The 72,089-nt window shown below is 33.5% G+C and overlaps 4 protein-coding genes across 4 annotated transcripts; 2 read left to right on the top strand and 2 right to left on the bottom strand.

Annotated features, from left to right (window-relative positions):
* Positions 1-14,662: 14,662 nt before the first annotated feature.
* LOC138349365 (uncharacterized) lies at positions 14,663-15,382 on the bottom strand. The gene has a single exon (XM_069299692.1). The coding sequence runs from the start codon at positions 15,380-15,382 to the stop codon at positions 14,663-14,665; it is 720 nt and encodes a 239-aa protein (XP_069155793.1).
* A 12,213-nt stretch (positions 15,383-27,595) lies between these two features.
* LOC104647990 (uncharacterized) lies at positions 27,596-28,760 on the top strand. The gene is made up of 2 exons (XM_069299691.1): positions 27,596-27,812; positions 27,958-28,760. The coding sequence occupies exons 1-2, from the start codon at positions 27,596-27,598 to the stop codon at positions 28,758-28,760; spliced, it is 1,020 nt and encodes a 339-aa protein (XP_069155792.1).
* A 21,022-nt stretch (positions 28,761-49,782) lies between these two features.
* Positions 49,783-51,619, top strand: LOC101264432 (arogenate dehydrogenase 1, chloroplastic). Its single transcript, XM_004240844.5, has 7 exons — positions 49,783-50,134; positions 50,217-50,385; positions 50,481-50,636; positions 50,748-50,830; positions 50,902-50,971; positions 51,111-51,185; positions 51,279-51,619. Exons 1-7 carry the CDS (start codon positions 49,962-49,964, stop codon positions 51,369-51,371), a joined length of 819 nt encoding a protein of 272 aa, XP_004240892.1. The 5' UTR covers positions 49,783-49,961; the 3' UTR covers positions 51,372-51,619.
* A 481-nt stretch (positions 51,620-52,100) lies between these two features.
* LOC101264128 (protein RETICULATA-RELATED 5, chloroplastic) lies at positions 52,101-59,458 on the bottom strand. Its single transcript, XM_004240843.5, has 7 exons — positions 58,608-59,458; positions 58,128-58,257; positions 57,304-57,834; positions 54,662-54,769; positions 53,922-54,470; positions 53,296-53,409; positions 52,101-52,397 (listed from the first exon to the last, which is right to left on the bottom strand). The coding sequence occupies exons 1-7, from the start codon at positions 59,270-59,272 to the stop codon at positions 52,251-52,253; spliced, it is 2,244 nt and encodes a 747-aa protein (XP_004240891.1). The 5' UTR covers positions 59,273-59,458; the 3' UTR covers positions 52,101-52,250.
* Positions 59,459-72,089: the final 12,631 nt, after the last annotated feature.

The raw sequence follows: 72,089 nt of genomic DNA, 5'->3' as shown, positions 1-72,089 counted from the left end.
GATGTTTACCGTATGTATTCAAGACACTTTATACATACACCAATCTATAAAATGAAGAACTATTTTTCTAAATAAATATATATAACCACACCCACCCACCCTCCCCATCCACACACAGTGTGCATTTAACCTACATAAAGTTTCTAAAATTATTTAATAAATTGTAGTTTTTTATGTTAATCGTGTCACTTACATTTTTATTTTGTTATTCTCTTAGAACATTACCTCATTTACGCATGAGACACATAATTTGTCATGTCACCATGAGATATTTACAAAATACATACCTATGATATAAAAATATCAATATAGTCATTACAACGGTTGAAATATCAAATTGACATTCAATGCTTACCTTAAAAGGATAAATTTGTATTTAGTCAAGAGTATAGGACTGTTTATAAATAATATAATTTTTAGAGGTAAATATTAAACTTTTTAAGAAAGTGTAAGGTCTATTCTACTCTATAAAAGCTCCACTTTTCTTTCTTTATCCCTCAAAACCCTAATTTTCAGTGAGCCGCCCACTACACTCCTTTTCATTGGTATGTGAATGATTATGAAGTTGTAGTTGTTAGTCAAAGGATATCATGGGAGTGGTGAATGTCTTATAAGGATGTCTCTGGGCATCATTTCAAACTTGCATCCCAGTAAGATCAAAGACACCCACCACCTCCATGACTTCCTTAGGATAACAACCTACATGTTAATTTCATATAAGCTTGCAACTTTACTTTAATCAGATTTAATATGTTAATAGCTTTAGTGAAAATTCTTGTTAAGTTTTTATTTGATTTTGTATACAATTGAATAATTTCACATCTTTATTTGAAAAAATGAATTGGAAGGGATCTGGAGGATTATATTAAGTTCTGTCATTTGTGTATTGAAGTGTACCATTTATTTAAGCTTTAAGTGTAGTCTTCTTATGTTTGTTAATTGTACACAACTGATTCAAGATACTATTGTTTTTGATGAAATCATTGATAATGTGTTTTCCAAGATTTTATACCATGTCAAGTAACTCTACCAAATTCTCCTTATTAGATGTTTGTTTTACATAATTTTACTTTTAAGATAATCTACTAATGTTCTAATGCGGTAATCAAATATTTAATCGTTTTCAATCATTGGAATTTGAACTGGCTAATGATTATTTTATCCCCAACTCGATCTCGTTAGAATATCATTCATAAATAAATGATTTATCTACTGAAAATATTTTTAAAATTATAGCTAGTAATATATATGTATACTAAAATAAATTGAAAAAATAATTCTTGAGATTACATAAGAATTTATTTTTCATATCCTGATTCTTTGAGTTGTGATGACACCTACTATAATGCACTAGTAGGTAAGTCAATATGTACCTAGAACAAAAAATAATGAGTATAAGGGTAGGACAACAAAAATTAACACTAAACAATTAAATAAGATTGAAGCGGAAGCAAGTCAACACCTATATACAAGAGAATCCCTCCAAGAACCTGGAAATCAGAGGTACAATGTTTTCTAAAACACGAATAGAGGTTCCAAAAGTGGACCACAAACAATAAACCCTTCTAAATATAAAGGATTAATTAAACACAGACACACAAACATATATACATAAATTTCCTTCTCGACACATACGTTGAATGTGTATTATATGTTAATTATTATAAAACATTAAAATAATATATTTAATATGTTAAAATATGTATATATGACCAACCGAGATATATCTAAATGGAAAAAATAAACTCAAAATAATAAAAAATGAACCTATATAAATGACTTGATTCTTGAATGCAAACTTATTTGATACCATATCTTGAACTTACAATTATGAACTGAACTTAATAAGAAAGTATATTCTTATAAAATATATTATTGTCGACAATATAAAATTGTTGATGTGTTGAAGCAATGTTAATGCTAACTATATGTGTCAGTCATTCAAACAGTTGCTTAATTCTACTTTCCCTAATTTGATATTATTATATCAAAAAAAAATTAAGTATTAACAATCTTAAACAAATAACTCAAACCATCTCTATAAATTTTGACATTAAGTTTATTTACTAATTGGTTATGAGTATCAATTAGAGTCAAATTTTTTTTATAGTTTAACCTTTTTCTCCCTCTTTTCTGTATGGGTTAACCTTTTTTTTTTTGAATAAAGAGATTTATATTTTATTTTATTTCAAGTATTTTGATTATCATCACAAACTCAGGGAAGCGGTCCCTAACAAAGTTCTCTCGTCTAGGTTCAAAATGTTGTACTACTGTAAAGCTTGTCTTGTCAGGTAGTTGGTGGAAAAGTAAGCATACTTCGCCTATAGGAATGGATGAGGTGGTTTTTTCAAAGTTCAATAACTCCTGGTGATTGATATAATAAAAACAAAAATCTATGATTGTTCATTCAAAACGAACGGGTGAGTCTTTTAATGAATTCAAGCATCAAAGAACACATGTGGCAAGGGAAATGATAGACCAAAGAAGAGCAATCTTGAAGTGTCATTGTTTTTGAATTCTTGTATTGTGCTACAATTCATTTCACATTTACAAAGAAACGTTTCAAATTGAATCCATAATTCAATTCAAGAATCGGTTAAGAGTCAAGTCAAGAGTAGTTAAGAATTAAGGTTACGAGAAATGAAGTGTCAAATAAGAGAAGTCATTTCAAGTTTTCATATGTCTTTCACAAAGATTTAACTTTGTTTTAAGACTTAAGTTTCGAGTTTCAGAAAAGAGTAATAGCTTTCTAAATGAAGCAAGCAGGGAAACTATGATTTTCAAGATAGCTTTGAGCTAAGTATTTTGAGCACTAATCTCAAAACCACAAAATCAATATGTTTTTAAAACTTAAGAGCCAACATACTTTTGGGAATAGTATTGAGAGCCGATATGGGGGAGAGCTCAGACAACTCACAGCCCCCATAAACCATGTAGCCACCATGGTAGACAAACTTCATACTTTTTAGATGAACTTTTTTCAAAGTATACTAGTGGATCTATTGGCAGTTAATGTCTTATACCTTTGGCCGGGTATAGGGTGCGCTCGCAGCGTGAGGTAGATCGATGTATCATCACTGCTGCTCTTAAGTGATGGTTGTCGGTTAGAAACTTCCACAGAAGTTATTGTATTCTTATATACATCAGTTTACTTGTATTTTTACATACATATCATAGTTAGTTGTATCTTGCATCATTCAATATTTACAATATGTTTCAGACAGTTTTCTTTATATTGCTCCTTAAATTGCAGTATGTTGAAATGAGTTAAGTTATTCATGAGTTGAGAAGAGTCAAGGTAAATGTTCCTTCGTACTCCATTTTCAATCTTAAATGTTCTTGGAATTCCAACTTTCATACTCGTACATTCGATGTAATAATAGCAGTTGGCCTGCATCGTATTATGATGAAGACGTAGGTAACGAAGATCGACATCAAGCGCACCAATTGATCTAGTTGAGCGGTCCAGAGTCAGTTGGTGAGCCTCTTTGCACTCCGGAGGACATCTTTTATTGCTTCCTAGTTAGTTCAATAGGATGTTGCGAGGTTTGTCCCAACATTCATCTCAGTCATTTAGAGGCTTCATAAATAGTTAGTAGTTCAATAATCTTTACATTTTCATTTTTATGTTAAAGACTTGGTTTGCCATTTTGGCCATGTTGAATTTTTAAATCTTTAAGACATTCCCAGTTATTTTGTTATGCAGTTTAGATAAGTTCTTTTATCATTATAAGTGTGATTGTTGTCTTCCGCTGAGTTAAGTAAGTCAGGCCAAGGGTTCGCTAGAGGACAGCAATGGTCACCAAGTGCCAGTCCCGCCCAGCGTGTAGGCTCGGGGCTTGACAAAATATGACATGTAAAAGTAAAAAAAGGAACAAGAATCAAAGTAAATTTCCTATAAATGCGGAGGAGATAACTATGGTAGATTATTTATTGATATAATTTAACAATGAATATAAAATCATAAAATACTATTCATTTAATAAATTAAACATTTAATTGATTTTAAATAAAATATGAACTTTTATAAACCGTAATCAAACTGTTATAAACAAGAATATTTTGAAAGTACCTTTAAAACTCATAATATGTCTCTTAAATGTATATGTGGTGTGATTTCCCTAAATTCATTTATATATTGTAATTTGTATAAGAATATTTATTTTTTGTATAATTATAAGTGTGTAAGACAAAAAAATATGTGTATTTGTATTTGTACATGCATTTTTCTCTCGCTTTATACAAAAACAAACGCATGCCTAATTGTATATCGAATCAGATGACCAAAATACTGGATTTTTGCTTGTGAATTACAATTAAAACAAACTAGCGCTATATCATTTTATTTGAATTAATAGTTTGCTATTTCGTACAATTTTTCCTTGTAAAAAAACAACCAGAATCTGTAACATAAGCAACAATGTCACTGAGCGCGAAAATTTTATATATGCATATATTATACAAATAATTTCAAGTTAAAGCAATAGATTTACTCTTTAAAGTTATAACATTAAAAATTTCAGACTGGAACAGATTATAAAAAAAGTTTGTTTTTAATAATTGAAAACATTTGTTTTGAAAAAAATTTAAGCATAAAAAAACTATAAAAAAAACATTTCTCAAGGAAAAAAGATTTTTTTAAAAAAAAGGAAATAGGGAGATTAATTAAATTTTAATTAATTGAAAATAATTATAATTAGCATGAATTAAGGTCATTCAAACTAATTAAGAATATTCAGTTTCCTTAATTCACTCTAATTTGTTTTAATTAAATAAAAAATCTGATTTTATCCATTTTTCCTTCCACATTTATCTCTCCTCAATTTTTTCTAGAAATTTTGTCAGTGACGATTAATTGAAGTTTATTGTTTATAATTGTATTAGTGAATCTATTGGTATGTTTGTTGTATTTTTTTTTATTTTATTTGGTTATTTAGTATATTGTTAAAATCATGATTTCGTGAATTTGTTGGTACATTTTTATTGGTTATTTTGTATACTGTCAAAACCATGATTTTGTGAGAATTTGAATATATGAATGATTTGAGTATAAATGTTTAAATAGAAATTTTTTCATCATTGTAGATTCGGTATGTCGACTAAAATTATAATAAAAAACTGTTTTTTATGAGGATTTCCAATAAATGTATAGTTTTGAATGAATTTGATAGTATAAATGGAATGAAATTGGATTAATATATGAATGATTTGAGTATAAATGTGTAGAATATTAATCATTTTATCATTGTAAAGTTATGAAATTTGTTGTAACATTGTTATGAAATAGGTAGTTCATTGGTCAATTTGATAATACTAATGAGATGAATTTGGTATGCAGATTAAATTATGATATGAAATATTTTGTTTTTCTTAAAATATAAATAAAATGTATAGGTATGAATGAATTTCTTAGTGTGAATGGAATGATATTGATATGAAAGTGTATTCACTATCGTATAAAAAAAAAAGAAGTAAAAAGTATAAAGATTTGTATGAAAAGAGTATTAAGTTGGTATGAAATGTGAAATGTAATTTATTTATATAATGTGTTTGATGGTGTGAATTACTGTAAAATACTTTTGGAATGATATTGTTATGAATAAGCAGTGACGACTGTGCATAAATTTGTGTGAGAAGAATGAACTAATTGGTATGAAAAATTATTCAGTATTGTGTTAAAAATATGTGTAGTAAGTATGATTATTTGTATGAAATTTGTATTAAGTTGGCATGAAATGTGAAATGTTATTTTTTTATGAATTTTTTTTTATGGTATGAATTATGATAGACTATCTGGAATGATATTTGTATGAATAAGTATTGACGATCATGTATAGTTTTGTTTAAGTAGAATGAACTTGTGAATGAAATTTGTATTATCATGGATATGAAATGTAATATAAATACAAATGTATATTTATAATTGCTTTGTATTATGTAAGAATATCTGTTATTTTTTTTTTAATGAAATAGGAAAATGTGTTGATTTGCTATGTGAAATTCAAAAGGTCTAAAGTTACTTGCAGTAGATGTCGTCAAGTGTGCCACAACAGGAAGGCATGTTCAAATTACCTTGCGCCATAAAAATGATAATTTATTTGTTTAGACTATACAAAAATTTTTATTTTATTTTGTCTTTTAGACTCAAGTTTTATTTTAATTGTTACAATGTATTTGTTCTTCAATAATATTTATTGACAATGCATTCCAGCTAAGAGTTTAATATACAGCTAGAATATATAAGTTAATGATCATATTAGTGAACATTATAATGGTATGTTCATTTGGTGTGAGACCTAATAGCGATTGATATTACTTAATGTAAGTAGTATGAGTATTAGTTTGATTTCCAACTGGTGTCCTACGCTAAATCAAAATAAAATCAGATGTAATTGATGTTGGTGCAAAATTTAATGATCTCTGTTTTAAGGCCTATGTCATACACAACCTCCTTAGCTTGTCCAAATATTTTATTTAGACACCTCAATTCAACTATATACCTATTGAACACCTATATTGTAAGAGATTTATATCTGTTAAAGATTTTGTGCTGACATGGCAGCATGTATGTAATACATGCATAAAAAGAGCTTGAAAGGGCATTATTTTGCCATAACAAAAAAAGATTTATTTTTAAAAAAATATATATAATTAGCATCTCTTCTTCTTTGAATCAACCACCATTGCAATCACATTCTCACCACGGCAATCACCGGTGTCCCACCATTAAAGTTCATACCCATTTTTTCTCGAGCTACAATCATTCTTCTTCTTTACGTGTGACAATCCGAGTCTACACTCTGCACGTGGGCGAAACTCAAGAACCATTGCTAGTCTCCAAGTGAGCCCTCATTCTGGATGACTACAAGTGGGAGACTAACTTAAGCATGCAAAAGCTTAAAACTGAATAAAATCAATAAACTCAACTTTACAAGTCTTTAACTCAAATGAACAACTTTGAATAAAATAATATATTCAACTAGCCATAAAATAGACAATTTTAGTCCTTAAAACATTTAATAAAATAAATGATTAATACAGACTCCTCAACTATACTACTATTTATGAAGCCTCTAACTGATAAAGATGGATGTTGGGATAAGATCCACGACATCCTGACTAAACTGAAAAGTAAAGGAAGCCTTCCAGAAATAAGGAGGCTCACCATAGCTAACTCGAACTCCATGTGATATTAACGAAGCTTCTGTTCATAATCCTGAATACCTGGATATGCATCATAAAAAAAATGCAGGTCAAATAGCTCAGTACGTGGAATGTACGAGCCTGTAAGGAGAATTCTAATGCATAAAACATAGGCTTGAACTTGATAAAAAAAAACATACTTACCTCTTTTAAACTCAACTCAAATCAAGAATAAGATACTCAACTAGAGATTGGAAACTCAACTCAATGATAGAATATTTGAATCTGGATACTCAACTTAATATAAATCAAGAATATGCATGCAATATATAGAGAGCTTTATAAAATAATAAAAGCAACTTAGTTCATTAAAGAAAATGCAATAACAAACTCAACTTTACTTATAAATATCAAAATTTGGTGTACTTGCTATTTATGTTGATGACATAAATCTTATTAGAACTCCAATAGAGCTTAAAAAGGAAATTGACTATTTGACAAAACGAAGTTGAGGTGAAAGATCTGGGAAGGACAAAATTATGTCTTGGTTTGCAAATTGAGCATTTGACAAATGGTGTTTTTGTTTATTAATCTGCCTACACAGAATGAGTGTTTAAAAGATTTTGTATGGATGAAGCGCATCCATTAAATACTCTGATGGTTGTTCGTTCACTTGATGTGAATAAGGATCCATTTCGACCTCAAGAAAAGGATGAAGAAATTCTTGGTTCTGTATTACCATATCTTACTGCAATTGGTGCATTAATGTATCTTGCTAATACTACAAGGCCTGATATAGTTTTTGCTGTTATTTCGTTAGTAAGGTATAGTTCTACTCCTACTAGGAGACATTGGAATGGGACCAAACACATTTTGCAATATCTTAAAGGGACAACTGATATGGGCTTATTTTATTCTAATAATTGTAGTCTCAATCTTGTTGGTTATGCTGATGCAGGATATTTATCTGATCCACACAAAGCTCGATCCCAAACAGGCTATGTGTTTATATGTGGGTGGGGGGGGCAGTCATCGTAGCCACTTCATCTAATCATGCTGAAATAATAGTTATTCATGAAGTAAGTAGAGAATGTGTGTGGTTAAGGTCTATGATACATCTCATTCGAGAGAAATGTGATTTAGAGTGTGATAAAGTACCCACCACTTTATATGAAGATAATAGGGCATGCATAGCACAACTTAAGGGAGAATTCATAAAAGGAGAAAGAACAAAACACATTTCACCAAAGCTTTTCTATACACACAAACTTCAAAAGAATGGTGATATAAATGTGCAACAGATTCGTTTTAAGTGACAATGTGGCTGATCTATTCACCAAGTCTCTACCAACTGCAACTTTCAAGAAGATGGTGCACAAGCTTGGAATGCGAAGATTCGAGTCTCTGGATTGATGTTCTTATTAGGGGAGTTAATATGAGGTGTATTCTTTTTCCCTTACGAGGTTTTGTCCCACTGGATTTTTGTTGTAAGATTTTTAATGAGGCAGCATAGATGTGTATTAATAGATATGTGTACTCTTTTCCTTTACTAGAGTTTTTCTTTCTTAAAGATTTTTTTAGTAAGGTTTTTGACAAGGCACATCATGTATGAATTATAAATTCAGGGGGAGTGTTATAAAGTGTTTGTATTATAGTGAATGTGTATCATGTGGAGTCTACTTAGGATATGGTTAAGAGTCCTACTTGGAGATCAAGTTAAATTTTCCCTATAAATAGAGGGCTCCTCTTCATTGTAAAATCATTCATCAAGAGAGCTAATAATTCTTCTCTTCTCTTCTCTCTATTTTCTTCTTCTTATTTTATTGTTTTATAACATTATTATTACTTATTATTATTTTTGTTGCTTCCACTTCTTTGTTGTCTTGCTGAGAGATCCCCTTCCTTCGCCACCTTATCAAAGAATATGTCCAACATCTCTTCCTCATCATCCCCGTCGGACATCTATATTCCCAAGTCATTATCATAACTTGCAATTGGACTAATTGCTGAAACTATAGCCTTTGTATCATGAGTCTGAACCAATACTGGTGATTATGGCCAAACTCTTTTTAAAGATATCAACTGTCATTGTCATAGATGAATTTGCTTTACTTGTAGGCACAAATTTAGGTGCTTGAGGGCTTAACTTACTCATAGGAGGTGAATAAAGTTCTCCTCTTCCTCAACTAAATCTTCCCATTTAGAAACACTCGTTTCCTTTTGTTTTTCTTTAGAAACATTCAAATCATTTTTAGCTTTTTCTGAATTCGAAACAGCCATGATAGGTGTATTTGGACTGATTTCTTTACCAGCTATCCCCTCTGTAGCAGTGAACTCATCTACATGTGTCAAAACAACTTGTTAATTAACATGCTCCCTTTTCTTGTTCAATTCTCGAAAAACAAGACTCAAATTGTTAATGTCTTCGTCAAACTGGGCAGAATTTTTTGTATGCTGAAGTACAACAGTGACAGGTTTGGAAAGCTTAAACTACTCCCAAACTCAGTAGATAATTCATCTGTACCATGTATCTTTTCTTGTTGTCCAATATTCTCATCTTGAATTGAGTATATTCAATCGATTTGCCTTTGTTCTCTAGATTGTCTTCATTATTAGAGATAAAAGTTGTTGCTTCTTCAGAACTATTTGCAATACCTCGATCAATGGTAGCATCCCTAAAAAACCCCAAATTATTTCCAAAATCTCTTTCTTCATCAGAATTATCATCAGAGACCAACTATTGTTCTTCTTTGTTGCTTTTGCTCTGAAATTTAGCATTTATAATCTCTCTTGATCACCTTGATATGTTCCACGTTTCTACCTTTATCCGTTGCACATTCTGATTTTTAGCAACGACCTTGCTGAGAAACACACGACAACTATTTTATTCATGCCATTGTCGTTTACAGTGCATACAATACATTGCGAGATTATCATAAACAAACTCTTGATAATGCTCAATAACTTTGCCTGAATCTTTGTCCACGAAGAATAACTTTATTTTTTTTGGATGCTTATCCAGTAGATCTAGAATGACCTTAACTCTAGCGGTACTTGGCCTGGTACGTTCCTGAGTGGCTTTATCTACAATAATTGATTTTCCAACGGTTGAAGCAATTAATAAAACTGATTTTTTGGCAAATAGATTTTGTGGCAGATCTGGAAAAGATATCCATGTCAATACTTTCGATGTTTCTTCATTAGGATTGAACCACATAGTCCAAAGAAACGTTTTAAATAGAAACTCTTCACCATTGAATTTGATATAACCAGAATAAAATGAACATTTTTGAATCACCACCTGTCACGACTGGAATCTAGACCCCAGACGAGACCGGCGTCGTTGACCTCTTAGAGGTCGCAAACAAGCCTACTTACGTCATTCCTACTTTACATAGGTTAATCTTAGCGGAAAATTTGAAATTCTTGATTTCCTTAATCATACTTTTTAAACATTCATTATATTTCGTAATTGTTCATCATCAACCATCTAACAATTAAAATATAAGCAACTGAAAGAAATATTTCATTAAGTATTAATTGTATATCGGTCAAAATAACCCCAATACAAAGTTTGAACCAAACGGGAAAGAAACGCTAGTGGAACATGCTCCACTAGCTCAACTCTAAAACTATGCTAGAATGTAAAATAGTAGCATCCTCGAAAGCATGAGGACCTACCAAACTCCGGATGAATGCTGACGTCCGGATAGCTGCAACAACGAACCTGTAGCTCTACCGTCCACCTGTGCCTGCACCTAAAAGTAGATGTTTGTATGGAATTAGTACACACTTGTACTAAGTATGAGTATATGCAAGCACACACCAGGGACATGCATGAGGAGGAATAGCTCTTTCCTAACAACATGATGTTTGGAAGTCAAGTCAGTGGACTTGCTAAATGAGATTGGGAAAAATATGCCATGAGAGTGACATGCATCATTATAATTATCGTATGGCACGCAACACATAACATCTTCATATAGCATATAACACATAACACATAGTTTCTTTCATATTATTCATTCATATACCATGAGACCTTATTATCATAGACTTAACTATAAGACTTTCCAAAATGAGGGCTCAACATATGAGACCTCAACTAGGAAGCCTTCTTTAGCAAACACAGAGTCTGCTTCATTCATTCATACGTACCTCGTTTCAGTTCATTCATAGGCTAGTGTGAACACCAGCTATACCTAGGGTGTAGTTTAAGACTTTCATCGGGTTTGCTGTGCAATGATCAGGAATAACCTAATGTCATTACCTGAATCTAGCTTACCTCTTGATTATCTTATTCTAACACCTTCGGTATCATTCATTTCATTATATGAATCATTCGAGGCTGGCCTCATTCATTCATTGGGAACTTTAACTTTAACCGACATAGATCATGTGAGCATCATGAAATCCAGTGTCTCCCCCACACCGAAAAGAGGTGGAATCACCAGCCAAAGCGATTCAATAACATGCTAGCGTATATGAGAACTTAACCCTGCCAGATCCCTATAGTGGCAATATAGGTTCAAAGACTAGGAGATGTATGTAGACCAATACCCGGCAAGTCGGACAGTCTCATCTCATGAGAGTTACGTGAACCTCCCCCTTCACGAAAGAAGGCATCACCGCTCATAGCTAGTCTATCGGTGCTCGGTATAAAGTTCCATTACATTCAACTCATACATCATGGAAGTTGGCTTCTAGTATGAGGACATCATAGCTCAATAGATGATTTCTCATCTCATCATTAGTATTAAGTGTTTTAAACTAAATATTCTCATTAGAGTGTTCATAGAGACTGGTCTCTTCATTATCTTACACTCTCATTGGTGAGTACGTATTGGTAACATTTACTTAGGCTCATTTGAGATTGCTCTCATCATATACATTAGCCTCACATCATCATTGTCACCACACTCTTCATTATTAGCACCTTCATTTTTCATAGTTACTCACCTCTTGTTATGTGAATGTTCATTTCTTCATTTCATTACGTATATCTTAGGTTCACTTATTTTTGAACGTATGTTAGACTTATGTGTCTATACATACAAGCCATGGGGCTTCATTTATAGTTCGTTAAGTGATTCTTATTTTCCTAAGATTATGTATTACAAGACTTATGTATCTTGTATATATATACCACGATCTCGATTTTTTTTATCTAAGTAGATGGCATTATTCTTGAATATTTTACTCAAGTATGACTTATGTATAATTACGGAGGATTGGGTACGGGAACCCGACTCTTGAATCACTTGGATATCATTTAAATTTTATTTCTAATATTCATAACATTAGAACTCTAAATTAAATCTCAACATCTTCATGAAATGATTTATTTTCTATTTTAATTACAATTCCAACATAAATCTCAACGTCTTCATGAAAGGAATAAATTTTCTATTTTAAATAGAATTCTAAATTAAATTCCAACATTTACATGAAAGAATTAATATTCTATTTTATTTAGAAGTCTAATTTAAATCACAATATTCACATGAAGGGATAAGGTTTCTATTTTAATTTTTACTATTAATTAACCGAAAGGTTGGGGGTTCGAGCCCCAACAACCCCTTTGATTTTTATAATTAAGCTTGCTACAATAGGGATGTTATAGGTTCGAACCCCCACAGCCCTTCAATTTTTTATTTTTTATTTTTTCGCTGCTCCAGTCCCTGAGGTCGTGGGATCGATTCCCACGCCTTACATTTTATTCCTTCCCATTTTCCCTCTCTCGCGCGCACTTGGAGGTCGTGGAATCGAATCCCACGCCTCCCATTTAATTTACTTATTAACTCCCTTCCCCTCTTTCCCCCAGGTCGCGTGTTCGATTCCCTTCAATCCCATTTCTTTTTCCTTTTTATCGCGAATTCAGTGGCCAAGGGTTCGATTCCCCCCAGCCTCGTTTCTTTTTTTTTTGTACGCGTAGCTGGGGGTCGCGAGTTAAATCCCCCCAGCCCCCTCTTCTTTTCCTTTTCTTTTGTTTTTCGCGGAAGGCAGGGGCGAGGGTTCGATCCCACCCCCCCTGCCCCATTTTTTTTCAATTAAAGCCTGTTGCAGGGAGGTCCTGGGTTTGATCCCTTCAGCCTCCAAAACCTTTTTTTTTATTTCTTTGACCAGATTCTTTTAAAGCCTATTTCTAAGTTCTAGAAAATTATTCCACGATTATTCTGCACTTTTTCATCAATTTTCACATTAGTTCTTAGGGAGATTTCATGGTTCATTCAAGTCACTATAATTCATCATAATAAATATCACATTGTACACCCATTACACACATAAAATACACAATAAATGCACAACTTATACACCCCAAAACAGTGCCTAAAACATTGCCCTATACACGCCCATACATTCACTTTTTCGGCCATATTTTAATGATCATTATCGTGATTTTCCGCACATAAACACATTCATATTTAATTTAAACACATCATTCATGCAAAAATCTAGCAGCACAACATACCCATCCTACAAATTCGTTAGGGAGCTAAGGACAAGGACATACGAAGGGGAACAACCTTAGTTTCAAGAGTTTAAGAAACGTTCGAAAGAAAGTACTCTTGGAGAAAGAATTCCATGAGAGAAACCCATACCTTTAATCGATGTTCAAACTTGATGTCGCTACCCGGAAAACTCCTCCAAACCACTCCAATTCACTTCACCGTACACCTCACTCGATGAACCTCTCTTAGCCTTGGTGTTTTGATTACTTTTTCTTTTACTTAAAAATTCTTGTGAGTTCTTCAATATTTAAGAAATAATTGATATTTGGCAGAATAACGTGAGAAAGATGGAGAACGTGAGAGAGAGAGAGAGTTAAGAAGCGTGAGAGAGAGAACTATTAGGATTAGAAGACTAATTCAAGACTTAGTCAAATAGAATTTACAATAAATAAATACAAATCTGGTTTATTTTAATTAATACGCGAAAGGACCATTATGCCCTTAAATACTTATTTATTCTTATTTACTTGATTAATATATATATATATATATATATATATATATATATATATATATATATTTGGATCGTTACATTATCCCCCCCTTAGGAACATTCGTCCCCGAATGACACTACCATTACACATCATAATGCCAATCAGATCATAACTTAATTGCTATGTACAATCAGCCAATAGCAACAAAATACGAAGAGATAAGGAACTATAGTCTTATGAGTAGGAAGTCTAACCTCATACTAGTGCATACACAACACACACAATCAAATACATGAAAGACTAATTATGGCTACTCACCCGTGACTTCACCAGAAGTGTCTTCCTCTGCACCCCTAGACTTGAGTGCGAAGAATTGTTGCCTCCTTGGAGCCTCTTCACTTGGACCATTAGACTGAACTCTCTCCTTCCCTCGTTCTTGACTTCTCCTAATCGGACAATCCTTCACCATGTGACCCGGTTTGCCACAACTATAACAAGCATTAGTGCCCCTCATACACTCTCCTCTATGTAGGTTGCCACACTTCCTGCAAAGTGGTGTCTCCTGAGGTGTATCTACTTCATTGTTTCTCTCAACTCTGGACTCAGAATTTCTATCATGGAGACTTTTGGATGAACTTGACTCCCCTTGGTGGGAGAGTCCCTTCTTAAACTTGGGCTTATCTCTGATTTCAGTACCACTCTTCCTTGAAAATTTGCATCAGCTTGCCTTGACTTGTTCCCTACCATAGTTTGTTTCCTCTTTCTGCTTTCCTCTACTTGCTGGACATGGACCATAAGTCTGGAAAGGTCCATGCTGTCATGCAACATAGCTGCCCTACACTCCTCTTCGAGATCCTCAGCAATTCCTGTCAAGAATCTACTCATCTCGTCTTTGCTGTTAGACACAAGAGAAGTGGCATACCTTGATAGTTTCACAAACTTCAGAGAATACTCCCTGATCGTCATAGATCTTTGTTTAAGGTTGATGAACTCCTCAACCTTGGCCTCCTTCATCTCTCTAGGGAAGAACCTTTCCAAAAATGCTGTCTTGAACAGCTCCCATGTGACTGGAACCCCACCTAGGACACGGCTATCTCGCCACATTTTGCACCAAGTCTGTGCAACATCCTTGAGCTGGTAGGAAGCCAGCTCATCCTTCTCAATATCAGTGGCCCCCATGGCCACCAGAATCCTATGCAACTCGTTTATAAATTCCTGAGGATCTTCTGAAGTATTAGCCCCTGCGAAAATTGGAGGATTCATCCTCGTGAAATCTCGCAGTCTGTCAGTCATGCTGCGAACCGATGGGTTTCTCTCTGAACATCCTGTCGGTTGACTTGAGTAGTCATAGCTTGGGCTTGCATCGTGATGGCTTGTGCCATCTGGGCTAGAGATGCCCTCACCTCAGCATCAGTCAACCTAGCTGGGTTAACTGGCTTGGCCACTCCTTCAACTGGAGCCTGGGGTGGATTTTGATTACCCCTAGCTGCTGCTGCTCCCGTCCTCAGACCCTTAGTTCTCCAAGTGTTCATTCTCTGAAAACAACAAGGATTGATGTTAGACACTTTCATAACACCAAGAATTCAAACATTAGGAAAAGCACAATAAGATCAAAAGAAGGGAAATTTTTCCTATGCATTATGCAGTCTCTAATCTAGGACAGTGGTTCACTTTACTACCATGACTTAGAAACTACCCAATATGGTTGATGTGAACTCATTATTCAAGGAATTTAACCTAGGGCTCTAATACAAACTTTTTCACGACTGGAATCTAGACCCCAGATGAGACCGGCGTCGTTGACCTCTCAAAGGTCACAAACAAGTCTAGTTACGTCATTCTTACTTTACATAGGTTAATTTTAGCGGAAAATTTGAAATTTTTTATTTCCTTAATCATACTTGTTAAACATTCTTTATATTTCGTAATGTTCATCATCAACCATCTAACAATTAAGATATATGCAACTGAAAGAAATAATTCATTAAGTACTAATTGTATATCGGTCAAAATAACCCCAATACAAAGTCTGAACCAAAACGGGAAAGAAACGCTAGTGGAACATGCTCCACTAGATCAACTCTAAAACTACGCTAGAATGTAAAACAGTAGCATCCTTGAAAGCATGAGGGCCTACCAAACTCCGGATGAATGCTGACGTTCGGATAGCTGCAACAACGAACCTGTAGCTCTACCGTCCACGTGTGCCTTCACCTAAAAGTAGATGTTTGTATGGAATTAGTACACACTTGTACTAAGTATGGGTTTATGCAAGCACACACTAGGGACATGCATGAGGAAGAATAGCTCTTTCCTAACAACATGATGTTTGGAAGTCAAGTCAGTGGACTTGCTAGATTGAGATTGGGAAAAATATGCCATGAGAGTGACATGCATCATTATAATTATCGTATGGCACGCAACACATAACATCTTCATATAGCATATAACACATAACACATAGTTTCTTTCATATTATTCATTCATATACCATGAGACCTTATTATCATAGACTTAACTTTAAGACTTTCCAAAATGAGGGCTCATCATATGGGACCTCAACTACGGAGCCTTCTTTAGCAAACACAGAGTCTGCTTCATTCATTCATACGTACCTCGTTTCAGTTCATTCACAAGCCAGTGTGAACACCAACTATACCTAGGGTGTAGTTTAAGACTGTCATCGGGTTTGCTGTGCAATGATCAGGAATAACCTAATGTCATTACCTGAATCTAGCTTACCTCTTGATTATCTTATCCTAACACCTTCGGTATCATTCATTTCATTATATGATTCATTCGAGGCTGGCCTCATTCATTCATTGGGAACTTTGACTTTAACCGACATAGATAATGTGAGCATCATGAAATCCAGTGTCTCCCCCACACCGAAAAGAGGTGGAATCACCGGCCAAAGCGATTCAATAACATGCTAGCGTATATGGGAATTTAACCCCGCCAGATCCCTATAGTGGCAATATAGGTTCAAAGACTAGGAGATGTATGTAGACCCATACCCGGCAAGCCGGACGGTCTCATCTCATGAGAGTTACGTGAACCTCCGCCCTTCCCGAAAGAAGGCATCACCGCTCATAGCTAGTCTATCGGTGCTCGGTATAAAGTTCCATTACATTCAACTCATACATCATGGAAGTTGGCTTCTAGTATGAGGACATCATAGCTCAATAGATGATTTCTCATCTCATCATTAGTATTAAGTGTTTTAAACTCAATATTCTCATTAGAGTGTTCATAGAGACTGGTCTCTTCATTATCTTACACTCTCATTGGTGAGTACGTATTGGTAACATTTACTTAGGCTCATTTGAGATTGCTCTCATCATATACATTAGCCTCACATCATCATTGTCACCACATTCTTCATTATTAGCACCTTCATTTTTCATAGTTACTCACCTCTTGTTATGTGAATGTTCATTTCTTCATTTCATTACGTATATCTTAGGTTCACTTATTTTTGAACGTATGTTAGACTTATGTGTCTATACATACATACAAGCCATGGGGCTTCATTTATAGTTCGTTAAGTGATTCTTATTTTCCTAAGATTATGTATTACAAGACTTATGTATCTTGTATATATACCAAGATCTCGATTTTTTTTTATCTAAGTAGATGGCATTATTCTTGAATATTTTACTCACGTATGACTTATTTATCATTACGGAGGTTTGGATACGGGAACCCGACTCTTGAATCACTTGGATATCATTTAAATTTTATTTCTAATATTCATAACATTAGAACTCTAAATTAAATCTCAACATCTTCATGAAATGATTTATTTTCTATTTTAATTACAATTCCAACTTAAATCTCAACGTCTTCATGAAATAAATAAACTTTCTATTTTAAATAGAATTCTAAATTAAATTCCAACATTTACATGAAAGAATTAATATTCTATTTTATTTAGAATTCTAATTTAAATCACAATATTCACATGAAGGGATAAGGTTTCTATTTTAATTTTTACTATTAATTAACTGAAAGGTTGGAGGTTCGAGCCCCAACAACCCCTTTGATTTTTAGAATTAAGCTTGCTACAATAAAGAGGTTGTGGGTTTGAACCCCCACAGCCCCTCAATTTTTTATTTTTTATTTTTTCGCTGCTCCAGTCCCTGAGGTCGTGGGATCGATTCCCATGCCTCACGTTTTATTCCTTCCCATTTTTCCCTCTCTCGCGCTCACTTGGAGGTTGTGGGTTCGAATCCCACGCCTCCCATTTAATTTACTGATTAATTCCCTTCCTCTCTTTCCCCCAGGTCGCGTGTTCGATTCCCTTTAGTCCCATTTCTTTTCCCTTTTTATCGCGAATTCAGTGGTCAGGGGTTCGATTCCCCCCAACCTCATTTCTTCTTTTTTTTTTGTGCGCGTAGCTGGGGGTCGCGAGTTCGATCCCCCCAGCCCCCTCTTCTTTTCCTTTTCTTTTTTTTTTCGCGGAAGGCAGGGGCGAGGGTTCGACCCCCCCTTGCCCCATTTTTTTTTAATTAAAGACTGCTGCAGGGAGGTCCTGGGTTTGATCCCTTCAGCCTCCAAAACCTTTTTTTTTATTTCTTTGACGTCCAAAAATTTCGAGATTCTTTTAAAGCCTATTTCTATGTTGTGGAAATTTATTCCACGATTTTTCTGCACTTTTTCATCAATTTTCACATTAGTTCTTAGGGAGATTTCATGGTTCATTCAATTCACTATAATTCATCATAATAAATATCACATTGTACACCCATTACACACATAAAATACAGGATAAATGCACAATTTATACACCCCAAAACAGTGCCTAAAACACTGCCCTATACACGCCCATACATCAACTTTTTTGGCCATATTTTAATGATCATTATCGTGATTTTCCGCACATAAAAACATTCATATTTAATTTAAACACATCACTCATGCAAAAATCTAGCAGCACAACATACCCATCCTACAAATTCGTTAGAGAGCTAAGGACAAGGGCATACGAAGGGGAACAACCTTAGTTTCAATAGTTTAAGAAACGTTCGAAAGAAAGTACTCTTGGAGAAAGAATTCCATGAGAGAAACCCATACCTTTAGTCTATGTTCAAACTTTGATGTTGCTGCCCGGAAAACTCCTTCAAACCACTCCCAATTCACTTCAACGTACACCTCACTCGACGAACCTCTCTTAGCCTTAACGTTTTGATTACTTTTTGTTTTACTTAAAAATTCTTGTGAGTTCTTCAAGCGTGAAGAAATAATTGATATTTGGCAGAATAACGTGAGAAAGATGGAGAACGTGAGAGAGAGAGTTAAGAAGCGTGAAGTTATAGTAGTTCTAGCAGAGTAAGCTAGAAGATGACCAATCTCTTTCTCGACAAAACTTGAACAAATTCTTCATATAAAATCGAACCTGATCAATATATGAAGAAACTCAAGTTGTCCAATGTTACAATGACCTTAATATCAAGTTGCTTTTGAAGAACCTTGATCAATTCATGTAAATCTGGTTTTTCATAAGAAAATTTGAGAATAACAGCTTGATGTAGTCTTTTCTCAATGCTAAATTCATTAACTTCATCCATGGTGAATTTGATGGTTGGCTCTCCATGAATGAACTTGATTGGTTTCAACTCGGTTCTGGATATAGGCCTAGTAGAAGAATTGGCTTGAAGTTGTGCAACGTATGTTGGTTTATGTGTTGAATCAATAGTATTTTGTATATGTTGTGGTGGTGTTTTGTCCCTAGCATGATGCTGGGACAGAGCTAGAACAACCATAAGACTGTCGCCCTCAAATCTTCATTGAGAGAGGAGAAGAGTGTGGGTTTAGGGTTCCCTTTTTATGTTCAACGCACAATAACTGTCTTGGTGAATCGAACTCACAACCTTAAGGTTCATTCGTCATAGTTTTGGCCATTTAAAAAATGTCTTGACTTTGAAATTGGAATCGAATCCGAATGCAAAGGCAAAGATATGACTTCAAGCATCCTTAAAGAGTCATTGCGCCAATGAGACTATTTACAGGTTAGAGTATAAATTGTAGGAGAAATATTGAAAACCCCGTGGATAAAAACAAATTCAAGGGGCCAACCATTCTCCAAACTATCATATAAGCACAACTTTGAGTCTTTTATCTTTGTATTGTAGATGTTTTGTTATGAGACTTCAGTGCCATTTTGGTCATCTTATTACATTTTCAGTTATTACATGAGACTGTTTTATTGAGTTAAGTCTTCCGCTGAGTTAAATAAGCTTGATCAAGGGTCCGCTTGAGATCGACAATGGTCTTTAAGTGACTGCACGTCCATGGTGTAGGCTCTGGGCGTATAATTTCCCCTATTGTCCTTTGTAAGATAAAAAATATAACTTTGTAAATTGCAATTTATCTCCTAAAAAATATAAAACATCATTAAAGGAAAGGGAAATATGGGAGAAAACTTCAAGCATCCATCTTGAAGTTTGTAAATTGCAAATATGGATAAAAAATTAAAACAACCCTTTTGATCTTTGATCAAATGAAAAAAGCCTCAAGAATTCAATTACTATGAAATAGAGGGTAGCGAATATGAATTAATTGGAATATGGTGTAGTAAATAGTCATAAAAGTTGACAGAGAAAAAAAGTAGCAAAACATACAAGTTGTGTGTTGTGTGCTAAGAAAAATTTCACACCTTCTTTTCTGTGTTTGTCTGTGTGCCGCCTTGGAGCTCCAATGGAACCAAACAACATTCATCTTTCGCACATGGTAAAATACTACTCATTTTATGTTACTATTTTTTTTGTTTTTCCCCATTTTTAATGTCTATGTGATTCTACACTTGTTTTTTTTCTTTCATGGCAAAGGCATAATCCTTTTGGAATGATGATTAGCATTGGGATTAAGTTTTTTTTTCTCTTAAATTTTATGAGAAATATTTAAGGAAAATTTGTCAATGTGGAGTATTTAATTTAACTAGTAATTTTTTTTTGAACTTGTGTTTCATTTAACTCTACTTTATTGCATAATGTTTTGGATTTCTGATTCTAGTTTGAGTTTTAATTATAGGATATCTAGCAAAAATCTGATACAAAAAGTGATAATTGTCATTTCATCATTTGTTGCAAAATATCCTAGGATAAAAAAAGGTTTGATACTTATTAAGATGCTTAAATAGATGGATAAAGTAATTTTAATTAATACTCTATTAAATATCTTGATAGACAAAGTTCGATACTTAGATTAAAAGTAAAATTGTTCAACTCTAAAAATAAAGGATAATATGGAAACTCCAAATCATTAGTCGGCCGCTATTTCCTTTACTCTCTCAAATGTTCAATAGAGACGTGATAGCAGCCATGGTCGCATCCTGTGGGAGAGATTTGCATCAAACAGTGATTATAAAATTTTCATATGGAAAACAAGTGTTATTAAAGTTATGAAATCTTTTACCAAAGCAATTTGATGTTAAAGGAAACTGATATCGAACAACTTCATCTTCGTCACCTGTTGATTAGGTTTAATTTTATGAGGACTATGTACATGTTCTATCAAGTTCTTATGGATATTTTAAGTTTGACGGCGAAGAGTATTTGTTTGGAATTTAGTTATGGACGCCATTGTTCAACCCCAAGGACGAAACACCTAAAGCCTAGGTATGAATTTCATTGCAAGAGTTACCTACAGATCTTTTTGCAAGGAGCTCTTTATTATCAATTGCAACAGCTGCAAGAATACCTATGGCAATTGATAAAACAATGCAGGATCGCATCATCCCTAGTATGACTAGGGTTCTTGACCTACTAGACAAGCATCCAAGTCAAGTAAGACTACTTATTTTAAAGAAAGAATCGGGTAAAATTATTGAACATTATCAATGTCTATGACCATCTTCCACTGTATTGTACTTATTGTAAACACCAAGGACATGAGAAAAATAAATTTCATTTGTTAGTAGGAAAGATATTGTCTCAAAGTGATTGTTTAGCCGACAAAGTTGGGTGAGATGTTGCACTTATACAACCTGATTTTGAGGCTAACAGTATGGAAAGATCAAAGGAGATGCACATGATTTTTTTAACTCTAAGAGAGTAGTGAGAAAAGATATCGAAAAATCAGTTGGCGCTCGACATGTGGGGCAACAATTGGCTGGGAATCATAATTCTTTTACTATTGTTGCGGATAAACTGATGTAGTTAACGGAGTCTCAAATTTGCATGGTACATGTACTAGCCAGTTTGGGACTGATATTTTAGTAAATTCAACTCCTAAATCAACTCGGACTGGCAAGGAGGCAGTAAAAAAGGTTGCAGACCATCATATAACCCCTGAAGCTTCAATTTTGTTGAAAGAACAATTCTGCTTAGACCTTTGAGAATGGTTTGGATCCGAGAAATCAAGGTGAATCTGCGGCAGCTCCTTTTGTCCAAAGGGAATGACAAAAATTTGATGAATGTTATGTCAACACTTTCTCAAGCTAACTCACAAATAATTTGACTATTTTGAAGGAAAAACAGGGGGAGCTGAGTGCTCCTTGGTGGGCTGATTTGGTTGATGAAGAAGTGAAGGTTTCACCTCCTCTTTTGAAGGCAAGTTAAGTCCAAATGCTCTAGAATTTGTGCCTAAAAGCGTGACCGCAAAAAAAAATGAATTAGAAGCCTTAGCATCAGGATTTAGTGACACTTATACTTAAGCTGTTGATATGGGCGATGATTTTTTTGATGAGGATGAGAAAGATAATATGTTGGACATATGCTTTGATAAGGTGTCTAGGAATGGGGATATTTCACCTCGGCATAAAAGAAGTAAAAGCAACAAAAGAAGAAAAAAATGACACATGATATGCAACACAGTTTTGGATGGTAAAATGACTGAGAAATTTGTTCCAAGTCAAATACCGATATTACTGGCAAAACAAAATTATATACCAGTGTCAATAGATTTAACAAGATCCAATAAACCCAAGAATAAGTGATGAACTATACACTTCGTTAATTTAGAGGGACAATCTATTATTTTTAATTCATACATTTGTAAAAGGAAGATTAGGTTGATAACTCAATTTTCTTCTTGGCTTTTATATTTTTGCATTATTTAAGTATCCTCATTTGTAATATCATCATAGAGTGTATTACAAACTCGATGATGGTCATAGAATACCTAGCTCTCTCTTGTTCTTATTTACTTCATAATTTTAATTAGTTGAGCTTCATAACCATATCAGGATTGATAAAATAAAGTCTAGCCCTCTGGCTTGTACTTATCCGTATTGAGGATTCTTTTATGTTAATAAAAGGCCACTAGACAGATGTCTAGTGGTAGTGAATATCTACACTGATAGAAAGTTTCACTAACATTGATCAACAGTTTCCATGATAAATACTCATAACTGTTAACTTAAATATGTTTTAAATTCACTACCCTTCATATCTATTGGCTTTTTACTTTTTAAATAAAGATTCTTTGTCATCACGAAGGTACTATGGCATAATAAAGGAAAAATAATAATTTTATTATGTGTAAATAATCTAAATACATGTTCTAGTAATGTAACATAAGACTTTACATAATTGGTAAAGTTGTTACCACGTGACAAAGAGTTCACAGGTTCGAGCAGTGGAAAAAATCTTTTATAGAAATGTACATTAAGATTGCATACATCGATAAAACACTGGAGATGGATGTTTTGACAGGTGATTGTTAAACTTGGAAATGATATGATTTGATAAGATTTAAATGTTTTGTTTGATTTTGAAATTCTTCCACTAATTACAAGATAAACATAAATTCGAGTAGACCTTGATGAATCCCGTAGCTAACGGCGGGTTCGTTAGACCTGGTGCACCTTGTACTTACTTATTTCTGACAAAGCTCTTGCTAGTGGGAAGGTAGAACTAGTATATTGTTCCTAATATCCCTCGAATAGGGATCTACTAATATGAATATTTAACTCCTTTATGAGGAGTTCACTGTTATTGATTACTTCTTAAATAGAAGGACACTGTGATTACATGATTCATCTTGGAAACCTCCCATCTATAAGGTTTAATATGAAAGTGTTTTCTGAGTTTGCAACAATAAAATTTGATATAAAAGTGTTTTCTTAGTTTACAACTATAAAATTAGATACGGAAGTGTTTTCTGAGTTTAAAGCTATAAGATTTGATAAGAAAATGTTAACCTGAGTTTACTATTAAGTATTTACATTGGTTTTGCTTCTATGTGGCACATAAGATTGAATATTGTTACCGTTTTTTAAAAGACAATGATTTTATCATTTTGAGTATTATATTAGCAAGTTTTCTAACTTATCCCTCGTCAAAATGGTTGTGATCAACTGTTATTACTCACTGAGCTAGCGTCTCGCTCCTAGCTAATGTTTTTACAGAGAAGGCAAGTGACATTGGTAAGGACTTCCTTGTCTAGAGCTTACGAGTTGATAATTTTTGGTGATTCCCAAACTTGTTTGCGTGGACAACAAACTTATTAGTTGTTATAGACATTTCTTGAAGTTCTTAGAGTCACTCTATAGTCATTCCTTTTATTAGAAGTTATGAGTATTCTTTCGTATTGTAAAATTGTGTCTAGTATGAGACTGCTTATGTTTTGGAGTTGGAATTAGTATTTTTACTCTTTGAACAGTATATTAATGATTAAGGTGGATTAGTGATGAGATTGGTTGGTTGCGTTATTGATTTCTGATACAGGTAATTTCAGGATAGGACCAAAAAACTGAGAAATTCTGCCTGATTTTCTGTAGATTTCTGGTTAAGGCTTGCTTTGGGATTCTTTTCCTTAGCGACGGTCACAACTCTAAATTGGGTCATGACGTGCAAGCCTTCTTCCCTAGAAAAGTGCTCTTTTTCCTCCATAGTAAATTTCACAGTAGGTTCCTATAAATAAACTCAATTTGTTTTAGTATATTTGACTGTTTTTGGATCATGTGTGGTGGTTTTAGAGTTGTTGGATAGGATATTTTTGAATTAGGTTTGACGTTTGTCTCCCCCACAGCCACAGGCTGTGGAGAGGCCTAAGCAGTCATGGCTGCTAATTGCTATCACGCCCTCATTAATCGCTTGAGAGAAGAGTGGAGGCTAGGGTTTCGTAGTCGATACATCAAGACTTGTAATTTGAATTTTCTTGTGAGAAACTATGTCATAGTTGACAACATTGAAAAAAAAAATGAAAAATGATGTTGAAGTCCACACCTCCCAACTCTTCGTTGACTCCAATAACAAGCTATATCTTTCCTTTAACACGACTACACCAACTTATCCACGTGGTCATTTCAAGGAACAACTTTATTTGAATTTATATGCAAGTCCACGGTAGGGTTTGCCAAAATTAGATCCCAACTTCAACATATAAGCAGATGTATTACATTTTTCACATTTATAAATTGCATCTGGGAATTTTACAGACTTTCTGATAGATGGATTTCAAAAATAGAAATAGTTAGTAATTCAACAGGCCAGCGGCGACAAGGCATAAAATTCCATTGCAATTGCCACCAATATTAACAAAACCGCTATCGTACTAAAATAAAAAATCTAAGTGGTTATCTTGATCCAAATTCTCATTGTTACGGAACAAAGCATAAATATCTGTTTCAGTGTTTCCAAAGTAGTCTCGAATTCGGATGTCATATCTTTTTATTGAGCTGCATAGAAATAAAATTAGAACCGGTAAGAAGAGATAAAATATTTTGGGTTTGTAACAAATTATGGCACTCTCTTCTTACTAGCCCTAATATTATCTATACGCATCTCAATTTAAAACATGATGGTCACATTTTAATTTGAAATTACTCTGGAAACACCAAAATATATATTTATGCTTTGATGTACAATAAACACTTAAAATTTCCGTTTCAGTATAATGACGGTTCCCTAAGTATTGTGGGTTGTTATAATAGAATGTTGTGTCTTGCCGACGATGACCTAATGAATTACTTGAACAATTTCTATTTTTGGATTCTATTTATCATAGATTTTATAGAACTCCCATAATCAATTTATACGGATAAGAAATTGTTATGCAATTTGTGTTTAAATAGCACTACGGATTACAATAAACTTTGCAGAAACACAAAGTCACCTAAGTTTAATAAATCAGTGAAAAACAGAAATTAATTCACAAAACTAAAATATGGAAAAGAAAATGTACCAGAATCTGGAAAAATAGAATGAAAAGAAGATCAAGCCCAATGAATGTACAATGCCTCCTTAAGGAAATTATTTCCCTCTATATCTGAGGTTTGATTTGGAATATGTCCTCCACATATAGAATGATCTCAATCACCAGTATATTGATACCCAAAACACTGGTGTCATCGAGCCATTCAACGACACTAAAGTACACGACGAAAATTTGTGCAAAAGAACAAGAAAAGAAATCAGAAATTTTCGTAAGTAAAAAATCTTGAACTACTGGTATTTATAGCAAAGGGGAGCTTAAATAAGAGTCCGAAACTTAAAGGGTACAAAATATTAACAAAAATTTCAAAACGGTATATAAAATTTTATATTAACCAAAATGGTAAAATCGCTGCAGGCGCAGCGACTTACCTCACCTGAAAAAGTAAAATCACTGCTAAGGCAGCGATTTTGCAAAACAAAAAAAAAAATTGCTTCTTACAAATCGCTGCCTTGGCAGCGATTTCATATTATTTTTTAATTATATTTTTTTTAAAAAAAAAGGGTATATCGCTTCCAGTGCAGCGATTTATAAAATAAAATAAAAATAAAAATCGCTGCCTAGGCAGCGATTTATTTTATAAGAAATTTTTTTTTATATAAATCGCTGCCTTGGAAGCGATTTATTTTATAAAATAAAAAAATTATTAAATCGCTGCAGGAAGCTATTTTTTTAAAAAAATGTTAAAACAGCGATTTTATATATAAAAAAATTTATAATATTTTTTAAAATTTAAATATATAACTTATAAGAAAATATACATTATTTTAAAAAAATTAAAAATAAGTAAAGTAATAAATACATTTTCTTTCTAAAAAAGATATTATATTGAATTTAAATTTAAATAATATTTGAATTCAAATAATTAATTTTTTTAAATAAAATATTAAAGGCAGCAAAATTATTGAATTTATATATATATATATATATATATATATATATATATATATATATATATATATATATATATATATATATATAAAAGTTAAAGATGATCATGAGAATAGTAAAAAATTTGTTTTTATTGTAAATAGTTGAACAAAGTGGTCACATGTAAATAGTACTAATATACTTTCAATGTTATAAATTGGACTCTTATCCTTCATATTCATATTACTTTCAATCTTCCAATCTACCAACAATCTTAGGTAAATAAAGTCATTTGAATATTATGGGAGAGTCTAGCAAAAATTTCAGTCATTTGAATTTTTTCTCATCGGATTCAACTAATAGGTAAATAAAGTAATGTTTTCTTATTTCTTAAAAACTATTTTTCTTATATGTAATAGATATGATCAAATTCAAAATGCAGTGAATTATTGTAAACAAATTGTAAATAATAATGTTATGGGTGATGAACGAGTTGGTGAGTTGCACAATGATGAACCTTCCGAGCATGAATTAACAGACAGTGATGATATGTATGACGGCGATGATGATAATGTGGATAATGCACCTAATGCATCCGTTGATGATCAAAGTATTAATTATCATTCTACAGCGATTCCATACTTAGATCACACTGACGAAAATGCAGAAGATTTTATCTACACGAGAGATGACGGTTCCATTCGAACGGCACTTTGGAATTCAAACAATCCTAAACATATCTAGTCAAGTTCGATTATTGAAAACTAAATATTTTATAGTTGTTTATTTATTTATTTATTTATTTCATGTTGATTAATTTAATTTGTATATGCAACTAGGTATGTTATTTATGAATAAGATGCAAATGAAATCTGCAGTAAGAGCATATAGTCTTGCTATTAAAAAAGAATTTCTTTGTGATCACTCCAAAAGTAAAAGTTGGAAAGTTATTTGCAAGCATCATGAGTTAGGGTGTGATTGGATGATTCGGTTTAGAGAGATTTCAAGCGGTATGTGGAAGACAGGAAAAATGATTGAACCGCATTCTTGTCTTACGGATAACTATAAGGAGGATCATTTCAATTTGAATGATAACATGATTGCCACTTCATTAATACCATATGTTATGCAAAATTCGGACATAAATATTAAGATGATCCGTGAAATTATCAAAGGAAAACATCACTATACTCCTAGTTATAGAAAAGCACAAAAAGGTCGAAGAAAAGCATTTCGAATGGTTTATGGTGATTTTGAAAGTTCATTTAAGGCATTACCTCGATACATGGCTGCACTACAATTATTCAATCCAGGCACAATTATTGAGTTGGAGCATCATTGTACAACAATGCAAGGTGAGCAAATTTTTAAATTTCTTTTTGAGGCTTTTAAACAGAGCATTGATGGTTTCAAAAGTTGTAGGCCGGTCATTTCTATCGACGGCACACATCTTTATGGTTTGTATGATATCAAATTGTTAATTGCGGTTGAAATTGATGTGAATGGAAATATTTTTTCACTTGCATTTGCACGTGAGAGTTTTGAGTCTTGGTCGTGGTTTCTCAAGTTATTATGGACACATGTAGTTTGTGAACGACAAGGAATTGGTCTTATTTCTGACCGTCATCAAGGAATCTTGTAGTGCGTTCAATCTTATGATTGGTTGAGTCCACCCAACACATATCATAGATTTTGTGTTCGACACTTAAAAGCAAATTTTAATTAAAAAAATTTAAATAGTGAACTAGAAAATCTAATGTGGTTGGCTACTACTGAGCATCAGGAGAAAAAGTTTATGCAACAAATCAAAACATTGTCTCCTGCAGCATATGAATGGTTAAATGAATTTCCTTTGGAAAAATGGACAATGTATAAGGATGGTGGTCGTAGATGGGATGCCATGACGACAAATGTGTCTGAGTCATATAATGGTTTATTGAAAAAAGCTTGGGGGCTTCCTGTGACTGCCATGGTTCGAATGACGTTCAAAGCTCTCGTTGATTGTTTTGTCGAAAGAAACAATCTTGCAATTGCATTACTTCAAAGTAATATGCCATGGCCTCTTGCGATAGATAAAAAATTTAATGATTATTATTAAAGAGCTCAAGGGCACACAGATATAATGACTTACAACACAGGTGATGGAGTTTTTGAAATTCTTACTTTTGCTCATGATGGTAAAGGTGGAAATGTCCACAAGGTTACTGCAAAAGGTAAGAAATGTTCTTGTGAAAAATGGAGAAACTATCATATGCCTTGTTCGCATGCCATCAAATTTTGTGGACTTCGCGGAATCGAGCCAAAACTTATGTAAGTAAATTCTACAGTGCAAAATATTACAAACGAACATACAGTGAGACATTTAATTCAGTGGGTGATGAAATGTATTGGCCACCACCTCCTTTTAATTTGATTGCAAATACTGAATATTTGCGGACAAGTGGTACGCAAGGAAGAAGTCAACTTAAGAATGATATGGATATAGCTCCGGCTCGCATGACTAGAAAATGTAGTGTTTGTAAGGAGACAGGTCACACAAAGGCACGATATCCTACTCGATTTTAAATATTTTATCTATGTTTTTAAGGTTAATATGTTTTTATTATCTTGTTATTAATATTATGATATATCTTTTATATTTATTTGTTGACATGAATTTAATTTGTCTTGTGCATTTTAAATATTGTACGTATAATATCTTTACATTATTATATTATTATTGATTTAAACTCTATTAAAAAAATGATTTGACCTAATATAAAAAATATTGATTTGACCTAACATAAAAAGTATTGATTTGACCTATGACATAAAGAAAATTAAATCCTGCAAACTTGTTCAAACATAAAAAAAATGTTGACATAAGAAGTATTGATTTGACCTATGACATATCTTTTATATTTATTTGTTGACATGAATTTAATTTGTCTTGTGCATTTTAAATATTGTATGTATAATATCTTTACATTATCATTATATTACTGATTTGAACTCTATAAAAAAATAATGATTTGACCTAATATAAAGAGTATTGATTTGACCTAACATAAAAAGTATTAATTTGACCTATGACATAAAGAAGATTAAATCCTGCAAATTTGTTCAAACATAAAAAAAAATGGAAGAATCTCATTACTTTGTTCAAACTTGCACGAAACAACAAAATTTACATATTTCAAAATTCGAATCTTCAGCCTTTTAGAATAAAGGTGCATAAAAAAATTATTCTACTGAATCCGAATCTTCTACATCTTCATTTTCAAAATCTTCCTCATTTTGATAGTGACTGCCTGTTCCACATCTAGTTGATTTGTGTAGCCTAGATGTTCTCTGAGGTGGATTTTGTCTATTAAGAACTAAATTTTGTGAAGCCCCAGCATTAAATCTTGAATCATCTAACACAGTTACTTATAATATAATATAATATAATATAATTAAATAAACATGCAATAAAAAAATTATAAAAAGTTAAAAAAATTGTATGAAAATTATTATACTTACATTCGAAAAATTCAATCTTCCACCAAATGGAGAATTATGTATAGGAAATTCACGCGTACCATGTTGAGAACCATATTGAGATCCACTAAATTGCGCAAACTCAGATATTGGAACCTGTGGAGTTACAAAACCAACTGTTTGCTGACTAGAAAAATTCGGATTAGTGTTAGAGGGCCCTGCAGAAAAATCAAAGGTAGGATAATAAGGCTCGGGAGTCGCCACATTAGTGTTAGAGGGCCCTGCAGAAAAATCAACTGTTTCACCAGCGGTCCTTCTACCTCGACGAGCACCCTCTCTCGGTGTTGTTTTTCGTGATCGACGAGATACTTGTACTGTTGGTGGTTCATCGTATTGAGTGGGAGGATTGTAACCAGGATCAAAGCTCAATCGCGTTCCCTGAAAGGCCGCATTCATTGACTCCATTGAAATAGAGCGACTTCCTCTGCATATTGTCTCATTTCATTAGATTGATTTTCATCATTTTCAATCATCCGAGCTCGATGATACTGCATTTCATGACCCCTAGCCTATAATGAATAAACAAATATTAATAACAAAAAAATTATTAATGATTGACATAATAATTTAAAATTTACATAATATACATACTAATGCCTCATGTCTTCCTGCCATGTGTTGATACCCTTTTTGTACAACATGTTGTAAATTTCCAATGACCATGCGGGTATGCCTCATGTACCAACGAAAGTAATCTATTTGATCACTTACAAATGGAGGTCAAAATATACGATTTTGACGTTGTTCCCATAAATATTGTGAATAGTTAAATGCATCTATATCTTCTGTTTTATTTTGGATCGTTTATCACGTTTAAAATGATATTCAGAAAATTGGGTACACGGTCCAGGAATATGTTGTAAATAACTGAACTGTCTCACAACACGATCAATCATTTGCCACTCACGATAAATTCCATAAATCAGTGGCACCTGTGCCATCCAGATACGTTGTCCTGACCAACACCACTCAGGCAATCCATTAATAACATCTTCCGAATAAGGCTGCCAAATAAACTATAAAAAAATAATTAAGTAAGGTAATTATAAAAACAACATTGGCAGGAAAAAAAATATTTGCGTGAAAATGACAATCTTACAAAATAATTTTTTTGTACCATTGTGTCATTTAAAGATCTACCAAATATATTCTTATTTAAAATAAAATAAAATATGAATAGTTTAAGATACTAATAATATTAAATACCTTTTCATCAGTTAGATTATCTGGTACATCCCTAATCACACCGATTACAGTTCGTGCCTCATTTTGATGATTTCTACGTCGCGTCCATTTATGTGCAAGCACAGTTGAAGCCTCAAGTTGATTGGTTCTTAGAGGCTTTGGCAATGGTTGCAGGGGAATAATTCTTTCCCATGCCCAAATCTACAATAAATAAATTCACCATTACTTATAATGCACTAAAATTTAAAAGTGCATATTACTAGTATATTAAAAATATTTAATTAAAAAATATGTATACCTGCACTAAAGAGAGAAATCCACAAACTTCATTTGATTTTTTCATTGACGCACGGCATAAACAATTATACAAATATAATAATGCGGCCTATCCCAATGCTTGAGTTGATATTAAATCTAAATTTCTCATGTCAATCAAAATGTCCAAATTAATCTTATTATTAGATTTATCCGAAAATATTGATCCACCACATAACCATAATAAATATAATCTAAGTCTTTGTTGAACTTCATGCTCAGTTGAGTTATCATTAATAACTTCCAAACCTTCGGTATACTCAATCAATCTATATGTTAACAATCTACTAACACCAGAAAAACAACTAGTATCGGGTAACCATCCTGTTAATTGAAAAATCATTTCTTGTCTACCTATAATCCCTAAAGAATCAGCTCCATTTAAAATTATAGGACTACCATCTACTACCATTCCGAATAAAATTTCAATATCTTGTAAAGTTATGGTAGCCTCGCCAGTTCGCATGTGAAAAGTATGAGTTTCCGGATGCCACCTTTCAATTAAAGCAGAAATTAATCCGGAGTCATACGGCACACATCCAACATCAAGAATTCCTTTAAATCTACAATTTTCAAGATATTGAAGGATGCGAGAATGTAATGGATGATATTTTAAATGTTGCCAAAATTCAATATCACGACGACGCGTATATAAGCAAGACCTCTCTTCTTTTATGCTACCATTTCAAATTCCTTCGGAACGATGATGAACTTGAATTTTTAATACATCATGCTCTACTGGACCAGGATGTACGTATAAATTTGACGGATGCATATCTATACACAAAAAATAAAAAAAAATATTAACATTAATATAAGTATCAAACGATTGAATATATCAACAATATCATATAAAAGTATAAAATTAATTAAAATAAATTAAAAATAAAATAAATTTAAACTCACCTTATAAAGAAAATGCTTTTAAAAACATTAGAAAATTTGAAGAATAACAAGAATTTTATGATTGTTGGAAGATTGAAAGTAGACTGGAAGATTGAAAGATTGTTGGTAGATTGGAAGATTGAAACTAATATGAATATGAAGGATAAGAGTCCAATTAATAGCATTGAAAGTATATTAGTACTATTTACATGTGACCACTTTGTTCAACTATTTACGATAAAAACAAATTTTTACTATTCTCATGTGATCATCTTTATATATATATATATATATATATATATATATATATATATTAATTATTTGAATTCAAATATTATTTAAATTTAAATTCAATATAATATCTTTTTTTAGAAAGAAAATATATTTATTACTTTACTTATTTATAATTTTTTTTTAAAATAATGTATATTTTCTTATAAGTTATATATTTAAATTTTAAAAAATATTATAATTTTTTTATATATAAAATCGTTGTTTTAACATTTTTTAATTTTTTTTTTAAAAAAAAATAGCTTCATGCAGCGATTTAATAAAAAGAAAAAAATTTTATAAAATAAATCGCTGCCTTGCGATTTTTTTTAAAAAAAAATTATAAATCGCTGCACTAGCAGCGATATACCTTTTTTTTAAAAAAAAATAATATGAAATCGCTGCCAAGGGCAGCGATTTGTAAGAAGCAAAATTTTGAAATAAAATTTTTTTTGGCAAAATCGCTGCTGAGGTAGCGATTTTACTTTTTCAGGTGAGGTAAGTCGCTGCACTTGCAGCAATTTTACCGCTATGGTTAATATAAAATTTTATATACCGTTTTGGAGTTTTTGTTAATATTTTGTACCCTTTAAGTTTCGAACTCGCTTAAATGAAATGGGAAAACATTTAATCTCTGGAGAAAATTTGTGCAGAAGAAGAAATCAGAAATTTTTGTATGTAAACAGTCTAAAGAAATACGGGTATTTATAGCAAAGAGGAACTGAAATAAAATGGAAAAATATTTTAAAATCTCGAACGATCTTATTCTGAAGCCGAAGTCGAGAGAGCGACGGCGGCGGCGCGAAGGGTCCCTCTTTCCAACCATTTTAATAACTAATAGAAGCATTATCTATTTAAACGCTATTATTTTTCTTTCCACCAATGAAGGAAAAATGTCTTTTCCTAAAGCATAAGATAATGTTTTCCATTTCCTCTTTTCATCTTCCCTCCATTTCCCATTAACTCTTCCTATATACCCAATAGAAATATGATACCTTTTCTTATACATTGAGGTTTGACTTTGATCTTGTAATGAACTTGAACAATGTTCTTCCTTCAAACGATATATCAAGTAGAGTTGGTATAGATGACCGTTAAAGGAACAATGCTTGTTGTTGGAGTCAACTAAGTGTAGGATGGTATGGATTTTTTGACGTTGGGAGTTGTTTAATTTCTTTGTTTAGTTATCAATATGTAATCGATCCTTCGTAGAGTTTAAGGAAATTACTAAATAATAAAAGGAAATCACTTATTAAAAAGGGAAAAAATTACTTATTAGAGAGTATCAAGATAAACTTAATAAATTGTTATTATTTAAATAGTGTTTTGACTACAGTAGTTGTGTTCATTTGTGTATTTAAATGGTTAGGTCTAGTTTATATATACTTAGTACCATAATTGGCAAAATCCAACAAGTATAGTCAGCAAATATCTTATGGTATTCAACATGCCGACTACTCAAAAATAGCTGGGAGGTCATCGAAACTCTATTTCTGACTACATTTTTAATCACTTTTGCAGTCGGCAAACAACGAAATGTGTGTATTTCAAATGCTTAACAATAGCGCTCGAAATGAACAAATATCTGATTTAGGGATCATCATTTAAGTCATACATGTAGTGTGAAAAATTTACAAGTTCATACATTTTGGAATAATTTCAGACATGCATTACCTGAAATTTCATAGGATTAAAGTTGAGTTGTTTTCACGTGAACTTTTTAGCTCATATTTCCTGAAAGTAAACTAGATGGAAGTTTCAACAAGAGCAATGAAAAAGCAGGGCTTCTTATAGATGAAGAGGGACAATTGATGAAGACATTTTTAGTATAACCCTCGCAAAATAGCACAATTCTTGTATTGAGGAGATGATTAATTCTTGTTCTAGAATGAGGTACCAAGATTATCGCAATAGATAGTATGTAATTAATGTACTATAATAATATATATGTAAGTCTGTTTGTTTATTTGAAAGATTATATAGTATGATCATAATTATTGTCTATTTTACTTATTATACAACCTCTAACAGCTAGCTTAACCTGGATTTCCTTTACAACAACCATCGTTGTTTAGTTTAAACCTGTTATGATAAGGTAATTTTTACCATCTTTTGACTCTAGTATGTAAAACTGGATTGTTAGTATACATTTGGTTAGTAAAATTGTTTAACAAGACTACTGATTAAGCTGCATTATATGATTTTTTATTATTAATTCAAAATCTCACAGTAACAGGCTAGAAAATGGAGTTATTAAGAGACTTTTTTAGTATTCTGAAGGCGTTCAAGTAACTAACTCATTACAGAATATCAAGAAACGGATGTGAAAGAATCACCAAAGAAACGATATGAATCCATTGATGACGACAGAGGAGGCAAATGCAATGTCTCACTGTGTTGGATGATTGTATCATGATCAAAGGCCACAGTATCATGATCACAATGTGTGACGGACATGGTGGTAGCCAATGCTAATCCTCACATGTTATTTTTCTTAAACGAAGAAATAAAAAAGGTAATGTCAAATAAAATAGAACGGAGAGAGTATATGACAGTAGTAGTGTAGTTAACTGTTGGATATTCAGGTGTTTTAAAGGTATCTAAACAAATAATTAATCTTCCAATTATTATCATCCTTGTAAATGGAATTTCTCTTTCTTTGACACAAAAAATGTAATCTAAAAACATAATTTGCTCATTTATTTCAATATCAAAAGTAAATGATCTGAAAAAAAGTTATCTTCAGAGGTAACTTAAATATGTAAATGAGGATAAGAGGGAGCTGTTTCACCTCTAATCTTGAAGTTATGGGGTTCGAGTTACAAAGGGAGAAAAAGAGGTAATATCTATCTGGCTTCCCTAAACTCTCCAAAAATATTGTTTCACCCAAATTGGATCCACCAAAAATACACTACGTGAAATCCAACACAGAAGTGCTGGCATTTCATCCAATTCGCTTTAGAAAAACAACTTGCTGCAGTAGTCAAATTCAAACAAATCCTCGTGAGTTTGAGTGCATTTAAGGGAAAGCAAGCATGCATCAAATAGAAAAAATCTGAAACAATATCATTGTTGTGGGTTACAGGCATATACTGTAATATTAATTTTACAATATTAATTAAGAGTAATGCAAAGTATATAAAATATTATGTTACAAAAGGGATGAATGATACATCTGTTCCAAAAATCAAAGTGATATAATGGCCTTTAATGTCATTAACCTTGACAATAAGTTTCTGAAAATTAAACTCTCCTTTTTTTCAACTTCCTCTCTTGCAATTCTATATAAGAAGAGGTTGGGGAACATAATACACCACTACCAACACAAACAAAAAGAAGAGAAAAGCATTTCCCTCTTTTCTCCTCATCTTATTCATAGAATATCTTTTGGGCAATTGATTTTGGGCTACCTCCAAACTTTCAGCCACGAGTGTACGTGTTTGAGAGTAACTATGGAACCTTAGAGAGCGATCGACTGCAATGATTTGCGCCGGAGTCGAGCCGAAATTGCTTTCAAGGCAATGGCTTGCCACGACACGGTGTTTGTGATAAGTTATTTATTACTTTATAATTCCAATTTAATATCAATATTTTAATATGTTTCCAACAATTTGAAAGATTTCCTAACATACGATATTGATAAATGAATACTTCTTTGAACAAAACTTTTAATGATTTGTCAAAACATGAGCCTTTGAATGGAATAATTTTAAACGATGGTCACAAAAACTTTTAAGTTTCTTTGAACAATTAGAAGTTGGCTATGTTTTATTTAAGGAACCTTCTATAAATGGTTCAAACACTACTACTGATTCTAGCAATGTTATAACTGTTGATGATGTTGTTATAAAGAAGTTTGAAAAGGATAACAAAATTAGTAGACGAAATTTGTTAAATGATATGACTAATCCTTTATTTAATTTATTTTTAACTTATAAATCTGCCAAAGAGATATGAGATAGTTTGAAAAAGAAATATGGTGCTGATAATGCAGGAAAGAAAAAATATGTCGTCGGTTAGTGGATTAAATTCCAAATGGTTGATAATAAGTCAATAATAGAACAAATTCACGAATATAAGAACTTGATTGTTGATGTTCTCAACGAAGACATGAAGATGTGTGAGATATTTCAGGCTAATGTTCTGCTTGAAAAATTTTCACCATCTTGGAATGATTATTGAAACAAATTAAAACATAAGAAAAGGAATTTAACCCTTCGAGATTTTATTAGTCATATGAGGACTGAAGATCCAAACCGTCACAAAGATAAGATGGAAGAACTTTCTCTTAATTTTTTTAAGGCTAAACTTGTTAAATCTTCTGGTACTGTTGTGTAAGGCAGGTTCAAAGGCAAACAAAAGAATGTCTCGAAAAAGAAACTTATGAAGAAGAAAAATCAATTCAACAAGCCGGAGAGTCAAACTCAAAAATTTGAGGCTCTTGTTTTTTTGTGAAAAAGTTGGTCACAGAGCTGTCAGGCGCTATCAAAGAAAAGGGCAAGACTCAAAGCAAGAAGGACAAAGTGATGTCTAAGATAATCTTGCTGAGGGTAATGAAGTGATTGTTGTTGTATTCATTGAGGCAAATCTGGTGACAAACAAGACTGACTTGGTACTAGACACAGGAACTTCCAGGCATTTCTGTTCCAATAAAGAGTTATTCCATGACTTTGAGGAGTCCACTGATGGAGAGTATGTATATATGGTAACTCCACTACTACTGTAGTAATGGGTAAAGGAAAAGTTTTTACTTAAATTAACTTCTGAAAAGACATTATCCTTGAACAACGTTTTGTATGTTCCCTCCCTCCGTAGAAACTTAATTTCCGGAGCACTTCTCAACAAAGTAGGTCTTAAACTTGTTACTAAGGCTGATAAAATAATTATTTCTCGTGGAGGAGACTTTGTTGGAAAGGGATATCTTAGTGGAGGATTATTTGTATTGAACATTGTTCAAGAGATTGTCAATAATGAAAGTATTTCAAATTTTGCTTATATTGTTGAGTCTATCAATTTGTGGCATGGTAGACTAGGTCATGTCAATATTGCTTCTATTAAAAGACTTAGGAAAATGGAATTAATTCCTATAATAAAAACTGATGATTTTTCTAAATGTCATGTGTGTGGAAGCAAAGCATGCCAAGAAACCTTTCAAATATGTTATTAGTTGAAAGACTGAATTACTTGAACTAATACATTTAGATTTTGCAGATTTCAAGAACACTGTTAGCAAAGGTGAAAAAGAGTATTACATTACTTTTCTTGATGACTTTTCTAGATACACCAAGATATATCTTCTTAAGTCTAAAGATGAAGCTGAAAGCATGTTTTGGAAATTCAAAGCAGAAGTGGAAATGATAAAATTAGCTTCAGGATTTTTTTCCTTCTTTCTTAGTGATGCTTGATAAAACTCAACCAAGTGTTTAGGAGTAGACAATCACGTACCTAATGACTCCTTCCACAACATCGGAAACAATTTATTTTAACTGCTTCACGTTTCTCATAATTTACTTTTCCCCTTTGATAGTAATATTTCTTTGGTGAATGATTAACACCAGAAAAGGACTTCGATCTTAATCGTAGTTACGACCACAGCCACAACCTCTTCCACACCTAGCATGGTAGGCGTTCACCTCATTCACTTTAGGAAGTGGTGTAAATCTAGTGAGACGATTTTCGTGATTATTCATCAACAAGTTATTTTGAACACAAGAAGATGATAAATCGATTCAAAATACTTCTTGAAATCCTTTTCTCGATATTGTTGCTGCAAAAGCACATTCGGGGCATGCAATATGGAGAACGTTTTTTCCATCATATCAACATCACTAACTATATCTCCATATAGTTTCAATTGAGAAGTAATTTTAAACATGGCAGACTTGTACTCATGAATAGACTTAAAGTCTTGTAGCCTGAAATGCATCCAATCATATCATGACTTTGGATGAATGAACATCTTCAAACGGTCATATATTTCTTTTAGATTATTCCACAGAACGAGTGGATCCTTGACTATGAGTACTCAATTTTCAAAATTTGTCAATATGATGACGTAAGAATATCATTGCTTTAGCACAGTCTTGTTTTGATGCTTTATTTTCAATTTTAATGGTGTCTCCAAGACCCATAGCATCCAAATGGATTTCATTAGCCAGTACCCATGAAAGGTAGTTCTTGCCCGAACTATGAAGGGCAACGAACTCGAGTTTAGTAAGATCATCCATAATAAAGAAGAAAAGTAATAATACCTTAGCCTTCAAATTTAGTCTTCAAACATTCAGATGACAGAGACTCGTGCTGATAACGTCTTATAAAATAAAGACTAAGTACTAAAATTAAACTAATAACAACCAAGAAGAGTAGAATGTAGTAGAGAGATAAAATGGGAAACTTTTATCTTTCTTATTTTTTGTGTATTTTCCATATAGGTTACAATGCCTTTTATAGGCATAAAGGGGTACAATGGACATTCATTGATTTTGTTTACGACATAAAGATTGAAATTATGATACAATTATATTTAGAAAAATAACATAATTTGACATACTTTGTTATCGTATATACTATTATACTTATAGACAAAATGGTCTAGTACACTCTTGTACTTGTATCAGTTTGTATTCTGAACCCTTCTACTTATCATTTTGTCATTTAAACTCTTAAACTCAATTGGAATGAGAATTTTTAATCCCTCCAACTATGTGTGTAACTCACTCTCCCTTACATATATGACATGTCATATATACTAATGCCAAGTCATAATTTTCTTCATAATTTTTTTTTAATTATTAATAAAAAAATTTAATGAAAGACAAAATATTTAAATTTTCTATTTTACCAAATAAAATAAAATTATTATTTCTCTCACCTTTTCTCCACCTTCCCTAACCCACAATCACTGTCAAAACTTAAAACATTTCCATATTCCCTATTTTTTCTTCTTCATTTTTTTCACAGAAAAAGGAGGCATCATTTTATTTAATGATTAATGAAATTAATTAGAAACATTACAACTTTATGAAAATAGATTGAAAGCATTTTTGGATTCTTCATAGAAGAAAAAAGAAAAGGACGCCACTTGATAAAGCCATCGTCGCCGTCACCCTCGTCATTTTTCTTTCCTCCTCCAACTTTTAAAAAACAACCTATTCATCGCACCACCAGATCTGATCGAAAAAACTGCTTCTGAAACTGCTCGACTAACTTCTTCAAGTTCTCCAATTTATCAGAACCCAACTGATAAATAATCTGAGGAAGAATATCCTGAAACTTCTTTATCTGGGAAGTACCACTAACAACCCATGTGTTTGGAGCAATTTGATGTTTGAACTTTGGGGTTAACAAATTGGATAGCAACATCCTCCTTGAAAATGTTAACTTCTTCAATAGCAGGTAGTCTTTTGGCGTTGTAGTTATCTTGCTTTCTTCTCATGGTAGCCTTTCCACTAGTTTTGATCGAACCGACCATTTTTTGCAATCTTTCTACATTCATCTTGTGAAGAGAAGATTGAGCTAAAACCCTAGCCACAGAAAAGATGGAAAAAAGAATGAAAGACTGAAGAAAAGACTTTTAAATTAATTTTCTTTAAAAAATTATTTTTTTAACTTAAACAATTTATTCACTCGCCTTAAGACGCGTGAAGTCACGCACTTTCGTCAACTCATCTATCTTAAAGACACGTAAGTTTGGTCAATAGTCAGAGGGATTTGTTAAATTGTGTTTTATTGAGTTTAAGGGTCCATATGACAAAGAGGTAAGTAAAAGGGTATACAAACCGATACAAGTATAAGGGTCCAGCAGACCATTTCATCTTACTTATATTTTCAAAATATTTTGTATCTTACTACTAATTAAGAATTTCCTACTTTCTCTTACACTTAGATACAAGTATTTCTGCATATGGATTCACAAAAATAGAAAGAGGCGAGCTAGATTGGGGAGGGAAGTGAGCGAGATTCATATGTATTTCATATACACACGAATACACTAGATACACAGTAGATATATGTATCTGTATGTATCTAGAGTGATTTGCATGTACATGTGATACTAGATGTATAGGAAAATGACGAGTGATATGGGAGGGAGGCGAATTAGATTTGATATGTATCTCACATACATGTGAATCCACTTGGTACGATGTATTTGGAACAAATTACACCTAAATTTAACCCCATGTATCCTAAATACATATCTAATGTATCTGAAGGCACCCAAATCTCGTAGGAAAGGTAATATTGCAAAATAGAATGTATCTAAATAATTAACTGCTACACTGGTGCAATTTATGTAAATTCCTCATTATATTTTCATATGATACATAGTGCACCATTTTTAATTGACCTGCATGGGGGTACTACGTAGTTTCCTGATTCATCATATTTTTTTTATAAAAAAAAATAAACAAATAGAAGAAAAGCGGAATTGGACTTTGTTCCTAGAATGCAATACTGATATAAGTAGTTGATTCTAGATTGTATTGCATAGATAAGATCTTCAAGCCTAAGGAGTGATTCTCTTTGGATGCTATGTTCGATAAATGCTCTATGAAAGTTTGTGAGTATGGTTTGTAGTTTACACGGTTGATAAAGATATTCCATGTATATTATCCCTATCAGTATTTTAAGAGATTTTGTTGGGCCTCGCTCTTAGGCGAGGCTCTGGCAAAACGTTTTGAGACTCAAATTTAGTTATGTAAGACTTACGCCCCAAGCGTTTGACTATACGCTCTAAGCAATGACTATATATCTTAAGCATGCCTAATCCAACACTCAAGGCTGCCATCGCACAAACTATATATTAAATTCTTTAATTAACATTGTTAACTCTCATAATTATGGAATAAATGAATGACACTTAATAGTTTTTTAATCTATAGAAATAAGAAGATTGATAGTAACTTAAATAACGAGTTGTAGTATCATATCTATTCTATTTGGTACACCGTGAGGGCGATGATTATACCTCACGTAACATTTCTTTCAAAAATGCGTAGCAAAATTTTACTTTTTCACTTATCATTGGTCTTCATGTTTTTGTCATATCTCTCAAAATTATCATATTTTATTTAGCTATTTGAAAGTAATTTTATTTTTGTTAATGGTAGTGATATTTTTTACTATAATATTAATAAGTTTCATTTATTATTTCTTACGGGGTAAATTTTATAATAAGATAATAATATATTTTTAGGAATAATGTTTCCTTTATTATTAGAAAGTTCAGATATTAGATTATTTATACTTTATATAATCATGTTAGAAATTTTATTTTCTGTGACTTTCTTTAATCATGTTGTAATTATTTCTATTAATGTGTTTTTATAATTTTTTGTTATTATATTATTAATAGTGTAAAATAAAAAAAATTGAAAACCCACTGAGCTTATGCCCCATGCTAACCTATTCTAAATAAAGCACCCCGCCTTTTATAACACTGATACTTAGAAGCAGAAATTGAAGAGGTCTCTGAGGCTTAGGGCCACATGTTAAAGTAGTATCTACTTTTGTTTAATGTGTGCTACTTGTACAATTAAGTGATTGGTAGGTTTTCACCATCAAAACAATTACAATAAACAAGGTAGGGAAAGAAGGGAGAACAAGAAGGCCCAATGTGTGGGTAGTTAGAATGACACACATAATGGGTGGAAACGACTGGGATCTCATGCATCTAATCAATCTAATGCATACTATTAGAATAGACCTCGTCGGAGTGCTAACCAAAGGCCTTATTTATCATCGTTCATGTCGGGTTGTGAAACTTGTTGTCACAATTCTAAGTACACTCTAATTGAGACACGATACTTGAAACCACAAGTGATTTCAAGATAATCTTTGATATAACATATATAAGGAAATCATATGAAAATTGAAGCGGAAGTTGTAATAGAAATCATATGTTCATTAGATTTCAAAAATAAATCTATTACAATTGAATACTAATGTTTGAAAGCTTCTAAATTGAATGCGATAATTTATCAGGACAAGACCCCGAACTGCATGAAAGCTAGGGGAAAAAATGGGGTGGGTTGAATCGATTTAGATGGATTGAATATGGATTGAGTTAAAATATACTCGATCACAATCCACCCTTATAAAATATTTGTAAATATCATCTCACATTGACAACTTGTAGTGTCTCTGAGAAATGGTCATAATATTTTGCTCTGAATTTCTATTTATAAAAACATAACGGCGTTGGAAAAAAGACTTCCTATACTTTTAATTTGATAGATTATGGATCACCTCACTCTAGATATTCTAACAAATATATAAAGAAATTAAGAATCAAAGCAAACTTGAATGAATCTTATTTGAACGTAGCATCAACTTAATACAAAGAAGATGTAACTAAATTGACTAATTCTAAGGAACTATTCTAACAACTTAATATGTAACTAAATTTACTAAATCTAAGGAACTACTTTAACAACTTAATCTAAATCTACTCTAACAACTTGATAAGAATTGATAACAAACTAACAAACTAGTGAGTATGTCAACACACCCCCTCAAGTTAAGTGTGGTGCAACAATGTCTAACTTGGATAAACACCGAAGGAAGGCAGGGTTGGGCAGCGGCTTTGTGAGAGTGTCTGCAATTTGATCCCCGGCTAAAAGATATTTGACTACCACTCTACCTGAGTTCACACTGTTCCGGAGATTGTGAAAGTCTACTGCAATGTGCTTCATCTTAGTGTGGAATATTGGGGTTTTGATGAGATATGAAACGCCAATATTATCACAAAAATGTTTGGCATTTGCAAGACTTGATATCGTAATTGAGTCAACAAGTTGTGTACCCAAGTAAATTAAGAGAGTGCTTTGGCTACAGATTTGTATTCTTCTTCAATAGAGGACTAAGCAATTGATTAGTGCTTCTTAGAGGACCAACATATCAGATTTAATCCCAAGAAGAGTATTAAACAGATGTGGAAATTCTATCATAGGAATCACTTGCCAATCAACATCGGCGTACATATATAGATTACTATCAGAGTGGCTAGAGATTTGCAGGCACCATGTTGATGATTCCTTGAGGTATCCAAGAATCCTTTTTACTTCTTTCCAATGCACCAGACTTGGGGATTGCATAAATTGTGATAGTTTGTTAACTGCAAAGGCAATATCAGGACGCGTGAATGATAAGTATTGCAATTTACCGATAGCGCATCGATACAAGGTTGCATAGGCATGAGGTCAACCTTGCCTGCTTTGGGTGGTGAACATGAGCACATGGGTGTCGTAACTCTTTTACAGTCAGCCATATCCACATCAGAGAGAATCTCAAGTATGTATATGTATTGTGAGAAGACAATCCCATTTGGAATATGTTTGACTTCGATCCCCAAAAAATAGTTGACTTCACCAAGGTTCTTTAGGGAGAACGTGTAAGCCAAAGAGTTTATTACATGTGCGACCAAGGTTGGGTAATTTCCAGTAATGAGGATATCATCAACACATACTAGAATATACATCGTGGCAGCTTTAGATATGAAAATAAATATAGAAGCATCTTATTCAGACTTAACAAATCTTATTATAGTCAAGTGAGATTTGAGAGCTTCATACCAGGCATGAGTAGCTTGTTTTAGGCCATAAATGGCCTTTTTTAGACGACAGACATGATTGGGAAAATCAGGGTTGACATAGAATTTCGGTTGCGATATGAATACTTGCTCATGTAGGTCACCTTGCAAAAATGCATTATTCATGTTAAGTTTCTGAACTTTCCAATTATCTTGAATTGCAATAGAAAGAACAATTATGATGGTGGTTGATTTGACAACCAGACTGAAAGTTTCATGAAAGTCCAATCCTAAACATTGTGTGAAACCTTTTGCGACTAATCACGCCTTGTATCTGTCAATAGAACCATCAACTTTCTTTTTAATGCGAAATAACCACTCACAATCAACAATATTGTTTATCGGGTCCCTAGGTATTATTTCCCAAATTTGGTTTCTCATTAAGGCTTCATACCTCAGATCCATTGCATTCTTCCGTTCAATGTGCTTAACATCTTGCTTAAAGGTATTTGGAGTAGGGGAAAAGTGAGCCACGAAGCTAAACTTTTTCATTATTTTTGGAACTTGTGATCATACCGGATGGTGGAGGGGCAGCGGCTGGTGACATAATTGCTGGTGGATTCTATGGTTGCTGGTTGTGTGGTGGACGAAAGGAATAGGGTAATGGGTGAGAGTTCTGGTTGCTTCATAAGTAGTTAAGGAGGTCGAGAACAGATAACAATCATACCTGATGAAGTGGAGATTTCTGGTAGTTGCCTTTCAATTATGGACTCTGGAGTGTTTGAATGAGAGGAAACTGTTAAGGTGATAGGATAGGACCAGAAGAGTTGAAACGAGATTGGAGTCCAAATTTAATTGGATTGTCGGATGAGTATCCTTACAGACTTGGTACTCTATGATTTCCCATTGTTATGTGGAAAACTTATTTTGCAAGTGTGAGAACATTTGAGTGAAAGGAAAAATATCTTCACAAAATCGAACATCACAACTGACAAAATATTTTGAGTGGACTGGATCAAAGAAGAGGTGTGCATGATGAACAATAGAAACTCCTAAGTAGACACACGATGTGGATCTAGGCTAAATTTTTTGTGTATATGTCTTAAGGAATGGATAACAAAGACAACCAATAATTTTCAGCGAAGAGTATTTTGGTGGTTGCCAATTATTTCTTATACGGAGAATCATTATTCAGGCTAGGTGTAGGGAGTCTATTAATGAGAAAGACAACATGGTGACAGGCAAAGGACCATAATTCAGATGGTAGTGAGGCTTCATTGAGAAAAGTTTGAGTTGTTTCGACAATGTGATGATGTCGTCGTTCAGCGATTGCAACTCGTTGGGGCGTATAGGGTAGAGATCAAAATGTTCAATGCCATGGCATTGTAGGTTTTGTTTAAGACCTGCGAATTCACCCCCTCTATCAATATAAAGTGAGACAATTTTGTGTTTAAATTTTTTTTCTACTAAAAGATGAAAGTTTGCAAAAATTGAAGCAACTTCACTTTTGTTTTTGATCGTATACAACCAAGTATATTTGGTCTAATGATCAACAAAAATGTAGTAATACAATATTTTATCAATGTATAAAATGAGTGATGGACCCCATAAATCACTAACCAAAGTTTTAAGTAGTGCATTACTATTTAAAGTAAGTCGTTGAAATGGCAAACGATAAGCTTTATTTAATGAGCACGAATTACAAAAATGAAAATTTTATTTGGTGGAAAAGGGAAGTGAAAATTGATTTAGTACTAAGTCTAGGATTTTCAGATGAGGATGACCAAAGCGACGATGCCACAGTTGATGAAAAACTTTGGTTGGTGAAACTGGCGGAAGGTGACACATGATCCCTCTGGGGCCACTCATAGAGTTCATGTTTATTCCGGCCTTGTACCAACAGTCTCCGAGCTTTGAGATCCTTCACACGAAAAGAGTGGTGAAAAAATTTGATTGAAGTTAGATTGTCAGTGCAAAACTTAGCAACAAAAATACGGTTCTTTTTTATAGATGAAGCACAAAGAGTGTTAGAGAACATGAAATTGGAGTTAGAAGCCTTAATTTGAGTTAAACATTGTGTTCTTCAAGATTATTTGACTTGGTTGTGACATAATGGGTTGCTCCAAAGTCAAGGATCCAAGGAGCTGCATCTGAGTGATGATTTGACACAAAGTTGACCTTCGCTTCAAAGTGGTTGAGCGATTTTGAGCGACACGTATCAGTTATGTGACCAATCTTTTGGCAAAGTTGGCATTTTACCGCTTGCCTGAGTTGTCTCCCATTCTGTTGATTTTTAGGGACCACTTGTCATGGGGCTTGTGGTCTTGAAGACTGATTTGGGAAGCGACGATTTTTTTATGATGTTGGGGCTGAAAGTTGGTCCTTGTTGCAACTGTAGTCGTGATGATGAAGGATGACCTGTCAATATCTTGATGTTTGAGAAAGAGTTCATGGTCCGTGAGTTTCTGAAATAGTTCCTCAAAGCTTAGGGTTGTATCGCGTGCTCTTATAGCAACAATGATTTCACGATACTCGTGACCTTGGACACTCAAGATCTTGATTGCTATTTCATCATCAACCACTGAAGGACCTGCTACTTCAAAAGCATCACCAATCGATCTGATCTCCTGTAGGTAAGTAGCAACTGTCTTGGAGGCCTTTTTCATGTTTTGCAACTAATCTCGCAAGTTGAAGAGTCGAGTATCTCTTATTGACATAAGCTATATAAAGGAGATCCCAAGCTATCTTCGCCAAAGAGGCACTCGCAACAGTGCGAGCAATGGTGAGATCAACGGATGCCATCATTGCCTGTTAAATTAGTTGGTCTTGGAAAAATCACAACTCATATTCAGGATTGGAGATGGTACTATCGGTTTGTGTGATAGTGATCGGCAGAGCAGATTTGGTAGTAGTGAGATGCCCAAGGATCTTGTGTCCATTGAGTAGCATTAGTAGTTGCATCTTCCAGCTGGCAAAGTTAAGGTTACCCTACATATTAATAGGTAATTGGGCAGCTGGATTGAACTGTACCACATGAATGGTAGTCGAAACTGCAGCAGCACTGTCACTCGTGGTAGTAGGAATAACAATGTTTGGACGCAAAGAAAGGAAAAAAAAGAAAATTGGATCAGACTCGTGAGAGTTTTAGAGGGGCTCTGATACCATAAAGAGAATGAGAATCAAAGAAAACTTGAACGAATCTTATTCAAACGTAGTATCAACTTAAATACAAGTAAGATGTGTCTAACTTGACTAATTCTAAGGAGCTATTCTAACAACTTAATATGTAACTAAGTTGACTAATGTTATACTTTGAGTCCAAATATACCTCTCATGTTATACTTTGAGTCCAAATGTACTCCTCTCATTATACTTTGAACAAATATACCCTTAACTTTGACGGAAAAACATGTGATTCAAATCCAAATTATTTACTCTCAATTTGCTTAAAAACTCACTTGTGTAACTCATACCAACTCATTCCCTCCGTTTTGAGCTCTAGTTTTCATTTTTCCATTCATTATTCTATTTTTAAATTTATTGTACTAGAAATAATAAAATATGCATATCACACAATATCATTGTGCTGCATTTTTCCCTCACAAATTAATAATCTTCAAATTTATTTCTATGAAATTAATCATTGTACCCACATCTTTCTACTATTATAAAAAGTACAAGAAAACAATGAACGTAGGGAGTATCGATTTTTGGATGCTCAAATCTTGGTAGTGTATTTTCTTTGATTAATAGTGACACTTTTTAGAAGAGGTTAAGCATGATAAATTATTTTAAGAAAAACCTCATTTCGAAAGAAAGAAAAGTCATATTTTCTCCGTTTAAAAAAGAATGACTCTATTTCCTCTTTAGTCTGTTTAAAAAAGAATGACTCATTTCGTTTTTTGGCAACACTTTAACTTTAACTTTTCACGTAGCATGTTTAAGACCACAAGATTAAAGGGCATTTTGGTACATTTTGACATAACTTTAACTTAGAACCACAAGATTAAAAAGAATTTTTTTTCTTAAACTACGTTCCAAGTCAAATTAGGTCATTCTTTTTTAAACGGGGGGAGTATTAGTTTTTGAATACGATAAATTATTTAGCTTCTTTTAAGAGGAAGATGCAAAGAAAAGAATTCAAAGAGGAGGAAATGAATTTCTAAAAGAATTAAGTATTTGAAATTCGAGATGCGTTATTTGATTTTTTGAGTTTGTCACATGTTTTCCCATTAAAGTTAAGGGTATATTTGCTCAAAGTATAATGAGAGGGGTATATTTGGACTGAAAGCATAACATGAGGGGTATATTTGAACCGAAAGTATAACGAAGGATATATTTAAACTATTTTCAATAGAACAAGGATATATTTGACCCTTTGCCCTTTATTATATTCGAAAGATAATATAATAAAATTATTTTTTTATTTATAATTTCTTAAAAGTTATGCAAAGTCAATAATGAACGAACATAATTGGACTGACAATATATTTTACAAACAGATGGGATAGACTGATAATTTATTTTAACACAGATTGAACCAATAATTGATGTTTTGATCTGTCACTTTCTCCACTCATCGTAAAGGTTGACGAAATAACTTAAATTCTCGAATGTAAATCCCAATGAAGAAGTCGTATGTTTCACCTAAAATTTGATTTGAAATTTCATAATATTCAATTTCTCAATAATATTTTCTTAGTCGTATGTTTCACCTAAAATTTGGTTTGAAATTTTATAATATTCAATTTCTCAATAATATTTTCTTTATAATTTTTTTAAAAAATTTATCATTATATATATATATATATATATATATATATATATATAAATGAAGGTCAAGCGATTGTTTTAGTAACCTAATGATCCAATTATCAAAGATATTATAGCGAAAAGCGTTTTATAACTTGTAATTATCCAAAACTAGTTTTGTTAGCGACTAAAGATAAAAGGAAGTGTAGTCGCTTCCGTTTTTTGACTTTTAGTTGCGTTCCCGCGTCTTGAGACTCTTTCTTCTTTTATTTTCTATTTTTTTTTAGATATAAAAGGACGCGTCCCACGTAAGGTCTGACAATACCACACACCAGCTACATCTTCTCCTTCGCATTTGTCGCTCTTTTATCTTCTTCTGTCGCATCCATGTCTTCATCTTCTTCTTGTCAACCAAAAACTTTACGAATTGGCATAATTGGATTTGGTCCTTTCGCCCAGTTTCTGGCCAAAACTATGATGAAACAAGGCCATTGTATCCATGTAACTTCCAGATCAGATTATTCAGAGCTTTGTACAGATTTGGGCATCCTGTTCTTTAGGTATGCATTGGATATATAAACAATTTTTTGATAGTAGAAAAAAAAATATGAATATTTACCAGTTATTATTGATTGCCTGCAGAGATATGGGTGCATTTCTAGAATCGGATAATGAAGTTATAATGATTAGTACGTCCATCCTGTCTCTATCACAAGTTGTGGAGTCCATACCATTCAATTGTCTTAAGCGGCCTACGCTTTTCGTTGATGTGCTCTCTGTTAAAGAACACCCAAAAGATGTCCTTTTGCGAGTGAGTATACAATTTTCACTCTTACTGTTTCATATAATTTGCGAACTCATCAAAGCTTTTGTCTAACAATACCCATGTGATTTGAACTTTGAAAGATGATGCCTCGAGAGTGTGACTTGCTGTGTACACACCCAATGTTTGGACCAGAAAGTGGTAAGGATGGATGGGAAGATTTGACTTTTATGTACGACATGGTTCGAATTAGAGATCAACCCCTCTGTTCTAGCTTTCTCCACATCTTCTCAAGTGAGGTAAGGAAGTACTGCAGATATGTCTTACCTCAATTTTTGTTGCTTTCTCATAGTGATCCCAATTTGACTGGAGAACCCCCGTCTGAGAAATACTCTGATCTTCTATTGCAGGGTTGCAAAATGCTGGAAATGACTTGTGAAAAGCATGATAGATTAGCTGCTCAAAGTCAATTTCTTACTCACACAATCGGCAGGTAATTTGTGTCACCTGCACGTTAGGAACAAATTACAATCTACTATAGTGTTGATCTTCTTCACTTGACAGGATCTTGTCGGAAATGGAGGTTGAACCGACACCAATAGACACAAAAGGATTTCAGAAACTTGTTCAAGTGGTAATTATGCAACATTGACGATTCCTTAAGATATTTATTTAGTTTTGTAGATTGCACTTGTAGAACATTAAGCATATGCCCTTTCAACTTCTGGGACCTCTGATTTTTAATTCTTATACTAAAATTGGACAACGTGCAGAAGGAGAGCTCAGTTAAAGATAGTTTTGATCTGTTCAGCGGGCTATTCATCCACAATAGGTTTGCCAGGCAACAGGTATAGTAATGCTCCTTTTATATTCTGCAACTGAATCATCATTTCTTGATTTAATTGAAGGGGAAGAAAAACTGACCACAGAATGACGTGCAGATGAAAAATTTAGAAGTAGCATTGGAGAAAACTAAAGAGAAACTTCAAGAGAGATCGAAGGAGCTGCAGGATCCTATCATATCAAAGTTCTAACAACTACTGAAGAATATGAATGAACGGGAACTTCATACTCATTTTCTTGGTCTTGTAATGTTTCATTGTTTATATTCTGTAAGATGATTATTTGTTTGCAACTTTTACCAAGACACATCACGAGGAATCAATCTAGAGTTCTAGACAATTAGCTCTAAAAATGAAAAGGACGTGTTGTTAAGAGTCGACAGTAAAAGTGCTCCATTGCTTGTATCATTTATTATTAAAGATGATTTTTTGTTGTTCAACATATCATTAAGATGACGTCGACAAATTAATTAACTTTGACAACTCACTATAAAGTGACTGAATAACAAAGATTTCACCCTTTTTAAGGCATCTATGTTTTCACCTTTTTTTTTTGTACTCCTTTTTTGACCATGCATATTATAAATGCCGACCCTATATAGACTTTGAGAGATTGTAACTCCATAACCATTTTAAGGATTCTCAGGTTTTGCAAGGTAAAGTACCTTATGACGAACAAAGTTTATGTCATCGTTCACTGTTTTTGCAATGCGTTCCTACATTTCATTTTTATCTACAGCAAAAAAGCAACTTTTACAGTTTTACTTAATAAGATATCCAAAGGTGCAACTAAAGTCAATTTTGAGTTTTTACAACTATGGTAAGAGGAGTATCCACTATCCAGTGCAATGTTGTATTTGGTTATAGTTAAACAGTGCTGTAGTTTCAGTCTGCTTTTATTCTCGGCAAACTAGATCCAAGTGACTGAATAACAAAGATTTATTTGACATGACTCAAAGTTTATAAACTGTGTATATTGACAGGCTATAAATTGAATGATATACAGCAAAAGAATCAAAACTGCTGCTTACAAGTAATGCTAGAAAGTAGAGAAGATAAGTGGAAGTGTTACTATTGACTGTTGATTTCATCAGTATTGGTATCTTCTGGAGTATTGCAACCAACTGCAGTAGGATTTGCAGAATCTGGAACAAGATCAGGAACTCGCTCGCTCTTGCGGGCCTGCAATCCTGTAACCCGCGCAAGGTCGATCCATTGCTGTGGAAGAAGAGATACAGAAGTAGTAAATCATTAGCAATGAGAAAGATTACTTATCAACAATTAGATGATAGGTGGATGAATGGTTTCCTAAAAGAAGAGGTGAAGTTGGAGGCAAGTTTGTATGAAAATAATGTGTGAGACCCAGGGTAAGAGCATGTCAGGCACTAATAGGGTAAAGGGGGAAATTAGGTAATTAATGATTGTATTGAGAAATTCTCTAGTCCCTCTAATTTCTGGTTTCCTCTCCCCCTTCTCAGTCACTCTCCTTCTTTCTCTTTTTCAGTGTATTCTGTTGCAACAGTCTAATCCCTTAATTAGTGTTTGTATTTGACTGTTTGTTCAGTTCAGTTCATTATTGGAGGATTTGCTTGGATTAGTAGGGTACATTACCGTGTTTTGAATCTAATTGGTTTTGCTTGGTGACAATAACATTCATTGCATCTTTACTTCAGAGCTGCTATGAGGATAGATGGATCTTTTCTTGAAAGAAAAAGCAGTATCTCCTACTACGTTTCTAAGAGTCAATTTTTTGCCAGAGAAAGAAGGCTAATTGGGTCAAGGATAGGACAAAATATAAAGAGCGGAAGATGAAGCAATAAAGAATAGGAAATCGAAATAGAAGGTTTGAAGCAGAGAATGGTAAAGGGGCGGGCACATTTTCTACCAAGCTTCGAACCTTGCACCAGTTAGCCCTCAGGAACAGAACAAATAAATATAAGGCACTACCCTGAACCCTGAGCAGACCCTCACAAAGGCTAATCTTTTAGATTCCATTATCATTAACCTACATGACTATTTACTGGGATACTCACGAAAGAAGTTTATGGTTGCTTAGTTGTAAAAAAGGAAAAGGAGAAGAAGATTTAACTTCAAAGAATTTCAGCCTGTATCTAACCTGGGTTCCCCAATAGGAGTTGATCGTTCGAACAACAAAAGATAGCATATTTACAAATAATGTTTGGTCAGAAAATTGATCTGCAAGCCGGTGCTCTACCAATCCTGCAATAACCTGCATTTCATGAAAATTATTGGTTTCAGTTGAACCTCAAACACCTCAATAGAAAGTTAAAGGAAATCATTGTCATATAGGTGTTTCTAAAGTAACTGCCACTATAAAAATTCAGCTTCGTGTCAAACATATTACAACAGTAAAGATGAAGGGGCCAAATTTGATTAACATTCAGACTTTCACAAGCTCCAGGAAGCATTAAAACATGTCCAATGTTAATCCATTTTGGGCTATAACTCAAACTTGAAAGGGAACCCATGATAAAGGGTTGTTTTTGAAACAAAATGACAGAAAAAATCAATCTCCAGTTTTTGATGATTATGGTAGAAACAGCATCCAGAAAAATCCTTAAAACTAGCAGGAGCTAAAGATGGTGGTTTTAAAATATTGTTTAAAAATATACTGGCAGAGTCCATGTTTAACCAAGATATCCAATGAAAATAGATAATCAGCATCTTGGATTTGAAAACAAAACGATATGAAAGATTAAGCTGTCAAGTATATGATGTTACCTGATAACGCAGATTTGCAGATGTACCAAGAAATGATGAATACACAAGCGCCGTTTTCAATATTGGCGATCGCTTGTTCTTCTGGACAGCAGTAAAGGTCGGATTGAATACTTTGCGCATTGCAAACAAGATATTCGATGAAGCCACCGCCCCGATGCTAGAAACAAATCCTACACCGGCCAATTTAAGGCCACCAACAAGCACAGAGGCAACTCTGTGACTCACATCCCAGTCCTTCCCAACAACACTTTTCTGAAAAGCATTATCTGGGATGGAACCCAGGAGACCTTTCAACGCTCCGATGCTCTCGGGTACATCAACATCATCAGTGACTGACAAGAAAGAAATTGTTGGAGCAGGAAGCCACACTGTGAAAAAATCCACAACTATACCCCTAACAGTGTCTGTAATAACATAATCAATCTCCTCAAAAAAATTCTCTTTGCGCTTCTCATACTGTGCCAACAGAGTAGTTGTTATTGATATAGATTCTTCAATAGCTAATCGATGTAGAAATTTAGGATCAGCCAACAATCTTTCTCTAAAACCCTGCATCAAAGCAAGCTTCTTTTCAACTTCAAACTACTTAGCATTTTCTTTATATACCAGTACAAGCATAAAAAAAAAGGATAAAGTAGAAAAAATTAATGTCATTATTTATTTCTTCTTTCTTTGTTCACTCTCTTTTCTCCTTCTGCGGGTGAACAAGTATTTTAGAACAGATGTTTGTCATAGCACACCTGAAAGCGGTCTGTTAACTCTGAAATGAAAGGATATTGCTCTAGATCAAAAAAGTTCTGTAGCACTTCGGGGGATACCACACCAAGATCTAGTCCATTTTGAAGGTCCTGGAAAAGATAAGATGTTAGTATAATGAGATCAAGTTCCTCAGAGTACAACTCAATATAATACGCAAAATCAATCATTTTCCAACAGCTGCAGCATCATATACTCTCAAATTGCAACCAGTGTATATTATTTGAAATTTGAAAACAAAGATAGTAATAGCTTCAAACTTTCTGCCACGAAATGTCAATTAACCCTAACAGGTGGGACACTAGGAAAACAGGAAGATGAATATGTAGCCCATAGATGTTAGAATTGTAGCTACAGGATCCATGACCATACAATCTCACTGAAACCCCGCCAAAAAGTGCTATAGCTCTTGGACGGAAAAGAAATATAGAGATTGATGTGTGGTAAGGGAATCTCACGAGTTTGAATCCAGACTATTGAACCAAGTCCGGTATTTGAGTGGAAAAAAAGTAGAAATGGGGATCTTTTTGGTTATAAAAAGGTGCAATTTGATTCAAATACAGATGGAAAATTACATGTTTTTGGAATGAAGTCTTCTACACAATAAATCAGTTCCTTGGCCGCTTAGTTCAATTTTATCTCAATTACTCTCTATAAATATGAAATGTGATATTTTAAATCTGGGAAGACAACCTGTGTCATTCTTACTGATAAATAATTAAAGGGGGAGGTCCCTTTTCCCTGATGCTTTTGGGGCCCAAAAGAATGTCAAACAGACATCACTATCCAAGCTCGAACTTGAACCTAGTGTAAGAAAGTAACAGGGTGTTGAGCTTTATTATTGGTCCGATAACAGCAATCAGCATACAGGACAGTGATAATTTGGTACTGAGTTATGCAACTTGTAACCCTTTACTTCTGAAATTATTTAATACATCTTTTTTGAACTTGGCAACTCATTTAATACATTTTTAGACATAAGTCTTTCAACGAACATCTCATATTTTATGAGTACATAAAGTGCTCAGGAAGCCATGTCAACAAAATGGAATAGAAATTTTATGATGGGTAACTTCAAACAATTATTTTCCACCCAAAAAAATTGTGGAATCCAATTTACCATTGATGTGAAGGTATGACGAATTTGTCAAAGAAAAAAAAAAGTACCTTACTAATAAACAAACGGAGAAGTAGACATAAGCACAAATGAAGACATCAAATTCAGTTCACTACAGCAGATAGAACAAATGAAATTGCATCTGAGGACCTTTAGCACACGATTCAGGGGTCAATGTTGCGGTAAATGGTATAAAGGCCATCAGTGCAGGACTCTGATTATACAATGACTGAGTTGTAATATGGAAGTTATTCCTTTTGGAAAGGTGATTCTATAAATGAAGTAGACATAAGCACCGAATGGTCAGGCATAGTGGTCAATGAAGAAGTGCAAACCATGGAGATTCAGGTTCAAATCCTAGTAGAAACAGAAAACACTAGGTTAGTTTTTCCTATGCCTAGTCTTGAACTCTTGATAGTCAGATTCACCCATTGCTAGTGTTGGTGGGAAAATAGCAGGTACTCTGGTGGAATAGCTGAGGTGTGCACAAGCTGGCCCGAGCAATAAATAAATAAAGTAGATGTGATGCACATGAGACTTGAGAGGAACTAGATCAGTAGAAACATGGTGATTGCATATCTAGGGAAGGGTAACGACTCAATCAGAAAACAACTTCCCCACAGTACTAAAAGCTCCATTTGCGAATGGAATTCATTTTGGTAAGTGAGAAACATCCAAATGCATATGGGACCAGAGACAAGACAAGCTAGATTAAGTCTTACATAATTTGATAAAGCAGTCGAGAGAGAGCATTGGACATAGCCAGAATGAACTGATGCAGAAGTTTCAATTCATTAACTGGTCATAATCATGAACATGCCTCATATATAGAATACAGCACGGTTTGAGATTATAGGATATCCTTCACATACTGAATATACCACATTAAGGTAGACCAAAGATTCCCATCTCTTACTAACTGAGAGAAGGACCCTATAGATATAAGTCTCTTCAGAAAGCAAAAACCCTAATAACCCTTGAGGAATACCTACCAGCAGACTTCTTGTACTATAGTGATTTGTCTAAGTTCTCTCATTTGTCTTATTGTTATCTCGTTCACCAATCTCCAAGTTGAAGTATTCTCTAAAAATGTGGTATGGAAGTCTTGGACTAAGACTTCTGTAAATTTATAAAAGGTTTGGTCAAATTAAATATTTTTTCGTCTGACTGAGAAGTACTGTATTCTATTAGGTTTGGTCAATTCTCTTCTGACAAACTAGTGGGGTAAAGAAGCAAGCTCTTTATTTAGTAAACACAAGCTACGATGAAAACCTAATTCTGAAGAACTCAGGCAGCAGGAGGCACTTGCAGATCTTGTAACACATAACTGATGTTTTAGTTACTAACAATCTAATGACTTCAAGATCCATACACTTAAAGCCTGAAAAACTCAGTTAGCAAGAGACTATATGTTTTAATGATTCAATATATATGTACAACTGCAGCCAAAATAGGAGCTTAGAAGCTGAGTTAGTTATAACCTTTCATATCGAAGCATAAACAACTAACCTGAGGTAAAGCATCTCGTCTCCTGCCAGCTGCATTCATTACACGGGCAATTTCTGCACGATCAAAACAATTTCTGCTACAAGGTCTAGCTGCAGAGTACCACAGTAAATCAGCAACAGGAACTTCTCCCTCCCTCCTTAGCCATTGTCTTTCAGGGTCAAGTAGTATGACAATTTGATTTTTCTTTTGAATCTTCCTTGAAATTCTAGCAGGCACCCCAGTCCCTCTTGATCCATACATGACATGGGTAGCACCTGTGACAACTACAAGCATACCAGCCGCCCCATCATCCATCACTGCTTTTAAAACTATCTGGGACATGTTGTACTCTTCAACAACTCTTGCTTGTGCAGAGAGATATGAGCTTGGTCCAAAAGGAGTAGGCTGGTTCAGCATATTTACATCAGCAGCTGATCTGCGCGACATAGACGAAAAGCCTGAGATAAAACCTGAACCAGCTGGAGGAGCATATTTCTTACGATCGGCTTTTGAAAGCCCCCGAATACCTTCTGCTTGAACTGTTCGTAGGACCTATTCCAAAAAAAAACCCAGAAAAATTAATGTTTTCATCCTTAACTTATGAAGCTAGAACAACTTGATCAATGCACAGCACTACAAGACAGTGAAAAGCATTGGAATTTATAGAATAAAGATATGTTCCGTGGTAACAAAAGGAATCAATCTTTTTTCTGCTGAATGTCTTGCAAGCATAGTGCATGTAAATGAGCACAGATAATAACCGTTAGCTACTTTATTCTCTGGATTCATAAATATTTCAAGCCCATTCTGGTCAACTTACAGATGAAGACACAGATAATAAGTACCTCTAGAGGCAAACCACATGCGACTAGTCGAACCCCATTTTCGCGACAATAAGTCAATAAGGGCTCATACTCATGCCAATATTGAGTTGGCCAATGTACAACATAAGATTTCAAACTCTCTCCATCAATCCTGCAATATCCAGTGCATAATATCAGATATGTCTCATACAAAAATTCCAATGCAACTAATTCTCTCTTACACAGTGGTAACAAATGCATAATAACAAACTCTTTGATAACAAGATCATACAACTCTAAACAAGATTTATTGCACGACTTCACATATGAAAGGTCATGAACATCATCAATTCTTCTCAAGAAAATCTACCCTAACTAAACAGAGTAGAACTGACAGTTCAAATCACATTTTTTAAAAAGTAAACCTGTAGAACCATTTTTTGCTAGCATCATGAAATTTTATTCTGAAGACACACTAGGATGACCAAATTTTGGAACATAGTACTCGAAGAGAATTCTAACCTTTTTGCCAAGTATTGATTTAGTTGTTCTTGTAAATTAGACGGAAATGCTTCTAGAGCCAACGAAATCGGCCGCTCTGCTTCGGCACATCTCTTCCTCAAATTCTTTACTATCTCCAGCTCCACTTCTTTATCATCTTGAGTTGGAACTTGCTCGGCTTCGCCTAAATACACGACCCGAGCATTCATAAGCTTCTCCCATACTTTCTTCTTGTCCTTCCCCAAAGCCAAAGGCTCTCCAATTACCGTCGCATCATAAATCCTCGAATTAATCACTTCCTCCGCCTTAACCACCGGATCAGGCGTCGGGGCCTCCACTGTAGTCACCGGAGGTTGCGGTGTACTCTCAGGCGGTGGTTTGTCGTCCGCTCTAGCAATTGCGGAACGGAGAGCACAAACTCCGATGGTAAGAAGAGGCATGAGGAGTACATTACGCCTAGTAGTCGAGGATTTTTGCTTCGGAATCAGCTCGTCGGAGTTATCGATGGCGTCGGTGGGCGACTGAGAACAACGAACTGAAAAGCTGACGTGGCTATGCTCGTGAACCAAGCAGCGGGGGAAATTGAGTCTTCTTCTGATTAAAAACTTTCGCCGGAGAAGAGTTGCCGGTGGAACATATAAGTGCACTGATTTGGAAGAGATAGTACGGCCAGAGTTGGCCTTCATTTTCCAGCTGAAGGCTTTAAGAAATCAGCTGACAATCCAACATGGTCAGCGCCCTGCAATCCCCACCAATCACCAATCCTTTTTAGCCTTTAAAACTGTTCTGAACATTATTTCTTTCTTTTTTCCTTTCCTTTATATCTTAATAAATAAACAATTAAAAATGAGACTGGAAAATCTCATTTGTCTAAAATATTTATATTTTGATTTAATACCAATAATATAAATTTAAGACCACGAAATTCTCTAAAATATTTAGATTTTATTAGTTTCATATTTTTTTAAAGAGTTTAACTTTTATCCACTATCGGTGTATAATTTTTTATACTGGCACATACTTTTAAGACAAGTCTCTTTTTTTTATTTAATATTTTTATTTTATAATATATAGATATCAATTATAGTAATGTAAATAAAATTATCATGTTTATTTTATCGGTGTACTTTTACAGAATTTTCTTTAATATGACTGTTGTTTCTCTTGTTCAATAGCATTGAAGCAAATTACGAGTATCCACCATTGAAATAGTTTAAAGAGAAACTATTATCAACATAATTTATGATAACTATTTATTCGTTATTTATATCTATTTCAAATTTACAAAATACGTGTAATCATGTCCATTGCCATTAATTTTCAACATTCACAATATAACATTTTGTTTGTTTCTTTACCAATTATCAAAATTCCTCTATTTTCTTTCTTGATGGAATTTGATGATTCTTATCCCCCTTTTTGGAGTTGTTCTCCTCTTGAGTAATCTAATATCCATTAATTATATGTTGTAGGATAAAGCAGGACTTTTTACGGAAGACATCACATGAAGTGTATTGCACAATATTCACGGAGAGATATTGAAGACGTTGCCATGAAAAAGTAAAAAGCTTAATTTCTTTATTAATCTCTGGTCATTCTTTTGAATTCGTGTTGTATATACCAAATAATGTAATACAATTTCATATGTAATTATTTTTTAACTTTAAGTCTAAACTAGCAACAAGGAATATAACGCCAAGCTATATGAATCTTCTTTCACCATAATGCTCCATTTAAGACATCTCTAGCTCTTCTTTTAAACTCTTGAAAGTTATGTAATATTATTGTACACTCTTTCGTAGATATAAAACTGAATATTGAAAATTCAGTTAAGTTTATGAATCATTTGTAGTTTGTCTCATGAAGGGAGAAAATTTGTGAACGTCATTTATTTATTTGAAAAAAAATATATACTATTTAGGTTATTTTTAGCAAAATATTATAGAAGTTTTTAATGGATGTATAGCAAGTAGTTCTTCCATTTGTTTTGCTACTAATACAATTTTATATTCACTATCTGTGCAACGCTTCAATAAATATCAAAGTGAAAAAAATATTTACTTATGAAATTTTTATGATTGAAAATGTAGATGAAAAAAATCATAATGTCATCTATTTGTTAAATAAAAACAAAAAATCGAGTAAATAAACGCACAAATCAATAATTTAAAGCTCAAAACATGAGTTAAAATGATAATTGTGCCAAGAGTATACAAAAATTATACTTTAAAAGTTAAAATTATTTTTTACGGTAAGAAAAATTAACAACAAAATTTTAGATATTTGTCTCTTCATCAGTTTTGAAGCTCTATATGTTAAGTTTAACGTTCATTAAATTCAGTAAAAGTACACCCAATAAAATTACAAAGTCGATAATTTTATTTAGTAAGAAAAGAAAATCTTAAACAAATGGGTAAAATACATCAACACCAATACTTTTTAGCCTTTAAAACTGTTCTGAACATTATTTCTTTCAATTTTCTTTCTTTCTTTCTTTTATATCTTAATAAATAAATAATTAAAAATGAGACGAAAAATTTCATTTGTCTAAAATATTTACATTTAGATTTAATATCAATAATATAAATTTAAGACCACGAAATTCTCTAAAATATTTAGATTTTATTAGTTCCGTATTTTTTAAATTATGTAGTGTTATTATTACCCTCATATTCTAATGTTTTCTAATTAAAACCCTTTTGCATTACCCTTATATATTGATCGTAGTAATTGTTATTACAATATCAAATTTTATAGAAAATTTTTATTTTTATATTATTTAATAGTATATTTTAATGGTATATATATATATATATATATATATATATATATATATATATGTGGATATATTACTATTTATAATGATACAATATTTATGATGTCCACGTGAACATATTATGATGTCTATGTGGGTAAATATACCCCTTTAAAATATGTTATTAAATAGTGCAGAGGGTAAAAAATCTTTTTCAAAGTTCTATATTGTTATAAAATATCGATTAAAATGTACATATATTTCAGACTTTTTCTCTTTAAATTAAATCTTATTTTATAATATTTACATGAAAATGGTAAAATCACAAAATTTTAAAGACTACGTGTATTTTAATGTAAAGATCACAAAAAGTTACTATATATTTTATTTATTTATTAAACTTTATACGCAAATAAATTTACTGTGAAATTAATAAAATGTGGATAATCTAGAGTAGTTTTGATGTAACTATCTCAATAATGCAATTACAAAATGCTAGTACTGTACTATGTTAATTGTACTGCACCACAGAAAAAGAAGAAGTTGTGACAAAAAATCAAGAATTTGGAGATGATCCAATTTTTTTATTTTTTATTTCTAGTTGGTGAATTGAATGTTTTTTTATGTTCGAAAAATAATTTTTTTTTTTGGATGTTTTGATACATATTTTTTTTTTTTTGGATGTTTTGAATGATATCAAAGGCTTTTGCTTACGTGTCAGAATCCCTCAATTCGAGTGGCTGTAATTGGGCTAACTCATTTTATGGCTCTTGAACTAAAACGTCACCAGTATTTGCCAACTTGATTTACTATGTTCTTTTTAAGTGGTCATTAATTTATTATTATTTCTTGTGAACCACGTGAATTTAAGAGTATCAATTGATCCACAGGATATATTTTATGGGAAAAAAAGGATAAAGTCAATATATGAATCCGTTTATGCTTTACCTTTTTTGACTAAAAATACTTGTTAAGAGTGATTTAAATATATGTAATGACTTAAAAAGTTATTTTTAAATTTTTTTTTGTAAAGTTGTCATTTTTATCCCTTTTAATGTCTTGAAGGGGAAAAGGGTTAAATATGCCCCTAAACTATTTAAAAAGGTTTAGATATACACTCCGTTTAAAGTTTGGTTCATTTATACCCCCGCCGTCCAACTTTTGGTCTACATATGCCCTTCTGGGTTTTAGTTGGCCAACTCGGAATATCCAACTCATTTTACTTTTATTTAAATGTCAGATGGATTTTCCACGTCATTATTATGTATTATCACTTGACATTTATATTCAAGGGAAAAGGGTCAAATATGCCCCTAAACTATTCGAAAGGTCTAGATATACCCCGTTTAAAGTCTGGTCCATTTATACCCTCGCGTCCAACTTTTGGTCTACATATGCCTTTATGGGTGTTAGTTGGTCAACTCGAAATATCCAACTCATTTTACTTTTCTTTAAATGCCAAATGGGATTTCACATAATTTATATATATTATCACTTGACATTTATATTAAAAGAGAAAGGGGTCACTTATGCCCTAACTATCCGACACAATTTTAAAACACATATACGGCCGTGTTTTAAATGGTTCAATTATGCCCCTAATCCGACTCATATATGTGTGAACTATTTTGTTAGTTATATCATCATCGCCTGCTGCAGCTTGCAGTTGTGTCTGTAACGTTGTTGCGGTAAATTCCTCTGCTCTAGCCCTTGCCTGCCAGGTTTGCTCCTCCAGCTCTGCGTTGCGCCAAAACGCTTTTCAAACCTCGACTTCCTTTTCCTTTAGTTGTCGTGCCATTGATTCCTCGGCGGTTCCAATCAGAGCACGATAGTGTTCGCCATTTAAATGGTTCAATTATGCCCTAATCCGACCCATATAAGGTATTTAGAAAAAGGGTCGGGTTGTATAGATTATTTAAAAGACGGGTCGTATATGTGTTTTAAAATTAGGTCGGATAGTTAGGGGCATAAAAGACCCCTTTCTCTTTTAATATAAATGTCAAGTAATAATATATAAAAATGATGTGGAAAATCCATTTGGCATTTAAAAAAAAGTAAAATGAGTTGGATATTTCGAATTGACCAACAAACACCCATAAGGGCATATGTAGACCAAAAGTTTGGACGCGAGGGTATAAATTGACCAAACTTTAAACGGGGGTATATCTAGACCTTTCGAATAGTTTAGGGGCATATTTGACCCTTTTCCCTTGAATATAAATGTCAAGTGATAATACATAAAAATGACGTGGAAAATCCATTTGGAATTTAAATAAAAGTAAAATGAGTTGGATATTCGGAGTTGGGCAACTAACGCACAAAAGGGCATATGTAGACCAAAAGTTGGACGGCAAGGATATAAATGGACCAAACTTTAAACGGAGGGTATATCTAAACCTTTTTCAAATAATTTAGGGGCATATTTGACCCTTTTCCCGTCTCGAAGCATTTTCAATCAATGTGAAGTTGATTAGAAAATTTTGAACTATCCAATAACTATAATTATTTAATTAATAAATATTTATTAAATAAATTATGTAATTAATAATTAATGGGTCAATTTTAAAGTTTAGTTAATACCCAACATCATTCATCTCATGTAAGATAAATAAATTAAGATAAGTGAGGACTGATGTTTTGACTCTTTAACTCAAAAAGCAATCGCTACCATTTCGTAAGAACTCGAGGAAATCAAAGTCAAGGTATAATCCTAGTCTTAACTTTCAAATTTTGTACCAGGATAGAGGACATTATGTTATTAATTATATTATATAGTGGGTTAATGGGGTTGTGGGAATAAGGGATCAAATTTTGCAAAACTTTAAATTGCTTTGCTTTCGTTGTTCGTAACTTTTCAGCCTAGGGTTGAGGGGACAAACATTTAATGACTATGATTGGGTAGTAATGATAATAATTAGTATTTAACTAGTTATTATTGGAATATATTTTAAAAAAATAGACTTTGAAATAGACTAAGGTTATGCATGCTTTCTTTTTTGTAGTCAAAGTTACTGCACATGTTTTTGATTTAGATTTTGGTTTTGGAAATTCTTTGGTGGTTATTATATTATGATTCAACTTTTAATATATTGGGATATGTAATTAAATATTAAATTTATTATTAGGTGAAAACTATTAAAGTTGTATTATTTCGAAAAGTTATGACTTAACCCTAGATTTGATTATAAATTGAATGAGTTTCCAGGTATAGGATAGATCTATAGTAATATGAGGGTTGCTAGTTTTGAAATCTTATTATAATTATTAATGTGAATAGATTGTTTTGAATTGTAAGTCCAACGAAAAGGGAAAGCTCAAGACCTGGACTAATTGTTTCACTATTCGAGGCAAGTGGATTTTTAAACCATTTGTTAAGTGTATGGAAATCGTGTATTTCCTTGTAATATGTGTTTGGAGGTAATGAGACTCGGTGATAGGTTGACTTGTCCATATTGATTAATTCTAATGATGAAAAAGGAGTAATAAAAGACAATGTGATTAAGTGTTGGTGTGTGATGTGCTGAGAGTGATTTGAAAGGTTTTTTGACTCATTATTGATGTTATATCACGATTTTATTGTTGTGAATTGTGCATTATTATGAAAATGATCATCTCCTTATTATTTGTGTGAACATGTCATTTGCATTGTTCTGAGACATCATTGAGACAAGTGTTATGTGAATTGAGAATGATTAAGAAATTAAAAAGGATATACTATTTCGAGGGACATGTTGCGCGCTATGAAAGATACTTATTTTGAGGGATGTATCGCACGCCGTGATGGATTCTATTATGAAGGGATGTGTCGCGTGCCGCAACAGATGCATGGACAACTATGTGCCCCATGATTCCGGACAGAGAGACAGCGAGTGTGTATCCACATCACTGTACTTGACATTGCATTCCATTGTTTTACGCATCTTTTTCATTAATGAACTTGAATTTTGTTTTGTAGATCTTTTATGTCACGCCCTGAGATACCCTCGAGACGCGGACACGAAACCTAGGACCACAAGTGATCCCAAGCTAACAATGTTGGCATGATTATGCGCATACTAAAGATAATAAACTGATGCGGAAGCTAAATCATAACTAAATCTGAAAAGATGGGGAATACCCATATTCTATAATTGAGATATTTGAAAACAATGAGTTTAATACAAAGAAAATATTAAATCAATACTAAGCTTAAGCTAACTATGTCTGAAATAAGCCTCTAAACTGGACTAGAAATACTGGGACAAGCCCCAGCTAAATCTAGCAAAAACTGAAACTAAAGTGACTAAAGACTGAAATGAAACTCATAACTGTTGTCCTCAGAGAATGAGGACTCACTACTGAATCTGCTGAACTGGAGATCGGAAATCGATCTATGCATGATCTAGATGCTGAGAACCTGAACCTATATCGCGAGAAGATGTAGCGCATGTATGCGTTAGTACTTTAAAGGTACTGAGCATGTAGGGTAGAGTAAAGCTAAAATAAAACATAACTGAACAAACGTAAAAGTAAATATAATAATCTGACATGAAAACTGAATTCTGAGCTAATTGAATGCAATGACCAATTTATAACATGCTGAAACTGAATACTGAATATAATGATAAATGGTCAATGCAGAGAGTCTGACTGAATTGTTGAAGCTACTAATAACCGATAATAAAATCATATGAGCTAAATGTAGAGTCCGATGTATACGCCCAATCGAGAGGACCCAATATACCCTACCAAAGGTATAAAGGCATGCTGGCGTGATTACTAAATTAATTGCCCATAGAAGGGACTTACAACCTACTTGGCTAATAGTTCTAGGACTATCGGGTACGCTAAATCCTAGTCCAGCTTGGTATTATGCTACTCCCAATGAATTCTGTAAATTAACTGATTATGTCTGAGTTTCTGTAAATACTAGATAGCTCGAAACTGAACATGCAAACTGAGAATGCAACAATTAATCTGGTAATTATGCATTTATAACTGAGGCATGTATATTTGAAGTATCTGAAATATCTGACCTAGCATGTGTAATTCAAGAACTAAAGAAATACAAAGCTAGGGTTCTGAAATTCATGCGATAATCTAAGTAATAACATGATAATCTGACTTGGAACATGTATTGAATAGGTTCATGAAGTTCTATCAAAGCTCTAGAAACCCTAGGTTTAATATGATAATAGAATCAAGAATCTGACTAAAAACTAGGGACCCAATGGGTGAAGGAACCCTCTAGTGAAATCCCAAATACCTGGTGATGAAATCCACAGAAAAATACTTAAGTTTTGGGGTTGGAGCTGCTGGAACTTGTTGCGTTCTTGAACTAGGGTTCTTGAGCTTTATCTCCTCTTTTGCTTCTAATTTTCTAAGTTTTGATTAAATGATTTGACTTAGATATGTTTTAGTTACTTTTCTAGGTTTAAACTGACTAAAATTTGATTATTTAGGGTCAAAACGATGTAACTTAGAGTTTAAACAGAGTGGAAAAGGTTAAAAAGACCCCTGGAAAAGTTGTTATCGGACTAAACGATGGCCAGGACTGACGGTTTGTCGTCTGACCGAAGCCTCGTCGTTGGGTCCGTCTATTGGGCTTGTTCGACAGGCCTTTACTAAAATGGACATAACTTTTTACTCGGAGGTATGATTTTAGCAAATGTGGTGGCTATGGAAAGATAATTCAATTATCTAGTTGTGGTAGGTAATGGGATACCTAATTCATTTTGTGCTAAGAGTTATGACCATTTGAAGTTGAACCAACTGTATTTCCCCTTAACTGTCTGCAAATTTTCCACCTACGGACCGTGGGTCCACCTACAAACCGTGTTGGTCATCCGTAGCTCTTTTCAGAGAGTAGGTGAAGGGAGTATTGATCGACGGTCACAGAATACAGACCATCGTTTGACTTACGAACCGTAAGTCTGTCCGTCGTCCAAGACTTAACCAATTTTTATGGGCTGAAATTCTTAGGAGTTTCTGACCCCATCAACAGTTGTGCAGGACGGACCGTGGGTCAGGCTACGGTCCGTCGATGCCGCCGTTGGTTGCACTTGCAGATTTTTTTTCTGTAAAGATAGTTTTTTGGTCTATTTTGGCTATGGGGTGTTACATTATCTCCCCCTTGGGAACATTTTTCCTTGAATGAAGACTAAATTAGTTGGAATAGCGGGAGAGAGCTACAAAACCTACTACTATACACTGAGAACTGAGTTTCTGACTGAATTGAGTTCCGATAACATGTAAATACGCTGAAAATGCAAGTAAAAACTGAGGGAACATGATTCTAAGACTGATTCACGTATGAATGACTGGAAAACTGAAGAGGGACTATTACCTCAAGCTGGAGTGGAATCGCAAGGAAAGAGGTTAGGATACTTGGCTTTCATGACTGCTTCTGCTTCTCAAGTAGCTCCCTCTATGGACTGACTCCTCCACAAAACCTTGACTAAAGCGACTTTTTGTTCCTCAACCTTCTGACCTGACAGTCAAGAATCTCAACTGGTACATCCTCATAAGAAAGACTATCTTTCACCGCCACACTCTCTAGTGGCACTACAGAGGCTAGATCATCCACACACTTCTTCAAGAGTGAGATGTGGAATACCGGATACACTGCTGCTAATTCTGCTAGCAACTCTAACTCATATGTCACCTTGTCAAACCTTTTCAAGATCTTGTAAGGGACTGCATATCCAGGACTGAGCTTCCCTTTCTTTCCAAATCTCATCACTCCTTTCATAGGTGAGACCTTCAGAAAAACCTAATCATCAACTTGGAACTCTAGTTCCCTTCTCCTTACATCTGCATAAGATTTCTGACGACTTTGGGTTGTCTTAAGTCTATCTCTAATGAGTTGCACTTTCTCCATAGCATAAAGGACTAAATCTGGCCCTATCAAAGTTGTTTCACCTACTTCAAACCAACCAACAAGAGATCTACATCTACGCCCATATAAATCCTTATAAGGGGCTATCTGAATGCTGGAATGGTAGCTATTATTGTAGGAAAACTCAATAAGAGAAAGGTGATCACCCCAACTACCCTTGAAATCGATCATACAAGCTCTCACATATCCTCTAAGGTATGAATGGTACGCTCTGCCTACCCATCCGTCTGTGGATGAAATGTTGTACTAAGGTTAACTTGAGTACCAAGACCTTTCTGAAATGACTTCCAAAAATGAGAGGTAAAATGAGGATCTCTATCTGAGATGATAGACAAAGGAACCCCATGCAATATCACAATCTCATTAATGTAAAGCCTTGCATAGTCTTCTGCCGAATATGTAGTCTTGACCGCCAAGAAGTGAGAAGACTTAGTCATCCTATCAACTATCACCCAACTAGAGTCATACTGTCTGCGAGACGCGGTAATCCTGTGATGAAGTCCATATTGATCAAATCCTACTTCCAAGTAGGAATATCGATCTCTTGAGTCATAAGCCCTGGTTTCTAATGTTCTACCTTGACTTGTTGACAATTGGGTCACTTACTCACAAAGTTTGCTATATCCCTCTTCATACCATTTCACCAATAGACTTCCCGCAGATCGCGGTACATCTTAGTGGAACGTGGATGAATAGAATACCTAGAATTATGGGCTTCTGCAAGAATATGCTATCTCAACTCGCCCACATCAGGAACACACTATCTACCCTAGTAGCGAAGTAAACCATCTCCTCCTTGGGAGAAAATATCCACTCTCTGATTATGGACTGCACCCTTAAGTTCAAGCAAGATTGGATCACTATCTTGCTTTTCCTTAACCTCCACAACAAAAGACGATTCTGCCCCATCGGGATGACCCAATATATCCTGCCGAAGCTATAAATGCATGTTGGCATGATCACCGAACTGATTACCCACAGAGGGGACTTACAACCTACTTAGCTAGTAGTTCTGCGACTATCAGGTACGCTAAATCCTAGTCCAAATCGGTATTATGCTACTCCCAATGAATTCTATAAATTTACCCCCAAGTCCATCTTTTTAGTCCACTATTACCCTTAAAATTAACAAATTTTTGTTTTTGAATTATTATTTCTATTAATTATTACGTGACATCATTCTATTGGATAAACTTTAATATCAACCCATTAGATTTTTAATCCTACCCACCCGACCCATACCCACATTCCTTAACCCAAACCCAGTAAAAAGGTCTATAACAAATAAAGATTGGATCGATCTCTTCTCTTCCCCTTGAACCTAAAACCTACTTTTGTTCTTTCTTTTTAGTCCCACTTTCCCCGTTTTGACTTCAAAATTGGTCCGTCTCTGTTTTCTGCAATCTTAGTGTCTAAATAACCGTAATAATTTTGTGACTCTATTTTTGTTAGTGTGTCAGCGTTTCGAAGCCATTCAGAAAGGAAAAGCTCCGGAGATGTAATTTTTCAAGCGCACATGATCTGCCTACAAGTAGGCTACAATTTTCTTATCTTAGATTGAACTGGAGCATGTGAATGCATGTTGATTAGTTGGTATTTGGGTTTGATAGCTATTGAATCATGCATAGGTATTTAGAAATCATGTTTTTGACCTATTTCGAAAGTCACGGGTAACTGTGAGCATGTTTTGTGTTATTACTTGACCTCTTTGCTATGTGGAGTACTTGTACTTTTGATTACTGTTTATTTGAAGTATGTTGGGACTTAGTTTAGATTTTACTAGGGCTTGCCTAAGAAATGCATAATTCGGAACCGATAGGGCTTCGCTCGGTTGGCTTAGATCTATGTAGACTGGTGTATCTTGGGACTTATCCAGGCGATATGTTTGCTCCAGCGATAGTTATCCTTACTTCTCCGATGCTATAGCTTCATGAGTTACGTCGCCGACAGTGAGTCTTGCTCTGCATTCCAAGTTGGTTTTCAATTTGGTTCCAAGGACTTACATTGATTGGCTGAGTGTGGATGGCGTTCCACGAGCATTTGTGATTTTGGATCGATAGAGACTCTTTCAGCCCCTACATTTTCACCTTTGTCTAGCACCCGCATTCAAGGTTCAACCTCGACCTCCTTGATATTCTCGAATAAAGGCGGATCTAAGATTTGAAAAACCTCGAATCACATTGTTAAAGTAAGATAAGAAGGTCGATTGCTTTAATTTTGAGTTACAATCGAGTTATTTAGCTTTTTTCGATCTTTATAAACAAATCGATCAAACATGCATGTTAGTACTATTTTCTTTTAGATATTATGAGATTAGAGCTAAGTAACAATTCAATTTTTGTTTCTTTTTAGGAATTAGTGGCCTTATTCGTCGAAACATTTCTTTTAGATATTATGAGATCAGAGCTAAGTAACAATTTAATTTTTGTTTCTTTTTAGGAATTAGTTGCCTTATTCGTTGAAACACTGAACGAAAAAGAATTTTTTTCACCCTAAAATTTGAGCTTGTATAAACGATCTAATAGTGTTAACTCAATGTATTCATATTCCATTGACTTTATGCTTTGTTGCCAAATATAACAAAAAAGAATACAAATTTTAGTTTCAATCTAGTCATATTACTTAGAAAGAATGTCGGTGAAAATCGAAAGAACCTTCAAATTAAATGAACTCTAATAATAATATTCATCATTTTTAAAATTTATATTTTTTGAAATTACTATTTAAATATATTCTTAATAATATTTATGTCATGTTCATAATTTAATTGATAAAGTATAAATACGTGACACTCATACTAAGAGATTAAAATTAGTGAAAGAGAAAGTAGAACTTAAAAATTAATTATGATGAATAAGAGTCAATTTGAATTAACAAAGAGTACTTGTAAATAAATAAGAATAAATGGAAGGGGAAAAAAACTCACCCATTAATGGAAACAATGACAAAACAAGAGGGAAAAGAAAGAAAGAAAGAAAGAAAGAAAGAGCTTCCAAAAAATTAATACTGCCAACGAGGTTTGAAATGGTGTTGCCCGTGTGGCAGATCACCTACTTTGCCAATTGAATTGTTAATCGTTTTATTTAGTGGGTAACAAACAAAATATATATTTGTTTTCTTAAACATGTATACATATATATACAAAGTTTTTTCCAAGATCAGTGGGTGTCGTGACCACCCCATAGGCACCCATCGATCCGCCCCTATTCTCGAAGAGCATCCAGATTTAAGGTCCGGCCTCAACCTCATTGATATTATCGAAGAGCATCCATTTCAAGGTCCGGCCTCGATCAGCCACATACTTATGTAGACAATTTTGTTGAAGGTCCGGACTCGATCACACGCATACTTATGTAGAGAATTTGATTGAAGTTCTTGCCTCGATTACACGCATACTTATGTAGAGAATCCAGTTCAAGGTCCAGCCTCGATCACCTTAATACTTATACAGAGCATCTTGTTAGAGGTACGACCTTAGTTACTTATACTTGTGATTGACTAATTGATACTTCTGGTGAGCATCAAGTTCGAGGTATGGCCTTCATACAGTCACATTCTACTAATTGGGTTTGACGTTCTAGTTCGATGTTCTCCGTTCTTAGGTTCTCATATGCAGTTCTCTTTAGTTATAATTATTTTATATACTCATCGAGCTTGTGGGGGTTCATTCGGGTTTTAATTTAAACTTGTGCACAAGTGTACCTTTTGGATTATGAGGGTCCAGTTAGGTGTAGTTAGCTTATACATTACTTTAGTTAGTTCTTTCTACTCTCATGTGCATTTCATTGTTACTTAGACTTCTGCTCTTGACCTCTAGTTGTGTTATTCCTTGTTTTCATATTGCTTTTACTTTTAAAGTTTAGTCGACCTA

The sequence above is a fragment of the Solanum lycopersicum genome, chromosome 6 (assembly GCF_036512215.1).
Source record: "Solanum lycopersicum chromosome 6, SLM_r2.1".
Classification (NCBI taxonomy): domain Eukaryota; kingdom Viridiplantae; phylum Streptophyta; class Magnoliopsida; order Solanales; family Solanaceae; genus Solanum; species Solanum lycopersicum.
This window is presented reverse-complemented; position numbering and strand designations above follow the sequence as displayed.

Coding starts and splice junctions, on each gene's coding strand:
- LOC101264128 (XM_004240843.5), bottom strand. CDS start 59,272: ATGAAGGCCAACTCTGGCCGTACTATCTCTTCCAAATCAGTGCACTTA. Junction 54,770..57,303: donor GACGAGATGCTTTACCTCAG/GTTAGTTGTTTA, acceptor TATCTTTTCCAG/GACCTTCAAAATGGACTAGA. Junction 52,398..53,295: donor ACTCCTATTGGGGAACCCAG/GTTAGATACAGG, acceptor CTTCTTCCACAG/CAATGGATCGACCTTGCGCG.
- LOC104647990 (XM_069299691.1), top strand. CDS start 27,596: ATGGGTGATGAACGAGTTGGTGAGTTGCACAATGATGAACCTTCCGAG. Junction 27,813..27,957: donor TATCTACACGAGAGATGACG/GTTCCATTCGAA, acceptor ATATGCAACTAG/GTATGTTATTTATGAATAAG.
- LOC138349365 (XM_069299692.1), bottom strand. CDS start 15,382: ATGACTGACAGACTGCGAGATTTCACGAGGATGAATCCTCCAATTTTC.
- LOC101264432 (XM_004240844.5), top strand. CDS start 49,962: ATGTCTTCATCTTCTTCTTGTCAACCAAAAACTTTACGAATTGGCATA. Junction 50,135..50,216: donor TTGGGCATCCTGTTCTTTAG/GTATGCATTGGA, acceptor GATTGCCTGCAG/AGATATGGGTGCATTTCTAG. Junction 50,637..50,747: donor TCCACATCTTCTCAAGTGAG/GTAAGGAAGTAC, acceptor CTTCTATTGCAG/GGTTGCAAAATGCTGGAAAT.